At 31.7% G+C, this 72,089-nt stretch overlaps 3 protein-coding genes and 1 long non-coding RNA gene across 4 annotated transcripts in view; 2 read left to right on the forward strand and 2 right to left on the reverse strand.

Annotated features, from left to right (window-relative positions):
* LOC112785260 (uncharacterized) overlaps nt 1-5,209 on the forward strand; it is a 14,131-nt gene extending 8,922 nt beyond the window's left edge. The window contains exon 3 of the long non-coding RNA XR_003194198.3: nt 4,962-5,209. This is a non-coding gene — a long non-coding RNA (uncharacterized lncRNA). The remainder of the gene's footprint in view (nt 1-4,961) is intronic.
* A 12,649-nt stretch (nt 5,210-17,858) lies between these two features.
* LOC140183181 (uncharacterized) lies at nt 17,859-20,512 on the forward strand. Its single transcript, XM_072231203.1, has 2 exons — nt 17,859-19,553; nt 19,937-20,512. The coding sequence occupies exons 1-2, from the start codon at nt 17,859-17,861 to the stop codon at nt 20,510-20,512; spliced, it is 2,271 nt and encodes a 756-aa protein (XP_072087304.1).
* A 3,327-nt stretch (nt 20,513-23,839) lies between these two features.
* Nucleotides 23,840-28,868, reverse strand: LOC112782302 (3-ketoacyl-CoA synthase 10). The gene is made up of 3 exons (XM_025824645.3): nt 27,720-28,868; nt 26,459-27,087; nt 23,840-24,988 (listed from the first exon to the last, which is right to left on the reverse strand). The coding sequence occupies exons 1-3, from the start codon at nt 28,131-28,133 to the stop codon at nt 24,415-24,417; spliced, it is 1,617 nt and encodes a 538-aa protein (XP_025680430.1). The 5' UTR covers nt 28,134-28,868; the 3' UTR covers nt 23,840-24,414.
* Nucleotides 28,869-30,916: 2,048 nt separating this feature from the next.
* LOC112782303 (protein WHAT'S THIS FACTOR 1, chloroplastic) lies at nt 30,917-33,844 on the reverse strand. Its single transcript, XM_025824646.3, has 3 exons — nt 33,392-33,844; nt 31,725-33,202; nt 30,917-31,512 (listed from the first exon to the last, which is right to left on the reverse strand). The coding sequence occupies exon 2, from the start codon at nt 33,125-33,127 to the stop codon at nt 31,799-31,801; it is 1,329 nt and encodes a 442-aa protein (XP_025680431.1). The 5' UTR covers nt 33,128-33,202; nt 33,392-33,844; the 3' UTR covers nt 30,917-31,512; nt 31,725-31,798.
* Between the last annotated feature and the right edge of the window lie 38,245 nt (nt 33,845-72,089).

Genomic DNA, 72,089 nt, shown 5'->3' on the forward strand with positions numbered 1-72,089 from the left:
GCGGCAAAAATAAAGATGGCAAAACAAAAGGAGAAAGCAAGGAGGAGTAGGCCCAAGCAACATAAAAAGGTGTGTAAAATTTCATTTAAAAGATTTATAGTTGTTGGAATATTAGAGGTTTAGGAGGGGATGGAAAGTTGAGTATGGTAAAAGAGTTGAAAAAGAAGTTTAAGTTGAATATGCTAGGATTAATTGAAACTAAGAGGGAGGTAGTGACCAAATTTGATGTTGCTCGAGTATGGGGATGTGACACGGTAGGCTGGGAATATGTGGAATCAGTAGGAGCCTCTGGCGGTTTATTATTAATGTGGGATGATGTGCTATTTAAACGGTTAAACTGCTATAAAGGAGATGGTTGGCTTTGTGTGCAAGGAGTGCTGAAAAAAAATAACGTTAACTGTGCATTCTGTTTAGTGTATGGCGCACATGTCCGGAGTGAGAAACAGATGATGTGGGAGGAGTTGAGCTATATTGCGGGTCTATGTCAGGTTCCATTTTGTTTCATAGGAGATTTCAACGAGATACTAAAGTTGGAGGAAAGAAAAGGCACAGCTAGTATACCGGCATCTGCAGAAGACTTTAAGGAATGGGTACAGGATTTACAGCTAGTGGATTTACCGCTTACTGATCGAAAATTCAAATGGTTTCGAGGTCGTTCCTGTAGCCGCATAGATAGGGTTCTTGTCAGTGTGGAGTGGCTTGAGGAGTTCCCAGATACTCGTTTGAGAAGAGGACCTAGAATGCTATCAGATCATTGCCCGTTGATTCTAGAAGATGCGAGGTTTAGTGCGGATCCAAGACCGTTCCGAAGCTTAGACTCCTGGTTTACACATGAAGGATTTCTAAGGATGGTGAAGGATGAGTGGAGAAAATTAGGTGATGAACAGTTTACTGGTAAGCTGAAGGCCTTAGCGGTTCCACTGAGGAGATGGCACAAGGACAATTTTGGGGACATTGACAACATGATAAATAAGTTCGAGGAAGAAATTATGAAGATTGATGACATGGTTAGTGTTGGTAGTCATGATGGAACATTGGAGGCTAGACGGAAGGCTCTTGTGACTTGTTGTGCGAAGTGGTATGCCAGAAACGAGATTCATTGGAAGCAGATGTCTCGATCTCAACATGCTAGAGATATGGACAAGAACACTAGATACTTCCATAACCTAGCATTGGATAGAAGAAGGAACAACAGAATCGACTCCCTGGTAATTAATGGCAGAGTGGTGAGGAACCAGGCCAGAATAAAAATTGCAATTATAGGATTTTATAAAAAACTATATCGACAGGAGTATTATCCGAGGGTTGGAATCCGTGATGGGTTGGTAAGGCAGATTAATGAGGAGGAGGCAGGGGAGTTAGAGGTAATGCCATCGCCTGAGGAAGTACGTGAGGCAGTATGGGATTGTGGTTCCAGTAAAGCGCCAGGTATTGATGGCTACAATATGAATTTCATAAAGAAATGTTGGGGTGAGATTAGCCAAGAGTTTACTGCAGCTGTTTTGGGTTTTTTCCAAAGTGCGAAGCTACAAACAGATGCTAACGTAACATGGGTGGCGCTAGCTCCAAAATTTGTGGAAGCTAAGGAAATTAAAGACTTAAGGCCAATTAGTATGGTTGGCTGTGTCTATAAGGTGATATCCAAAGTCTTGGTGAGAAGAATGCGGTAAATAATACCAGGTTTAGTGGGAGAGACTCATTCTGCGTTTATAAAGGGTCACAAAATACACGATGGTGTACTCATTGCTTGTGAGACGGTCCAATGGTTGAAGTTGCGTAAAAAGCAGGCAGCAATTATCAAACTAGATTTTCAGAAAGCCTACGACAGAGTGAGATGGAGCTTTGTGGATATGGTACTCCAAAAGATGGGTTTTGGTCTTAGATGGAGGGCATGGGTGAAGGAATGTGTGACCACAGCGTCTATGTCAGTGTTGATTAATGGATCACCATCCAAGCCGTTCAGGATGGAGAGAGGTCTGAGACAAGGAGATCCGCTGTCTCCTTTTCTGTTCGTTCTAGTTGTCGACGTCTTGCATAGGATGGTGGGCGAGGCAGTCAGGAATGGCCGCATCTCTCCACTGTTGGTGGGTAGGGACAACATAGAATTGTCGCATCTCCAATTTGCAGACGACACAATTTTATTTTGCCCACAAGATACGGAAATAATATTGAACTATAAGAGGCTTTTACGTTGTTTCGAGTGGATGTCTGGCCTGAGTATTAACTTTGACAAGTCAAATCTGATTTTGGTTAACTGCAAGCAAGAATGGGTGACGAATATGTATGGTTTGTTGGGATGCGCCGAAGCTACTTTACCTATCAGGTATTTAGGAATCTCTTTAGGCGCGAACCCCCGGCTCGTGAAGACCTGGAAACCGATCATAGACAAGGTGGAAGATAAGCCTAGTTTGTGGAAAGCCAAGTCCCTCAACAAAGCTGGCAAGCTGGTTCTCATAAAATCGGTCCTAAATAGTCTGCCGGTTTACTACTTAAACTTGTACAAAATACCAAAAGCGGTGGCAGAAAAGATAATCGGGCTACAGAGAAGGTTTTTGTGGAGTAAAGAAGATGGAAATAACAGTATACCACTTGTGAAATGGGAGATGGTGCAAGCCCCAAAAAAGTTAAGCGGTTTAGGGGTGGGGGATGCGTTAAGGAATACGGCGCTTCTGTTCAAGTGGTGGTGGCGTTTTTCGAATGAAGATTGTCCGCTGTGGAAGAAGGTTGTATGTTCTTGTAATCTTTTGAACCCTTCTGTAATGATGTCAAAACAGGAATTACTGTTAAGGGGTGGCCCGTGGAAAGATATTTGTCAGCTTAATATTAAAGAGTCACATGCGAGAGATATGATGATCAGTGGATTGGCTATGGAGGTGGAAAATAGCATACGTATTCATTTCTGGGAGGATGATTGGCTACAAAGTGGTCTGTTGAAAGATAGTTTTCCGAGACTCTTCTCTGTTTCAAATTAACAAGGATATATCGTAGGGGATTGTGGGTTTTGGGATGGGATAGAATGGGTGTGGAACTTTCAGTGGAGGAGAGAGTTATTCCAATGGGAACTTGAGTTGCTCAATCAACTTTATGACCGGTTGTGACTAGTAAGAATGTCGCCTAGTAGAGATGATACAATTGTATGAAAATTTGATAAAACATGTATCTATTCTACAAAATCTTTTGTGCAGGTGCTACAGAACGAGATTCTCCCAGAAGACATCACAAGCTACAGCTTTACTAGTGCCATTTAGAGAGGATTGGTTCCTCCAAGAGTAGAGCTCTCTGCGTGGTTTGTCCTAATAGGCAGGATCAACACTAAAGAGAAGCTGAGTAAGCTAGGAATCATACATCATAGCAATAACATTTGTGTTTTGTGTAAAAAAGAAATAGAATTTGTGCACCATTTGTTTTTTGGTTGTGAATTTACTTGGCAGGTGTGGTGTGCTTGGTTGACGGGTACAGACAGAGCTTGAGCTATTCCGGAGACTGTCAAAGAACTGTTTGAGAGTTGGATTGAAGTGCCTGGTCGTAATTCTAAGAGAAAGAGGTGGCTGATAGGATTCTGTGCGGTTATCTGGAACATTTGGTTAGAAAGAAACAGCAGAATCTTCCAGAGATTAGAGACAAGTGTTGATGGAATCAAGAATAAGTCATTTCTGAGTTATAAGGAATGGTGTGGTGTAGATCCGTTTGGTTGTTGATGGCAATGTCGGAGATGACAATGGATTCTACCGCATAGTCGGTCCTAAATATCTTTTACATATTACATTTGAAAATATGTTTGGTTGCAAAGTATTAACTCAAATAGATCTGCTATACATCCAAGTCTTATTGTCATCCAAGTCCAACTTAGTAGGCCTAACATTAACAAAAATCACTCTCATTAAAAGAGCATGTAACACACACCCGAAACTCGAAACAAACGTTACCTCTCGTTTCGCGCTCTAATATGAAAAACCGTTCATATCTCCTATTCAAAATTGCAACAAAGACATTTGAAATCTCCCTCAAAATCTCTCAAAAATCTTTCAAATTCTTTGCGAAAAACTACAGGAAAATCTGGTGCTGCATTTGAGATCATCAATAAAAAATACAGAAATAGAACAACAAAAATTCCTCAAGGTCCTGATAAAACTACTTGGTCATTATGTTCAATTTTCTCCTTCGCATTTCTTGCATTTCTACTAGTTCGGTTTAGGGTTTAGTGGATCGAGTTTGTTCATTTAGTAGATCGAGTTTATTTGATTCAATTTTTTCTTATTTTTCTCTATAACTAGGGCATCGAATGAGACTTTAGTAGTTGTGATGCATTTTAATTGAGGTTCATTTAGTTTCTCTTCATTAAATAATTTTGGTTCATTAAGTAATTTCAATTCATTTCTTAGTTTAATTGAGGTTCATTTGATTTTGTTTCGCTTGAATTTACTGAACTTGTTCATGTATGCTTGTTTATTTAGTTATAGCTCTGATATTTGTTAGTTGTATACACTTGAATAATTTATAATAAGATACAATTTCCCTTCCGATACATGTGTTGGTTGTGCTTTTTTTATCACTCATTAATCATTACTCTAATCGTATTTTGTCAAGGGATATGTTTAGTACTTTGTAACTATTTTTGTTCTCTTTTTTAATGAATGATAGGATATAAAGTTTTTCTTTTTCACTGCAATATTTTGCTAACATCTTTATTGGTTCTGATTTTTTCTGGTACTATCATTAAATAATTTCGATTCATTTCTTAATTTATTTGAAGTTCATTTGGATCCAGAAATAAATTCAATGTATTTTTATTGATGATTGAGTATTTTTGACTATTTTTTCAAATCTGAGCTAATTTCGGTTTATTTGTGAATTAACTGAAGTTCACTTGATACTGTTGTTAAGTATTGACCAAATTTTTAAACATAGTTGATCCTGTACTTTTAAATTAATACATATTAATAAATTTCTTTTAATTGTAGGAATAAATTGATGCTTTCAAGCATGAATATGGTCCAATTATTCTCTTGGACAAGATAAATAAATTGAAAGACAGTAATTGAGAGATCTGAAGGCATAAGAATCTCAAAGTCATCCGCTAACCTCTCAAGTCTTTTCTGTAGATTATCATCGGGGACATAAAAGTAAATAGGTTCAATCTTATAAATTGTAATGAATTTCTATTGATATTCTTGAACACTATTTTGTAAAGAATTGTAAGAGGCAAACACTTCTTTGACTCCTTGTAAATGTTAATATATATATATATATATATATATATATATATATATATATATATATATATATATATATATATTTGAAAAAAAAATTTTAAATTTTTTTTGATTTATTTGTTAAAAATGTCTAGGATATATGGAGATCATATTAATTTGAATGAATCTATGTTCACACTGAATAGATTGAATGTATTTATCAAACATCATCAGCAACGGCAAAAATACAAATGAATTAGACACAAATGAACCGAAATCTATTCTAATAAACATCTAAATTATTTACCACAATACAATTGCAGAAACTAATTAAAAAAACTAAAAAGTAACTATTCAATAAAACATAATACAAATAAAAACTTAACCCTCATTTTTATCAAAAGAAAAAATATTATATAAGTAAAACATAAATGAAGCGAAATTTATTTTACTAAACAGCGAAACTTCTATCATAGTGCATCATATTCTCTTTAGGATAATTCATATCCTATTCATGATAATGGCTAGAGTTTGACTAAATCATCGATCCACCATTTAAAAGGTTAAAAAAAAGTAAATCATATATTAGCGAATGTACTAACATGCACAAACACATTTTTGCCTAATCAAAAGAAAATCAATGTTACCTCACTTAGAGCTACCTTTTTACTTTTTCTTTGATGCATTTGCGATCATTTTTTCCATATTCGATCCCAATCTATTTTTGGGATGTCCTCTTATTCTAACACGTAAGAGACTTTGAAGGTCGTTAACATCATTCACTACTAGAAAACTAGTTATTACAGACAGATATTTCCGACGGATTTATCCCACGGAAATACAGACAAAATTTCAGAGGGATTTTTTGTCGGAAAATAAAAAAAATGAATTAGTATAAATTACAGATGGAAACAAAAATTCGTCGATAAGTCTGTCGGAAAAATTAATTTTTTTCGTGGGAAATGGTTACAGACGGATTTTTCTGTCTGTAATTAAATGGACAAAACGGTGTGTTTTGTTAAATTATTACAGACGGAATTTAAAAAAATTCGTCGGTAATATTGCCTTAAACCTAAACTCTACTTCTATACCCTCGAGCTCCACAATTACACTCCAAACGAGTTTCACAATCAGCTTCATACTCCATTCACACTCCAAATCTTGCTCCTCAGCGCCGCATTCTTCCATCACCGCTGTTCCATAACCACAATCATCCACCGCATTCTTCCATCATCAACACCTTTGGGACTTCCATCACTCTTGTCGTTATCAATCATCACTCTCGGTAAACCTAACTCTACTTTTATGAGTATAAATTTTAATCCTCCTTCAGTGACATTTTCTTTTCTTCAAACCCAACATCGATGGTGAGTTTTTGAATTTTCTACTATATTTTCTTCTAGTTAGTTTAATTGCTGCTTGATTTCATTTCCGATTTAGGATTAAGCTAGGGTTTGCTTTTGATTTTGTGATTTATTTGTTTGCTGTGATGAACTTTTTATCTAATCAAAGCATTTCGAATGATGCAAGTAAGCTATTTGATGAAAATCCTCAGAATGGTGTTTTGGTACTACGTATGTATACCCTTCCTTGCTCACATCATTTTCTAATTATTCTTTTTTATTTTTCTTCACTCTGTACTACTACTCAGCCTTACCTTTTCATTTTAAATAACAAAATAAATCAACAATTTCTTTATATATATATATATATATAGTGAAAGTGAAGGCTGGGAAGAAGAGAAAGAAGTGTTTGTTTGAAATTGGGGGTGGTTGGTGGGCTGAATAATAATAATAATAATAATAATAATAATAATAATAATAATAATAATAATGTTGAAAGGAAAAAAGGGTGTGTTAATGAGGTTGTGGAAGCAGAGGGGAGCATAATAGCAGATCTAATAGAAAAAGAAGAAATTTATTCTAGATAATGTTATCCAACTCAATGTGGTATAAAGTTCATTTTTTAATTCAGCCAAGCAGAAGAGAATACATGGTCTGATGTCGAAGTTTTGAGGTTAGCAGCTGCAGTAGAATCAAATTCAGTACATCCAGTTGGGAAAGCTATTGTGGATGCTACTCAGAAAGTTAATTGTACTAACGCTAAGGTTCTTCTTTCTCTATTCAACTTCCCCATCCTGACATCAAGTGTTCTCATTGCTTTATTCTGTGACGAACTTTACTTCTTTTCTCTCATCATATCACCCACTGTTCTTTGGTCTCTTCTTGCTCATACAAATCACATGACACTTTTGTTTACATGAGCTGATAAATTGAATATATTCTAATACATCATTTTGGTGTAGTATTAAATATCATATCATTAGCTTTAATTGTTATAGTATCTTTTATTTATTTATTTAAATTATTGATTAGTTTATCATATTAATAAAATGTATTTTACATAAATAATGGAAATAAATAAACAAAATTATTTGAAAATTAAAATAAAAAGATAATATCATTGTTATATTTGCCGACCCTACTCTTTACTATATTACCTAGTTTATCTATACATCTGAGTGTGTATGTGTCAGAAAGAGAATGATATCATAGTTTATAATACTGGTGGATTTTTGGCTTTCCCACTACTAGAAAACTGGTTATTACAGACGGATATTTTCAATGAATTTATCCCACGGAAATACAAACGAAATTTCAGAGGGATTTTTTGTCGAAAAACAAAAAAAATAAATTAGTATAAATTACAGACGGAAAAGAAAATCCGTCGATAATTCTGTCGAAAAAATTAATATTTTTCGTGAGAAATGGTTACAGACAGAAAATCCGTCTATAATTAAATACAAAAAATTGCTGCATTTTATTAAATTATTACAGACGGAAAATCCATCAGTAATTTAAAATTTTTTCGTCGAAAATGTTTGATATTCGCGTTTATGATCCTTTGTGCCCGAGCTCGTTCATTCGCAGCACCAAATCAAAGGAGCTAAACCTAGCATTCCCCCCTCCGTTGACAAGCTTCTTCTTCTCCTTCCCTCACCTACAGCACCACCGCCGGCCACCCTAACCGCCGCAGCTACCTTCTCCTTCTTCTCCTCTTTTTTAAACACTGAACCAGTAGAACACAGCCCCTCTCTCTCTCGTTCTTTCTCGTTCGCAGAACAAAGCAACCTCAAGCTCCACCACCACCGCCCCTCAAGCTCGCATATCTTCTCAGCGCTACAGCCATCATCTCCTCCAATCAATGTCGCGGCTACCTTTGCGCAAGCCCTAGCTCCGTGGCGACCAAAATCGGTTCCTCCGTCAGTCGCGGTTCCACCTCTCTCTTTCCCCCTGTTCGAACCGTAGAGACCAGGTTTTGGTTTTAAAATTCTTTTAATTTCTGTTGAGTTCAATTAATTTTGTTTAGTTAGTTTGATTTTACTAATTACTTTAGTTAGATTTGTTTTCTGATTATTAGATTTTTAGGTTGTTAAAATAGGATTAGATTAGGTTTTGATTCTGAATAGCTGAGAAATAGGATTAGATTAGGTTTTCTGTTTTCACTTTCCTTTCTTGCTAGGGTTGGTACCTAGTAGCAGGTAGGTTTCTACTTTCTACTGATTCAGGTAAAGACCTTGAAGGCTTTGAAAGAGGAATATATTGTTCACTGATTTAGGTAAAGACCTTGAAGGCTTTAAAGTATTTTTTCTACTTTCTACTGCAGAATTTTTTTAAATTAATAAAAGAAGAATATATTGTTCACTGATTCAGGTAAAGTCTTCACAGCTATATATACTTTTCCACCTACACCTTTTCCACCTGTTTCTTTCAGAGGCAAGTGTTAATGTAGCCATAGCACGCAGATAGGTTCCCCAATTCTATCCATTTTATTATTTAGTTAAAAAGAAGTAAAAGATCTTATCTATTGATTATGTTGTCTTTAACTTGTTGATCTGCAGATACATTATGATCACCAAGTGCTTCTTGATTATCTAATTTCAAAGAATACTGGAATAAGTTGTGCTAAATATCTTTTAAGGTATTTTAAATTTTGTCGTCAATCACATTACTTTCTCTTTCCTTGGTTTTAAATAAAATAGTTGGAAAAGGTTTTATAATTATAGGTATGGTTCATGTAGCTCTGTGTTGTACTAAACTATCTTCTTCTAACAACAACAACTAAGGATCTTCTATTTTATTGAGTTCTTTATTCCTTCTGCATGCAGAATCTTTGTTGCCACTTGGAATGTAGCAAGGAAGTCACCTCCAAGTTATTTGAACCTTGAAGATTGGCTTCACACCTCTCCACCCGCTGATATCTATGTTCTTGGGTAAATTACTAATGCCGATTGTATAGTGTGCAAGTCATCTTTTGTTCTGCAACATTTCTTGCTGAGAAATTTTTTGCATTTTCTTTTTGGCCTCAAGTTTCAAGAAATTGTACCTCTTATTGCTGGTAACATTTTGGGAACATAAGACAATGGCCCTGCAAGGAAATGGCTTGCTCTTATTAGGAAGACCCTTAAGCTTGTTGGTTGAATGCTTGAAATAATATTTATTTGCATTTTCAAAATGGGGATCATATTTATCCTGTCTTCCTCATGAATTTTTTCCCCTAGCAAATGTAGAATAATAATTCTTTTGTTTAAACTTGAACTGGTTTCTAATTTCATTATGGTTTTCTCAGTTTCTTCTCTTACCAGGGCTCAAATTTGTTCATAGGATATATCGGGGATTCTCGAGCAGTGATGGGATCCAAGGACAGCAATGACTCCATGGTGGCAATTCAGTTGACCATTGATTTGAAGCCCGATTTGCCAAGTTTGTTATTTGCATCAAAATTCATACTATCTCTTTGTTCCATGTATGATTTTCGCATCAGAATTCATCCTTATGCCTTGATGAGGTAACCACTCAATAGTTTGTTAGCACTTAGCAGTGGAATCTTTCCATGTCTCCTCCGAATGTAACTGATTATGATTCTTTCCAGGTCTGGGATGTTTTAAGCAATGAAAAGGTGGTTGAGATAGTATCTTCGGCACCAACACGGTCATCAGCTGCAAGGATTCTGGTAGATGCTGCAGCCCGGGAGTGGAAACTTAAGTATCCGACTTCAAAGATGGACGATTGCGCTGTGGTCTGCCTATTTTTGGATGGTAAAATGGACACAGAATCCGACTATGACGAACAAGGCTTCTCTTCTGCAACCCTTCAGAGCAATCATTCTAGCCAACTACTCTGATATCATATCAATATTCTGCAGTGCACAACGTTTAAATACCCTAGGTGATGAGTCTAAATTGCTTCCTCTTTAGTGACAGGTAATTTATTTCATTCTAGCCAACTACTCTGCTAATTAGGAGAACTGAGTGATTTTCTATGTCTAGGCAAAGATTTCCTACTTAAAGTGACTCTTTCTGCTGTCTTTTTATTTTATCCTGCTGTCTAGGCAAAGATGGTGTTTCTGATATTGTTTCTGCAGCAAAGGTTGCTGCAGTGGCACATCCATTAGCTGAAAAAGCTGAAGAGATTGCTTCCAATATCAGTTACCATGCTCAGTTCAGTCCTCATTTTTCCTGTCTCAAGTTTGAGCTAGAGCAAGCTTACTATGCCACTGCTGAGAGTGTTCGAGATCGTCTCATAAGGGTAAGATTATGATGCACAAATACTTCATTTTTTTTATTCTATGTGGATATGCATCAAATACTATTGGCAAAAAATTTTGAACTTGTGTGACTGATTTTTTGTATACTTGTCATGTATTGTACTATGTTGTATTCGATACTCTGAATTTGTATTTCTACAACATTCTTGGAATTTGGATGTCTATATTGTTATGGTAGTCTATAGTGTGTCATTCATAGAGTACAGTATGATCTTCCTATGTGCTATTCATATTCATATACTTAATGACAAAAAATGTTGATTTCTCATATATGTATCTTAGTAGTAATTTTGGTCAACTTCATATTGAAAGGTAGATACTTCTGTGTGTGCCCATGCATGTGTAAGTGAATTTGTGGACCTGATTTGAAATCTCAATTCAGTAGTTTACTTTATTTTTCTCCATGTGAAAGCTCATTTCAGCGCATGAATCAAGGATATCCTTTGCTTAGGAGGTGGTTCTTTTGTTCATTCCTCAGTTTTCTAACTTTGGTTCTGTTGCCTCTTTCTTCTTTTTGCCTGTATTTTGGTTACAAATCATATTGATCATTTCAGGAGCATCACATTCGAACTGGTTGTGGTTCTGTGTCTGTTATAGTGTATGGGGATCCTGAGAAACCAGCTCTGATCACTTATCCAGACCTAGCACTAAAGTGATGTACATAAAGAATTATTGATTGTACTTTACTGTATTTATTACCATGAAGTTATGAAATATAATTAATCTGATTTTGTGATTGAAGTTTTCTGTTTTGTACTTGCATGTTAGTCTTTTCTATTTTCTGAACTGCAGAGTTATTAGCCAACTATCATTACTTATGTATATCTAAAAAGTGTAGCAATTTTTAAACAATGCAAGAAGATTGCTATCTTTGACAATAAAGATTAATGAAGTTTAAATTCTAAGCCATTCAACTAACAATGGGATGCATATCATATATAGATACTAATTAGATCTTAGTAATTTTCATTGAATAATTTTTTAATATGTGTTGCAATAATCAGAGCTGGTACCAGGAGGTATCAAAGCTAAAGGCAAAGTATGAGTCTCTACAAAGGACTCAGAGGTATTATTCACTTATTTCCCTTCTAATAATAATGATAATTACAATAAACACTTAAAGTTAATTACATACCTTTCAATAATAAATTAATAATATGGATATGTATGTTATAATATTAAATGATTGCTTCCACGAAGATATTTTTATATTCAAAAATTGTTAAATTGATTTCATATAGTAGTAATAATTGAATTTATTAGCAAAAATCATAATATATAATGGAATATATATAAATTATATTACAAAATTTACTTAGCAATGTAAAACACAGGCACTTGCTTGGGGAAGATCTTGGACCATTGAGCATAAAGGAGCTGCAGAATCTTGAGAAACAGCTAGAAGGTGCTTTAGCACAGGCTAGGCAGAGGAAGGTGAGTGCAAACACCTATCTATTATCTTTCATTTGCTTCTTTTTTTTTGTTCAAATTTGTTCTTTGATTGCTTTCCTTTATCTTTTTTTATATATAATAATTTGGTTACTTTTCTTTGATTGTATATATAACATGCCTGATAATAAAGGATCTAAAATTAAATCAGTGGGTTAATTAGGGTACAATCTAGTTTAACTTGATTTAACAAAGTTTTGACTGTTAAATTAAACATCATATAAGGTTGAAAAGTGAAATTAAGGGAAAGACATAAAAGTAAAGAGGAGGGGAAAATGCTTAATTACTTGGTAATGAAACATTATTATGCAAAAAATTTAAACTGCTTTTTTTTTTTTTAATTTCTTCTCACAGCACTAAGTTGATCAACACAAGCAATAAATTGTTAGAAAAATAACTGAGAAATGTCTAGCTAGTGGATATTACTCAACCTATTTGAGTTATAGGTTTTTTCATCTAATTTATGATATCTTGTTTCTTGTGTTAAACATTTAGGCTTCTTGCACTGGCTACTTCCTTTGCTAAGGGTATTAATAGTCCATATACTGTGTCTATAAAGATTAATATAAAAAAGGCTTCTTGCTAAGGGTATTAATAGTCCCTCAAACAGATTAATTATTGATTACCGATGTTTGCCATCAAAGAAAATATATATAGTTGGGCTAATAAGCTGAAGTGTTTAAGAAAAGAGCTAAGTGTAGTATGTCATGTTAGAACTTCACAGAACATATCGTGACTCCATCCAGTTAAAGCTTAATAATATGAGATGCAACCTATATATAATTTGTTAAAGAAAAAAGACCTGCATCAACATGGCATCCGTCTCAGAGAATGCCAATATAGTAGTTTGCATCTTATACTCTTAATTGTTTGCTTCAAGAGAAGGAGAAAGATCAGTGGGTTGCTTTTTATTTTGGAGCATATATACGACTATATATTGCTTCTACTACAACTTTCTTTTCGTCTCTACTACAACTTTCTTTTTGTCTCATATCTTTCTTTCTTACTTGATTTCTACATGTATCCATCATCCGTGTATTTGCTTCTCTGCTGATCTCTCATTTCTCTCTGACCTTTTTTAAAAGAAAAGAATACACCTTTATTTTTATTTTGTTTCCTACAGGGGCTTATGCTTTAAATTAACTTCTTCATTCAAAATCATCGAGTACAGGAGTATACTTTCTAGTTATTAAGAAGCACCACCAGTTATTAAGGAGACTCCTGTTCTAGTTCAAGATTCTGCAAAGATTAAAGAAGTACCACCAGGTTCTTTCTCTTTTTCTCCTATTAAATTTGCAGCCCCAAATCGGAAGTTACTGGAACTAGACCAGATGTTGAGGTGAGCTTCACTTGTGAATTTGTTACTTGAGATGAAGAATACACTGTATATAGATTATGTTGTCACTATTTTTTTATTTTTGTCAGAATTTGATACTTGGAAAATAGATGAAAAATGAAAAAATATAAGGAGGCAGAGAAGCCTGAGGCAGAGGATCAATTCATGACCCCACTGTTTGAATCAATGGACACAATAATGATGAATGGTTTCTATACAGATGAAGTTCCAATTTTAGAACCTAATTAAGCAACTTTATTGTATATTTTGACTTAATTAGAGGACAATAGTTGATGTATCAATACACTTTGTTGATGTATGGTTGTTACTTGTTATTATAATTGATGTATCAATACTTTGTTTATATTTTGAAATATATTGACTTGTTTGTTTATAGTACTTTTCTTTTAGTTTGATAATACGATGAATTTGTTTATTTTTTGAAATATTATAAATATTTGAATACAAATTAGATAAAAATTTGTATTAAATTTATATTTATTTTGTATGAAAACAAATTTATTTTGTAATTGAAAAAATAAAAAAATTATTTTACCTTACTGACGGATTTACAGACAGATTTTCTGTCTATAATCAGTGTGAAATGATTTTTCAAGGTTCAAATTACAGACGGAAAATCTATCGGAAAATCTATCTGTAATTACAGATGGAAAATTCGTCAGAAAATCCGTCTGTAATTACAGACGAAAAATCCGTCGGAAAGTTCGTCGCCTTTGGGAAATGGATAGAAAATTTACAGAGGGAAAATCCGTCGGTAAATAATTTCCAACGGGGCTTTTACAGAGGGACAAAATCTGTCGGTAATTTCGTAGGTAACCAAAAATCCGTCTGTAATAAAGACTAAATCCATCTGTAAATCTGTCTGTATTAATCCATTTTCTAGTTGTGTCCATGAGCTAATCTACCTCTAATAACAGTTGGCTAATTGCTATTGAGTTGCTATTCTCTTGTAGAGGAGAAACGACTGGGTACTTAACTTTGTTTCGTGCCCCCTTTTACTATCAGTATATGCCATCTATATGAGATTGACTTATTAATAGGCAATGTTTATTGGCTGTAAGACTCCCTGACTAATGTACTTTTGTAAAATAGAACCTTTTGGTGGTAATTTGTGAATGGCTGAAATCTGTAATTCATGTTAAATATATTGTCATAAAGGTTAGTTTCATGAGGACACACCTGTTAGCGTACTACAAATTTGCAGGTTGCAGATGGAACATTCCTTGAAGAACCTGGTTCTGGTGCAGTAGCAACTGTTGATAACAAAAATGTCTTTGTTGGGACATTGGATTGGATCACCAGGTACTGAAGTATTTGATTTTTATCATTCTCTGAAAATATACAGGGTAGGATGCACCTCAAATTTTATTTATTTTTAAAATTTAATTTATTTAAAGGAATATTTTTCTATTTTTTTCAAATGAATGCAGCAATATGCTGGTTATGCTTGCTTTAGATTCATCCATGTTACTAAGATACTGGATGGTAGCTTTGTTCTTTTTTTTTCTTAACAAAAATGTATATACATATTTACACTCAGATTTTGAAATGAAATAAAAATGTCATTCTAGATAATGTTATATAATTATTCACCTATGAAATTTATTATTACTTTTTTGCATGTCCTTCATACATATATATTATCCTGAATGGGTTGAATAAGTAATGATAATATGCAATTCTTGATTTGAGAATATTGAATGCTATGGCCATCTCCATGTTGGTACATGCATAGTGCCATGGATTTTATGCACTCATGTGCATCTGTTTCAGAAGCTTCATTTTCGTTCATCAAACATTGAATTGACTTAATAAAGTCACCAGTCTCATTCTCACGCTGTCAAGAAAAACAAAACATAGAATTTATTGGCATAATTTAAAAGAAAATTTTCTAAAACAAATTAAAAAATTATTTTTTAAAATAAATAAAAATAATCATTCAATTCTATTTCTTTTCATTTTAGGTTAGAGACAAATTGAGTGTGCCAAGTCCAATTTGAAAATAACTCGGTCCAGCCTCCCGCGATGGGCAACAGTTCAGGAACTACCAACCCGTGAACCCGATGTGCAAACTAAAGTACAATAGTGTTCGAAAAGTGCATTTGGTTTACTAATAAAACGTGGTGCGTGGGTAATTGCTTTAATTTTGTTTTAATTTCAATAATAATCTGAGATATTTTTAATTATAATTTTCTGTAATGATATTATATTTTACTTCTGCTTTACTGCTTCTATAGTACTTAATTAATTTATTGCTAGATTGTTTAATTAAATGATGAACTGTTATGTCAGAATTCTACTAAAAATGCTTGTATTACATGATCTCCTGAGTTTGGTATTATGTCTATTTATAATTTAACTTAGACTACTCACTTGTGCTGTGTTTTTAGATCCTTAAAGATAGACGGTTGAATGAGACTGCCGTTCTTTGTGTCCCTGTGAAAGCCACAATCAAAGAGGTATTCTTGTAAAAAGTAAATCCTGATAGATTATTCACAAGCTTAATATTTAGTTTGCTACATTAAAATAAATTTGGTGGAAGCTGAAGTTATTAGTGAGAGATTAAATTCATTTATTTGTTCCCCTCGGAATATTTTAAATTCTGCACTACTGTAACATGTTTTTAGCCTCAGCTAACTGCTTATTTATACTTAATAAAAGTAGCACTATCTACCAAAAAATGTGCATAACCGAAGTGCTTTCGTTCATTGGAAAATTCCAAACTAAATGATATCATTAGCTTTTTTCATAGATAAATAAAGAATTAAATTAAAATATTTGAAATCATATCACCGTGATGAAAAATGTTCAATACTCAATAAAGAGGCACTCACTTCAGGACTTTCTTTAAACATTGTTAAAATTTATTTTTTTTATTATTTTATGTCAAATTCTTTTAAAGTATTTTGGAGGCTTGGACAACATTGTCTCTTAGTTAATTAGCGTTGATATATATTTTAAGGTAGATGGAATAAATTTAAAATATGGGGAAGATGAGGAAGATGAGCTTGATGATGCTACAAATGCTACAATTTAACTGATGAACTGTTCATGTTCCCATAGCAATACCCTAACTCTATCTTATTGCACAGTAGTTAATTGTTAGAAGATTAATTTGTGTGTTCACTCAGAGATTTTTTGTCCAATCTCTTCAACTTTTTGCTTGGATTTCAGGTTAGTGCAATTTTTGTATTGTAAACTTCATTAATTTCTAGGATATTGTATGATAAAAGAAATATTGCTTATGTTGTGTTGTTGCTTGTATTGCATTGAAAACATTGATATGGTTAAATATTGATAGGGTGTTGTATGAGAGATAAAATGTTACTTGTGTTGGATGATTTATAGGTACTAAAAACATCGAATTCGTAAGATATGTCTTGGCACCATCGAGTGTGGATGTATGATAGGTTGAATCCAACAAAAGGGGGTATTAAACCTGAGTTTTATGACAAGGTTGAGGAGTTTATAGAAACGATTAGTAAGTTAGATGTTGTGAAGTCGGAAGGAAAGTGTAGATGCCCATGCGTTAAGTGTAGATGCACAAACTATAAAGAGCTGAACATTATTAAGATGCATTTGTGGGAAAAGGGGTTTATGCCAAATTATTGGATTTGGACAGAACATGGAGAGATTGATGACATAGGAATTAATCAGACGGGATTCAATAATTGTGGGGAAGGTGGTTCAGGAAGTGGTGCAAATGTGGAAGAATGTGATATGTATGACATTAGCTGGGAAGACAATTCCAAAAGGTATCATGAAATGGTTTTCGATTCTGCTGGTACAGAGGATCCTCATGTAGAGGCTAAAAACTTTTTTGATCTTCTTGAGGCAACTCAAAAGCCTTTGTGGGAAGGTGGAGTGCACTCTCAACTATCGATAGCTGTTAGAATACTATGCATTAAGGCCGAGGGAAACCAATTGTAGGAGTCATTTAAGCAATGGGCAACCTTAATTAGGGAAATTGCTCCTGAGGGTAGTGCCATACCTAGGGATTACTATGAGGCTAAGAAGTTAGTGCAAAAGCTTGGATTGAAGGCAATCAAAATAGATTGTTGCTCAAACAATTGCATGTTGTATTGAAAAGACAATGCTGTTCTAACTAGTTGCAAGTTTTGTGAAGCACCTAGATTCAAGCCTATTTCTGATGGTGGTTGTAAGTCCAAGAGAGTTCCTGTCAGACGGATGCACTACTTACCATTAATCCCTAGACTTCGAAGGCTTTATGCGTCAATGAGTTCAGCTCCGACATGACGTGGCACATCAAAAACCAACGTGATGATGGCGTGATGACCCATCCGTCACATGGGGAGGCATGGAAAAGCTTTGACCGTATCCACTCTAATTTTGCTTTGGAACCTAGAAATATTAGGTTAGGTCTTTGCTCTGATGGGTTTACCCCAAATATCCAATTTAGCAAGCCTTATTCTTGTTGGCCCGTAATTGTTATTCCATACAATCTACCTCCTGGGATGTGTATGAAAGATCCTTATTTGTTCTTGACTTGCTTAATACCTGGTCCTAATAACCCTAAAGCCAACATTGATGTATTCTTGGGACCCCTGATTGACGAATTAAATGAGTTGTGGAATCCTGGTATTTTGACATATGATATTGTAGAAAAGAAGAATTTTGTCTTAAAGGCAGCATTGATGTGGACTATCAATGATTTTCCGGCTTATGGGATGTTGTCTGGGTGGATGACACAAGGAAGATTGTCATGTCCTATTTTCATGGAGGATACCAAGTCTTTTACACTATCACATGGAGGCAAGGCATCATGGTTTGATTGTCATCGGAGGTTTTTGCCGATAGACCACCCTTATAGGCGCAATAAGAATGATTTTCGGAAGAATAAAATAGAAAGTGAAGAGGCTCCTACCAGATTAAGTGGTTTGGAGATTTGGCAAAGGGTTAAAGGACTTGGGAAGATATCAGATAATGAAAAGTGGATCAAATCACGAGAGTATGATATTACTCACAATTGGACTAAGCAAAGTGTGTTTTGGGAGTTACCTTATTGGAAGGATAACCTGGTTTGTCACTGTCTTGATGTAATGCACATAGAGAAGAATGTGCTTGATAACATAATGAATACTATTATGGACACTGATAGAACTAAAGACAATGAAAAGGCTAGGTTAGATCTGGCTGAACTGTGCAAGCGTCCAGATTCACATTTGCGGCATGTCGGTGATAATTGTTGGTCCAAACCTAAGGCAGCTTATACTTTAACTTCTGAACAGCAACAAGACATGTATAAGTGGGTGCAACAACTTAGATTTCCGGATGGTTACGCATTTAACCTTGCTAGATGTGTAAGTCTTTTCCAGGGGAGGTTTATTGGTTTGAAGAGCCATGATTGTCACATTTTTATGCAGTACTTGCTTCCAACTGCATTCAGAAAACTACCTACAAATATATGGAAGCCTCTTACCGAGTTAAGCCAGTTTTTCAAAGACTTGTGCTCAACCACCCTCAAAGTTCATGATTTAGAGGTTATGGAGCAGAATATTCCCATTATCCTTTGCAAGTTAGAAAGGATATTTCCCCTGGGATTCTTTAATGTGATGGAGCATTTGCCAATTCATCTAGCATATGAGGCACGTGTGTGTGGACCTGTCCAATATAGGTGGATGTATCCGTTTGAAAGGGTGATAGGAGCATTCAAGCGAACAGTGAAAAATAGAGCAAGGGTTGAAGGTTCGATTTGTGAGGCTTTCTTGGCAAAGGAGACTTCAAGTTTTGTTTCTTTCTACTTTGAACCACATATCTTATCGAGGCGAACCCGTGTGGGAAGAAATGATGACGGGGGAGACACAATTAAAGCTTCTTTATCAATATTTAATAGACCTGGTCGCAAGGTTGGAAAAGCTAAAGATCATTGGTTAGACGAACGGGACAAGGCTGCAGCTCATTTGCATATTCTACTCAATGAAAGCAAAGTTAGCCCTTTCTATATGTAAGTGTATAAATCTTTTATTAAATAGTTAATTACACTTGTTCTACTAACGAATTCCATAGCTTATCAACTCTAGTCCTACTTTCATCAAGATTTTGGAAAGAAACTTGTCCTGGAGAAAGCGATGACCAATTTTCCCCTTGGTTTGCATCATATGTAAGTGCATAGATTCGTATCATAGATGCATTACATAGTAATCACATATCTTTTATTAAATAGTTTGGTGCATGTTTTTAACTAGGTTCAAATTCAATGCAACAAAATTGTTGATCCTGGTTTGCAATCACTTTCTTGGGGTCCTTCAAACAAAGCAACAAGTTATCCAATTTATAAAGTAAATGGATATACATTTCATACTCTTGCAAGAACAAAAGGAAAAAAATCGATAACACCGGTGTGTATGTCAAAGGTGATGCAGGCAACGGGGAAAGTGATTGGTTTGGATTATTAGAAGATATACTCGAGCTTGAATACACTGGTGATGACTCTAATCGAGTTGTTTTGTTCAAATGTCAATGGTATGATCCAAGTCGTCCAAATGGAACACGTATTCATAATGACTACAAAATAACTGAAGTCAACCATAGCAAAAGATATCGCCATTATGATCCTTTCATTGTCGCCCAAAAAGCTAAACAAGTTTACTTCTTACCTTATCCTGGAAATTGCAAGTCTATGTGGCATGTTGTTGTAAACACTAAACCAAGAGGTCGAATTGAAACCAATCATGTACATGTAGATGAGGATGAGGATGAGAATAATGTAGCTTATCAAGTGGATGAGAGCAATCCTTCTAGGATTTCAGACACTGAGCCTCCTATTAGTCTTAAGTCTCCATTTGGAGAGGACCGCATTGTCGAATTGTCCATCGGCTCTAGTTCTGGAGCTAATAAAAATGAATATGATGATGTTGCAGACTTTGATGATGATATCGATTTTTAATAGGGTAACATTATTTTCTATCTTTCTCTCTAAATCTAAATATATAGTAGAGAATGCAGGTAACTGAAACATAAAAGCTGCAGGTTGAGTAAGGAAATAGCTTTTCAAACTTCCATGTTTAATTTAATTTAATTTAATTTTGTTTTGCTGCAGTATATATAGAACTTTCCATTTTCAAAATTTTAATGTTTCATCTCTCATTTACTTTCTGCAATATGGTTAAAAGAATTAAAATATTTTTCGTAATTTTTACATATTCTATAATCTGTTATACTACTGAATAAGTTAATAGTAAAAAGGGTAATTAAAATAAATTATTAGGTTTTATTATTGTAGAATTTGCAGTGATGCAAAGTTAGTAGATAGTCTTTTTGTTCTTTTATTTTTTATTTTTTGAATAATGGGTGGTTTAAATTGTTTACATTACAGAACGCTATATGGTAGTTGCTACTTTACTTAATTGTTGCTGATTTGCACTGAACAATGTTATATATAACATAATTTAGCTTGTGTTGATGGAATTGTTAGTGCAGCAGTTGATGGAATGCATGCTGGTTTCATCTTTAATATTATTTTAGCTTGTGTTGTTTTAATTTTGTCTTTAATATATATGTAGATCATGGCTCCTCGGGTCAAGGGTAAAGGTGTCAAGGATCATAGAGGTTCTCGAATCACCGCCGCAGCCGCTATTATCACCACCTCCACCTCTTCTGGGACTTCAGTTGTGCCAGATTTTCAGTCAGGACTACTTACCCAGCAACCGTATTTGATGGTGCCTAATCCAGGCTACACTGGTCTTCCTCCACCAACTTGGCCTACTCCAGGATGTATGGGCCCTCCACCAACTCTTAAATCGGATGAAGACTATGATGATGATGGGGATGAAGATGACACTGAGGACTATAGTTGATAATTTTAGTATGGTTAAACAATATACTGAGGATTATAGTTGATAATATACTTTGTTTATGTCTTGAATTATATTGACTTGTTTGTTTATAATACTTTTCTTTTAGCTTTATAATATGATGAATTTGTTTATTTTTTGTAATATTATAAATATTTGAATACTAATTAGATAAAAAATTGCAATTATTAAATTTATATTACTTTGTATAAAACAGGTTTATTTTACAATGAAAAAATCTAAAAAAAATTCCATTTTATCTTACCGACAGATTTACAGACGTATTTTCTGTCTGTATTCAGAGTTTGGAATGATATTCCAAGGCTCAAATTACCGACGGAAAATCCGTCGAAAAATCTGTCTATAATTATCGACGGAAAATCTGTCGGAAAATTCGTCTGTAATTACCGACGGAAAATCCGTCTGAAAATTCGTCGAAAAGTTCGTCGTCTTCAGGAAATTGTTGGAGAATTTACAGAGAAAAAATCCGTCGGTAACTGGTAAAAATCCGTCAGTAATTTTCCGACGGAAAAAAATTCGTCGGTAAATAATTTCTGACGAGACTTTTACAGAGGGACAAAATCCGTCGATAATTCCATCGGTAACCAAAAATCTGTCTGTAATATAGACCAAATCTGTCTGTAAATCTGTCTTTATTAAGTCATTTTCTAGTAGTGATTCAACGTAGCATCTTCACGAGATAACGAACATTTACCGTTACTTTCGCTTGATATTCTTGCATCTTAGCCATGACATATTATCATAACAACACCATTGTATAATAATAAATGAACCGAAAATTGTGCATTCTATAAATTTAGAAACTCCTGCATTCTATCTAAATTCAAATTCGTAAACAACACTGATTTTAACAAAGAATAATAAAATTTTCATTATCACTTTATTCAATTGCATTAGATTTCATTCCATTCCATTCAATTTGTCTTGAAAGTCAACCCAACCTTTAGGACAAATTGACAAATTGTTCATCGACAACACTCCTGGATTGCAAATGAACCGAAATATTATTATAACAATACCATTGTGTAAAATAAATGAACTAAAAATTGTGCATTCTATAAATTCAAAAAATTCTACATTCTATCTAAATTCAAATTCATAAACGATACTAATTTTGACAAAAAAGAATGAAATTATTCATTATTACTTTATTAAATTGCATTAGAATTCATTCTATTCTATTTAATTCAAAATTGTTGAAGAATGAAACTAGATAAAATTGAGAACGACCCAAACCTCGTCCAGTTGATTCGATTCAGAAGAATAATCCAAATCGCTTTCATTCAACAGATTTGAACTTGAATCATTCATTGTTTTGGAATACGCAAAATCTAAACGATTTTAATTACAATGTTCGATTTAAAAAAAAACAAATGTAGGTCGAAAATTTAAAGAGAAAGAGAATAAATCTGAGGAGAACACAAGGAAATCGAAGAAGAAAACGAAAATCTAAAAAAAAGAGACAATAATCAAATGAAAATACAGAAAAATCAGAAAAGAATGCAAGGTTTACGTTAAAGAGAAACGAACAAGGAGAGATTTACGTTAAAAGTCTGTTATAAATAATACGTAACTCTAAATCACTTAGTTGGACTTAATTAATAAAATCACTTGGATGCAAAATATTTCTGTAACCCAAAATAATTTTCTTCATCATATAATATTGTCTATTTTTTATTTTTTAAAGAAACATTGCCCATTTCTTTTGTTGACATTGAGTGCTAAACTTTCTCTCATTATATATGTTCAAGAGCACAAACAACGACGACTATGAAAAAAAATGTCACGAGAGTATTATAATATCTATTTTGATATCAACTATCGTCTAGCTACCATCAATTTGCTGTCATAACTACTTGAAAAGATTTATACCATTCCTCATTTATTTTCGTAGCTATCAAATCAATTGTTAATCAGATATATAGACAATATAAGAGGGTCACGTTAAAGATTAGAAAGTACATTAATTAATAGAATCAATGAAATACTGGCATGCATGGTAATCTCATCAATGAATATGTATATATGTTAATACTATCTAGCTAGAGCAAGCAACTTGCAACATAATTATATATAGTAATCAAGTTATCAACATCGTCGCTACAAATGGGCTTTGATTTGTTCGGGTGAAAGTGATGGAGGAAGGAACTTGTCCAATTCCAGAGATAGATATATAGATGCATAGATGAAATTGTGAAGCTCCAATATCGTCCCAAGATTCAATTCAATATTAATAATTCATTTCTATTTGACATATAAACCAGCTATGCTGATATAATATCTATATATACCAATCCGTTTCCAGAGTCACATGTATAGTTAGTTGAGGTAGGTCAAGAAAACCATAGAAATTAATGAAAATCAATTAAAGCAACTACGCATTGTTGACTAGGTAGTCGTCATCCAATATTAAATCAACTTTGAATTTTCATATCATCCTATGAATAAGATGATTCAAGAGATTAATTAAAACATGCAAGCAGCCACACTATAAGTATGTATAATTAAATTAAATTCCAAGCCACCAAACTAATAAGAAATTAAAAGTGCAGCTGTCAAACATAAAAGACCAGCTTCATCGATGAGGACTACAGAAGAATTATTGATCCTAAACAAAATAAAGCTCTCTTATCGCCGACACTGACAGAGATTATATAAAATCAGAAATGCTCCTTAGTTTCCATGTAATAATTATTACCATATTCCGCGCTAACATAATACCTAATCACCGTAAGATAGAATGCCAGTTCTACGGAGTATAATAATAACTATGTTTAAATATCGGTGAAAATTCAAATACTGTTGTTTTCATGTGAAGTATATATATAGTTGAGAATCATTAGATAATAATTTAGTTAAACATATTAAATTATCTAACGATTTTTAACTATTAACTTCAAAGAAAGACAACTGCACGTGAGTTTTTACCTGGATAACAGAATTCTTGTTCAGAAGTGTCTTAACGCCAGGGCGATTAAGTGAGAGAGCGAGGGTAGTTGTTGATGCAATCAAGCCAAGGGTTGTTCCTAGAAGGCTTGTTGATTCGGCGCATGGAGCGCCAAACAACGCTATTGCACTTAAATCCAGAACCAAAAGCAAGTTGCCAAACGCGGTCTCCTCTTCTAACCCTTTCCTTGGCCTCCAAGTAAGCAAGTTCATACCAAATGCTACTGCTGGAAGTGTTGCCGAAGCGGTGCAGCGTCATCCTTGATGCCTCCATGTTCTTGTCGCTGAGCTCCAGATTCCTCTGGAGCTCATCGAGGATGGGCTTGCTCGCCGCATGCACACAGAAGTGCTCGAAGGCGAGCTTGTAGTCCGGAATGTACGGCTTCTTCATTGACGGTGATGAGTTTCCACCGTCAGATTTGCCGCCAAACAAGTGCCTCCAGACCAAGGTTCCAAAGAATAGGAGCTGCTCGGAGAAGGGTAGCACCAAAGGCCCAAGTGTGGTGATGTTTGTTTTGAGAGCATCGCCACCGATTTCAATCAAGTCTTTGCTAATCTTGATCCCCTTGAATCTTTGTTCATCTTCCTCTTGGTACACACACCTGTATATTGAAAGGGAGAAGAAAAGTGAAAAATAAAAATTATGTTGATGGATTACTACCAAGCACAAGTTGATAATATAATAACAACTTGGCTACTTTCTTTATCATTATGTTGTCAATTTTGTTTTTTTTTTTTTTGGGGGGGGGGGGGGTCCTCTGAGGGTATATGCTTGGTTATTAATTAGACGGTTGAACAGTTGAACCCAAATGTCAACCCAAAATAACGAACCATTGATGATTTTGAAGCTAATTAAATATATACATAGAGAATATGCATAATATCCCGGGGTGTCTCTATTCGGAGGACCACAAGAAAGTTCCTTCTATCTCCTTTTTTTGTGGAATGTGGATTAGATTAAACAACAGATAGAAAAGTTCACCCAATAAATAAATGAATAGAGAAAAAGATAAGAATAAATTCAATATTATTAATAAAAATTTAATTAATATTAACTTGTATGTAAGATAAATATAAAAATAATTAATTATTTCAACTTGGTATTGATAATATAATATGCAAAGAATAAGATAATAATAATTTTTTTATATAAAATAGACATTTATGTTCAGTCACAAAGTTTGAAATTTGTGGAATCTGCCTACAGTTCTAACAATAGAATATCACTATTGTACATTCCTTCAACGGATCAACCTTCTTTCGCCTCTCTCTTAATAATTTATAATAACTAATAAGTTAGGTAATTAGGATTTCGATTTCAAAAAGCAGTTGCAATTATAAAAGTGGCTTAACCTACACGGAAAGCTAAGGAAATAGACTAGAAAACCCAGACAAGAAGAAGGTTTTGTTTTTTTGTTTTGGGGTTAAAAATGCTAACTGTCAAAGAGATCATAAATAGGCCAAACTGTCAAATCAATTTCTCTCGTTCATTTCCTTTCCCTGGTGTTTTTATACTTATATAAGGGCCTGAGAAAAACAAAGTTGATGCAATAAACTAATGACTAATCTTCATTTTCAAAACGATGATATTAACAAAGAATACATCATTATGTGTCATCTATGTCAGTTAAACAATAAAGTTTAAATAGTACGAAAAGAAAAAAAAATGGTTTGTTGATATTATAAAAAAAAATTATAATCATTTAATGCATTTAAATAGATAATTTAATTTTAATATAAAATTTGAAAATAAAATAATTAATTAATCAAAAAAGTTATTATTCATATAAAAAATATTTTTATGCAAATTATATTATATCAACTATCAAATAATTTAGTCAACAATTATATCTGTATAAGTTATATCTTAAAATATAAATTATATATTAAAATATATATTAAAAATAAATTAAATAATATATATATAAAAATTAATTTTTTATGTATTTATAATTAAATTATATCAAATTATTTAATAATTTATGTCCGTAATTTTTTTAAATAAACTTTTCTCATTAATAAATTCTATTCTTCTTTCTCATGTTTCTTCTTTTAGAATTGAAAAAACAAACCTGAAGCTGCGGTCATCGGCACCCTTGTGCGTGCGAACAATATGCTCAAGACGATACTTGGCACGGCTATAGTCGCGGCGGCGATTGGAGAGCAAGGTGGCGGAGCAACCCATACGAAAGAAGCAGTTGGGAAGAAGCATGGACCTCTCTTTTCCCTGGTACCAATTAAAGCCTACCATCTCAGTGCTGACAACAACCGCGTAGTTATTAGGGTTTGACTGAAGAATATCCCTGGCCAAATCGACCGCTATGATCCCAGCACTGCACCCCATTCCTCCAAGATTGTAGCTCAGAATGTTGCCCCTCATCTTGTAATGGTTTATGATCATTGCTGATAGCGATGGCGTAGGGTTGAAGATGCTGCAGTTCACCACAAGGATTCCTACGTCCTTTGGCCGCACCCTCGTCTTCTCGAAGAGCTCGTCGAGTGCTCCGAACATGACCGTCGACGCCTCGGCTCTGCCTTCTTTCATGGTGGCCGTGTTCTCGTTGGAGGCTATCACTGCTTTGGGGATGTATGTCTCGTCGCCTATGCCTGAAGACATTAGGATCCTCTTTTGAAACTCCAAGCTCCCTTCATCAAACTTGCCTGATTTTCTTGCTAGCTCAATGAACTGCTCCTTTGACACCTTCACACACATTATTCATGCAATTTTTTATTACAATTTCTTAGATTTTAATGTCTGAAAATCTATGTTTAAAATCAATAGTAGAGTGATAAGTAGTCAATATAAGAATTAATCACCTAGATTTGTTTATATTTTCTTACCATTCAAACTATGGCACAAATAAAAATAGAGGTGTAGTAGGAGGCAACAGATTTTGTGATTTGTAACTATCAATTAGTTATTAATAATATTTTTAATAGTGTGAGATTTCATCTAATAATGGAGAACTATTAATTTTTTTTGCTGGTTAAGTGTTAACTAGATTTTGATAAAAGTAATCGCCCTAGTCTTTTTCATAAAAATATACATTTTATCTTTATTTCTTTTTTCAGCATCTGATCTTTATGTCTTAGTATATCTTGAGATAATTATACTAATCAAACAAATTTCAAAAGAAATAGGTAAGACCTTAATATTTATTCCAAATGCAGACTTTTATTTTATGTTCAAATATTAACTGATTTCCATAGTACTTTATTAGAATTTTGCAAACAAATATTAAATGTAAAAGTGTTATAATGATACAAATAACTATAAAAATATTATTTAACAACCATGGTGGGTGTACGTGAAGATTGGAGAAATAAAGGTACCTTGAGGTGATCTTGAGGTTGGTAGCATGCAAAATCAACGAGGTAAATGGGGCGAGGCCTGGACATGAAGTAAACAGAGAGCGTGAAAACAAAGACGGCAAAAGAAGCCAAGACGGTAGCAAGGTCATAACGCGCATCTTCCCAAAGCTTCTTCCACAGATCCTCTTTGCTCAGACTACCAACCTCAGCACTGAACACCACAAGCAGCACCGGTATCGTCACCAAGTAAATGCCATGGTTTATCAGGTAATGGTACCCCAATTTCACGTACTTGAGGTTCACCGATTGAAGAAAATCCGGTAACCGCCGACGAACCCTAACCGAGAACGTTAACGAACCCGCGTTCGGTCCAGATGACTCAATCCCACGGTTCACTATCTCCGTTGAGAACAGATCTCGTTCGTTATTAGCCATGCCACAAGATCAAGATCAAGATCAAGATCACAATGTATTATAATATGAGTGTGTGATGGATGCCTCAAACTTAATCTATATATGTATTTATACTACTTTAGATTAGTGTTATTTCTAAGTAGTGGTATAGTACAAGATAGTGGGTGAAAACGAGTAAATGCTAGCACCTAATTGATGTGTGTGTAGTTGAGACTTTTCAACGGCCTTTAATTTCTTCATTTAATATCAGTGGGTGCATGAGTTCAATTCGTTGTGTAATATGTACTAGTAACTCTCTTTACCTTTTTTCTTGTCTCTCCGTTCTTGTGTTTTTAAAGATCAAAAAATATATAAAAAGTTTGTGAACATTGGATGATCCAGTTGGTTTTTCTCTTGTGAACAATCAATGTCACATCCAACGGCCCACCAGCTGCTCTAATGCATACAGTTGGTACAGTTTAGGTTCAATCTCTTATGAGTTTCCATCTTTATCCTTTGAAACCCTTATCATCCCAGGCCATTTCTTCTTCAAGTGCTGTGTCACAATTAAATTCTGCCATGTTATATTAGACACCTTTATTATTGTTACAGCTTTTACATCTGCCGTGGAGATTATTTCCTCTTAACTTTTACCACAAGTTTTGACTCTTCCACAATAAATAATTATCATATATTATTTAAGCCAGCAAATATTTTTTTTTCAATAACTAAAACCATGAGAAATAAGGAGTAGGCGTGTATATATGTATGGTTATAATGGTGGTAATCCAGTGCGATACAATAATGAAACCAGAAAAATAGCGATGTGATGGTTAAGGGTTTAGATTGAAATTAGCCACTAATAAAAATAAGGATAATGACATTCCCTGGATATTTCATTGCAAGAAGATGCTTAATTTGAAGCAGATTTAAAAAGAGATATTTATTTAGAAAAGCTAGGTCACAAAGCTTTATTTCAGCTCAAATAATTAAGCCTATAGCAGACCTACCACGACATATATAGATCAAGCCATTCAAATCTGGAAATGGACTATAAAATCAAGAATACTCCATGCTAGTATGCAGACGAGAATCACATGTGAAAACTGAAAAGGTTGTTTCTGTGCATTAGCAATCTACCCACTTTGAACAAGATTATATGATTGCAAACCGCATAACCCGAATTCTTGTCTAATTCATGAGCATAAAAAATTACTTGTACCAAGGGATAAGATGACCTTTTCATATTAAAATTTCACAACTTTACCAACAGTTAATTTTCAATATTGAGGCTAAAAGAACTAACAGACAGAGCACATAAAGGAATCACAATAAGTGTGAACAGCGACTTCCCGTAACAAATTGAATCAATAAGTGCTCAAAGCAACCAAGCCATTAGCCATCAAATCATGAATTTAATAATACATTTGCGAATTACTTTTTTTCCTTTTAGACAGTCCATTCTTGCGGATTACTTGTTAGTTGAAGTGACAAATCATAATACCTCTTGATATGTTGTACCCGAGTTTAGACTAGGTTTAGCCTAATTAGTGTGGTATGAGTTTCATTGTATGTCAAAAAGAAAAAGGAAATTATATATATATTTTTTTGTAAAGAAAAGGAAATATAAATTTTTCATGGAGGGTATTTTTTTGGATATTGGATAAGGAGGTGTAATTCTTTAATATTGGAAGCTAGTAAACTACGGTATTTTGCAAAATTTTGAAAATTGTAAAATTCGCAAAGAGCAAATTGTCAGAGCAGATTTTTTTTGTTATAACAGCAATTGGCGAAAGTAGATTGCTTTTTAAATATTTATAAAGACAATATACAAAGAGTTTATTGTATTATTTTAATATTAAAATCATAATACATGAATCAGACTGCATATTATCAATGCAATAAGTATTTTACATATTGTGTTTGCCCAAAATGACACCTCTAGAACGCTGTAAAACACCAATTTCTGTAATATACAAAGAGTTTATTGTATTATTTTAATATTAAAATCATAATACATGAATCAGACTGCATATTATCAATGCAATAAGTATTTTACATATTGTGTTTGCCCAAAATGACACCTCTAGAACGCTGTAAAACACCAATTTCTGTAATATCAGCGTAAAACTCTATTCACTTTTCAATATTAAAATAAAAAATCCTCTCATGGACAAAGATGAGACTAAGAGGGTTACAATTTAGGCCCAGAATGTGTCTTCAGTCCAAACTACTAACAAAAAAAAAGCCAAGAATACGTCACATATTCTAAGAAGTTGCAGCAAACACTATTTTTAATTTTGAGAGTAGACTTTCACCAAAACAAAAAAAATAAATAAAACCTTTTTAAGAGTAGACATGGAAGGTGCGATCCTAAATTAGGAAATACAGTGCATTATACGCTCATTTGCTTTTGGGTAAACATTGAAGCTTCTTGCATAGACTCTCTCCCTGATAGTGACATACATTAAGAAAGGGACCAACATTAATTATAAAGTTGATAGGAGATAATGATCAAGGTTATTAAAGCCAACCTGCCAAAGTAGAACAGAAGTCTCTAGCTATGCCAATATGATTTTTGTGAAAAAGAATGCAGATAAGAAAACAGCTCTCCTAAGGAGTTGAAGAATAACTAGAGAAACCAACTAGTACCATTCTGCATAGTTTCATGAATGATCAACATCTGACAACTCAAAATTGACCCACCAAAAACCAGCAAAAATTTGACTCAAACTTATTATCACTGCTTAGCTGGGTATTTTTAGACTAGTTAAGATGTTTGTGACAACTAGAATATGAGTGGATATGGTGAATCCTCAAGGCAATGAACAATAATAAATGTTCCCTTTTATAGTATTATGTTTTCTGTCACCACACTATTCCAGTCAATGCACAGTTTCCTTTGAAAAATCAAATACATGTGTGGGAAAAAAAATGAAACTACCATCGAGCAATCAAGAAACTTGTCTCCTCAAATGTGATTGACTCAATGATATCCTCTAACCCTCAAATCGCTTATCTGCATTGCTTCAATATATGATTGGATGTTGCATACCTAGATAAATTTTACACAAGGTCAAAATGTTTTGAGAGCTTTAACCAGATAAGGCTGAGGATTAGGGATCGTTGATAAAGACAGGATCAATGCGTTGTGATAATCAATATCCCAGCTTAAACAGATTCAATCTCCTTTTGCAGAAAAGTAGCATCTGTTCATTGATTGAAGCACACCAATCAACCATGAACCACTTTACTTTTGGCCTTTCACGTAGGACCACAAGGTGTTTGTCTAAGCCATGCTACAGCATTGACTAGCCATGATCATAAATTGTTTCCAGCGGGTTCTGAAACAAGGTTTAATTTGTCCAGCTATATTCTCATTATCACTTGCACCTTCTTCAGATGGGCTTCATTTAAGCATCTATCAAAGAAACGAAAACAAGGACAATATTAGAGCTTAGCAACCTAACATGTTTATACTTAAATAAGTATAGAGGGTATCACAGGCCAAACTAACTTAAAAAATTTGTACCTACTATCACTAATTATTTTTCTAAAATAAAGCAGAAAATTTGACTTAAGACACAAGATATAAATGTGCTTGAAAAAATTGGATCATGTGGAATTACTTACCAGCCAATCAAAATGGAAAAACAGTACTTCAAAAAATCGGTGTGTGATGTTTACATCTGCACATTCTCTCAACCTCAAGAATTCTTAAAATTTCGATATTCACAGGCAATCTCTTCAACATCCATCTCAGAATTGTCCACAAGTAAAGGATCCTCATAATCCACGGAACCATGTTGCTCAAGCTGCACGTCCAAGTCCTCTACTTCCGAATCACTCTGCATCAAGCCAATATCGCATTCTACTTCTACATCCGACATGTCGCTGAGTATCTCAAACTTCTTCTTCCTCCCTCTATTACCAACAAGCCTCATGACTTTTTCCCTCCATAGGACCAAGGGGCATTTTTCAATCAGCTCCGCACCTTCATATGCTTCATTCAAGAACACACTAAACCTCTTCCCCCGCTCAGAGACATAGAAGATGCCAATGTGCTTCAGAAGAATCCTCATGAGCTTCTGAGGCATCACTATCTCCCAACGGAAATGAGTGAGGTGGTCAGTGACCAGTCTCTTTTCAATGGTGAAACTAAGAATCTCATGCATAACAGCAACAGCCCTCTTATCAAATTCAAGAGAACCAGCCTTGAGACCTCTTGCATCAGCATAAGGAGACAAATAAGCCCTCTTTTGAAAATCTTGAATCTTTTCACTATAACGATACACCCTTTTATAATTTGAAGGGAATTTCAAAGGGAATGGAAGTGACAGCATACCAGGGATATGCAAATTGGTAGTAGTGGATTCAGTTACACCTGTAACCTTCTTCTGTAATTCCGTTATTGCCCAATTAGGATTCCAATTCACAAGCTCCAAGCACTCAACTTGATTAATGCCATCAAAGGACTTCACAACCCTAAAATGCTGCGGATATTGGTGCACCCAATTAGCCCTAAAATCCATAGGCAACCCAAAATCCCTTCTGAAATGAGCAATCTTCTCTAATGGGAGACGCTTATCCACCGACATCATCAGCAACCTCGTAACGTGTTCCGCAGCCTTATCGGAATGCTGCTCAAGAACTCTCCGTTCTTCCTGCAACAATTCCTCGGCTCTCTCCGTCAAGCCGCACCACAGCACCCCCTTGCGATCCTTGTAGAGTTCAAAGAGCTTTGGCGTCTTTCGAATGAAATCAGAGATTCTGTGTGGCTTTGGGAGATTGATCTGCTTACGATAGTTTTCAAGGGATCTAACAGGGATAATCATCTCGGACTGTTGCTTCAGAAGCTCGATTAAGAAGAGGATTTTGGAGAGTATCTTCCACTTCTCGGTTGCGACCTCAAGATCGTTAACCCTCTTCTGCTTACTCCTGTCTTGAACCCTCTTGCTGGTCGTCATCCATCGACGGAAAAGAATTGAAGCTCCGATGAGCTTCCTCGCTGAGGGGTTTATCGGATCTTTCAGCATTTGAGGGAACTTGTACAATTATATATCACACTCAAGTCATAAAAAATTCAGCACTTTGAACGTAGTTCAAGCCAACTGAAATTTTCAGTCATAATGTCACCAAATCAGTATAAATACATTCTAGTACCACCAAATATTCCAGTATCAAGTATCAAATAAATAATGTTCAATCTTTTTTATATCAATAGATTGATCCAATCTAACAAACGCAAAAGAATAATTACATTGCAAAAGAAAATCAGTGTAGCTCAGTAATAAACTCACATAGCACGGAGGCAGCGACATAGAGAACTGAGAAGAATAGAGAACAACAGCAGCAGGATAGCAAATCAGCGGTAGCATAGAGCAGCGGCAACAGTACAGCGGCGCTCCGAGGCAGCAGTGCGGCGGCGAGAGAAAGCCGTGACGGTGAGAGTAGACTCGTCACTCTTGCATGCAAAGTGTTTGTAGAAATGTTTCTTACAACTTTTCTTTCTTTTTTTTAAAAAATAAAATAAAATAAAATTGGTCAAGGTTGCTTAGAAGTTAGAACCCTTTTGTTTTTGACAGAGTTGCTTAGAACTTTAGAAGGCAGGAGGTTGTGCGGTTATGCAAAAAACAGTAGCATTTGGATTTTGGACCCAAATTAAATTGTTTTTATTCGCTTATCCTACGCCGCTGTCTGCTACTTGGGCTTAGATTAATTCAATCAAACAGCATGGGCAAAAATATAGAAACGAGGCTGTATTCTTGTATAGCATGCAAGTTTAGCAATTAGCATACTATACTTTTTCTTAGAGAAAAGAAAAAGGGTAACAGTTTTTTTTTATTTTAATCGTGCGACCGGATTATCGGATCACCGATCCAACCAATTGATCTAGCCGTAATTAAATAAAAATAAAATTAAAATAAAAAATTAAAGTTTAAATTTTCTTTTTTTTTTTTTACCAAAATATGAAGACTCGAACCCGCAACCTCTTAGATGAGTATGGGAAGATTATGCCATTTGATCTATTTGATCTATTATTCATTGGCTTTTTTTTTTTTTTACCAAAGATAGGAGATTCGAACCCGCAATCGGGGAGACTATGCCATTTGAGCTATTACTCATTGGCATTAAAAAAAAAAAATTTTACAAACATATTAATAACAATAAAATATCAATTATTAGACATAATTAATGATATAAAAAACAAAATATTCATTAATATTAAATATTTTTTAAATTTAAATAAAAAAATAAAAGATAACAATTAATAAATTAAATCTAAAGAGTGATCTCAAAATTAGCATCTATATTTTTATAAATCAATACAAAGAACAATTTATAATAGCAATTGAGTAATAATGAAAACATTTTTAAATTCTAGCAAAGAAAACAAACAAAAAATATGGAAAAAATAATTTAACTGAACAATTTTATTTTGAGTTGTAGAAAGTATGAACCTCATTTTCAACAAAAAATTTAATTATGATAATTTTTAACAATAAAATATTTAGCTCAAAAATGGTTCGAACAAGGAATCTCTTGAACAAATAATCTCTTGATTATATTGTCTCCAACAAACTACTCTACTACCATGCTTCTTAATGTAATATACGACAAAAACTAATTATATAATAAATCTTTGAATTAAATAATTATATAAATATTTAATTTAATTTTAATTTTAATTTTATATTTTCTATTTTTTGAATCAATTATATTTTTATTATGTACTATTACTAATAGAAATATAAACTTTACTAAAAATTTATTAATCTACTTTGTCTATTTCAATGTTAGTGTTGTGATTAAAGTTATCTGTTTTAAAAACTAAAATGTGGTTTATAAGTTTTAAAAACTAGTTTTTGATAGACCCGGATGGTATGGCTAGTGGCATGGTATTGGCATAGAAGAAAGATGTCAAGATCCAAATTTTGCAATCTGATTGATTTTACATTGCGGCTAGAATAGAGGATTCGATTCTAGCAAAGAGTTTGGGGCTAATAGGAGTTTATTTGAACATAAATGAGCAAATTCGCTACTCTCAATTCACGCATTTACAAACTATAATTCAGCAACTCAATTTTGAAATTGTAGTTGCAGGTGACTTCAATGCCATCCTTTTCCAAACTAAAGAATAGGATGGTAATGATAAATCTCAATCTTCTATCACTAATTTTCAGAATTTCATTAATGATACATCTCTTTTGGATTTAGGCATGTCGGGGAGGCCATTTACATGGTCTAATAAACGCAGAGGACCGATCTTATCCAAGAAAGATTAGATAAGATTTTTGCTAATGCTGATTGGATAAATCTCTATCCCTCTTTATAGTGATGCTTAGATTATCAAAAACAGGTTCGGATCATGCGCCTTTTCTTATGAAGTCCAAACCAAGTGTTGAAAGATCTAAAAGAAGATTTAAATTTCAAAAAGATGGTGCTCTATGCTAGAGGTTAGGAGGATTGTTTGTGATGTTTGGAGGGAGAGAATAGAAGGATCGGCTATGTTTATTCAGGCGCAGAAGATTAAAGGGTGCAAACATAAATTAGTACAATAGCAGACATCAGGCAACCAGAACTCAAGAAAGGCAATTGAGAAATTCACTAATCGCATAGAGGAACTGAGATTAGCTGGAATTTTTGGTGACACCGAACTGATCGAATTAGAGAGAAAACTTGAGATCGCTTATCATGACGAAAAAATGTACTAGAAAGCCAAATCTAGAGTTAAGTAGCTCAAAGAGGGGATTAAAATACAAAATTCTTTCATCAAAAGTTTAAAACCAGAATGAGGGATAATAAAATTTGGAGGCTTGTGAGTCCTTAAGGCGAGGTAGTTACTTCAAATGATATTGTAGTGGCTAAAAATTACTTCCGAGGAATTTTCACCTCAACTTGCCAAGCTAATCCATATTTGTTTTTTACATACTTCAAATCTAAGGTTACAGCTTCCATGAACCGTCGGTTACAAAAGTTGGTCTCTTTTGACGAAGTGAAGATAGTGTACATCCCCAGAGTACTCCAAAGAATGACGGCATGATTGCAAAATTTTTTCAGCATTTTTGAGATTTGGTTGGCAGAGATGTATTTCGGGCAGTTCGTAGTTTTATACAGGTAGAAGAATACTAAAAAGTGTCAACCACACACATATATATATTTAATTTCGAAGACCCCGGATGCTTCTAATATGACTCAAATGAGACCCATTAGTGACATAATAGAAGAAAAAATCTACGTCCACTGACTTTATTTTCAAAAACATCTCTTTAAAATTCTTAAAGGATGACTTATAAAGTTTGAAAACCGAAAAATCCGGGGCACTATTCAGTTTTACCCAAACCTCTTTCTAAACTCCTTTAACTTGAAACAAAGAGAAAAACAATTCAAGACAAGGTTTTATTTCTAAAAAATCCATCAAAAACTCAAAACATCTCACAAAATCCCAACCATTCGGATGGAGCTAAGATGGAGTACAGTTAAGTTGTTTCAAAACGTCACATTCAAAAGTTGTAAAGAAAAGTTTCACACGCATTTCTTCAAGAACACAACTATACATATAAAAATATTTAAAATCTATTTTTATGTGAAAAACGTGATCAGCCCTAGTGCATGGAAGCAATTCAACCCTCACCCCAGAACCTTTCTAACTATTTTTACAGCATCAATTTCAGCCACACTATCAGTATCTACGAAAAGTGACCCTCAAATTTTTACATCTTCATTAACCTAATTGTAACAACCATCATCAATATCTTCAAATTTTTCTTTTTCCCTTTTTTCACCCATATTTTTTCAAAAAAAAAGATGAAAAAATCAGAAATAAAAAACGAAAAAAACTAACCTCTTTTACTCATCCCTTACTATTTTAAAACGTGTTTAAACGTAACTTCACTTGATTTAATGAACACCTTCAAGGATTCCAAATGGTTACGATAAACATTAAGTAAAATGTTTCAGTTCCAAACCCATCAACACTGTTATTTCTCTCAGAAACCAACAGCAATAAAACTCCACTGTTATTTCTCTCAGAAACCAACAGCAATAAAACTCCTTAGAAACTAAAGCTACAACCACTTTTCATTTAATGACAAGGCCTTTTATTTTTATTTTTCTTTTTTTTTCAAGAAAATTACAACTATTGCTTTATTTGTTTTAAATTCGTTTTAATGAAACACGCTGAACTAGGGGTTCTATATCCTTATCAAAATGTTGAGTTATAACTCAACAAAAAGCTCAATCTATTTCATCAAAAGACCACTAGGCCAAGTTTGGGGGTTGTAATACGACCGTTATACATCGGTTACAAGTTATAACTCAGCCATAAACGTTATAGATCAACTGTCAATAACTGACATTCAAACAAGTATAAAAAACGTCTGGTATGCCATTACTCTCCACTTAAAACATTATTACTTGGAGACATAACTGTTACTTCTCATTTTCAGATATAAAGGAAATGGTAAGAAGATTGTGTCGACACATTACATTCTGTAAAGCTTATTATTCATATACTGACTTGAGCGTCGGAGTACTTTTTGCAGGTACCCTTCTCTTTGTTCTCTCTTCGCCGACGTATACTTCATCTTAACGAAAAGCTTACAACTTACAAGTATTTACCGGCAGACGAGTTATACACCGACCAATTTCCACAAGAACAATTATCAAAATGAAAGTAGCATTATTTTCCTAATTAACAAGAGATAATTTTAGTTGAGTGTGCTAAAATCGTGTCCAGATAAGTGAATGTGTTATTCCTTGAAAAATACTAAATTATCAATGGTAATAAAAATAACACTAATAGAATATTTATAGGGTATCATGTTTGATACTTTTAAGAAATTAACAAATTTAAAATTAAGATTTATATTTGAATTAATAGATAAAATAAAATTAAAGTTAGGAATTTCTCAATAGGTAATGTTGCTCCAACACCCAATCAAAGGGTTACTGCATTACCAATCAAAAAGATGGTTGTTGATACTAGACGACGAAATGGGTTTTGAAATTTATTAACATTCTCCAAAAAGGGTACTGTTAATAATTCCGCAGCTACCGAAACTATTAAAAGAACGCCCAATAAATTATTGGGCACTGTACGAAGTATTTGAAATACAGGAAAGAAATACCATTCCGGCAATATTTTGAAAGGAGTTGCAAATGGATCCGCGGGTTTCCTAATCATTAATGATTCTAAAATTGCTAAACCTATGTTACAGGCAATAGTACCTAGAATAACTACGGGAAAAATATAAGATTTTATTCTTGAACAAAAATTTATTTTTTGGTTTATTTCATCTATTCCATGAACGGAATAGGGGGAGATACATGTTACACCACGATTTTGAATCAAAAGAGAGATCTCAAAAAATAGTAAATCTATTCACTCTATCAATAACTGAGCCGGATCTAGTGTATCATAAGGGATTTGCCTTTTCTATAAATAGTGTTATTTTGATAAAAAAAAAATTAATAAAATTTTGTTATTGATATAATTATTTTAATAAAATAATTAAAAATATGATTTAACTATCTTGTGTCTTAAGAACACACTTTAAGAAGATAATAATATAACTTTTTTAAATTTTTTATGTATTCAATATATTAAAAATATAAATAAATTTATTTTTTTAATAACTTTTAATAAAATATTTTCTTATAATATTTTTAAAATATATCTTTAAAAAAAGATTAGCAAAATCTTTAAAAAAATATATAAAATTTAATTGAATTGAAATTAAATATTAAAATAACAGATTTTATTTTCAGTTTTAAATAAAATTATTATTTATGACATATAATTTTATAAATATTAAAATTTTATATGATTTAAAATGAAATTGAAGTAGTATTGAAGATGTTCTAATTACTCAGTTTTACCATGTTTTAATTGTGAGGATACATAACAAATGTTAATTTATAAAAAAACTTTTAAGTATATTAGTATATTGGTGTTTTAATTAATTTTAACTATTAATCTTAATTATATATATTATATTTTTTTATAATTAAAATTAACGATTAAAAATAATTAAAATACCAATATATCCATAGTTTTAGAAGTTTTTATAATTTATAAACATAATAACTTAATAAGGGTAAAGCTATACAAAGATGCACAGCATGCTGGCGTCGAAGTGAGGAAGGCACGCTTAAAAAAGAGAATAATAACTTGAAAAATGTTAAGAAATTATCATAATTTATTATTTTTTATTATTATTTAGTTATTAATTTTTTTAGTTTAATTTTTTAATTTAATAATTTAATAATATATTTTAATTTATTCTATATTGTTAAATATTAATAAATAATTAAAAATAATAAATAATAAATTTTAATTTCTCCAATAAACTTTTGATTATATATCTCTCAGTTTTCAAAATTGGAACATTAAGCATTTTGAATTGGGTACGCAACAACTAACGAGTCCAACCAATGAGGAGCGCGTGGAGAAAGCATAGCTATTTGTTCAAGTATTCATCTAACTGTTGGAGATTCAAGATCAGCTGCTTATTTCGGTGTGTAATCATATACTTTTTTTATTACATCTACTTTTATTATTATGGCCGGTGAAGCCAAGTAATTCAATAAAGTTTCACCGTTACGGAGTTTTAAAATTCCAATTATGTTTGGAGCATCAAATGACGTGTGAGAATGCTCATAATATATGCAAGTTAATTTATTTATAGTATGTAGTTTCTTACGATATACTGAATTCATATGTTGACTTAGCTTCAATCATATATAACATATATCGACAATGCCTCGTGTGGAATGTGAGAACAGAAACCTTTTCCTTCAATAAATATACCCTATAAGAAACACCACTAAAATTAACGGTATAATTATCAATAATATTAAAAATTGACTATAAAATTGACGCTAAAAACGGTCGTTTTTAAATGTGTTGATGTTTTAAAAATCTAATAAAATAGTCAGCTTGTCGAATTGTCAATAATTTTTTAATAAAATTGATAATCATTGTGTCTATAATATAAATTTAAATTTTTTACATATTTAATAAAATCTATTACAAAAAAGTCGTCAGATATCATTAGATTTATCGATAGATTTATTAAAAAATTTTGACGGAATAAATTAAACGATATAAATTTCGTCGGTAATTATTTACTAATAGATTTCTTCGTCTGTCACTAATTACCGATAGATTTAGCAACAAATATAAACTTTTAATTGGTGAAATTTTAGATTAATAACTACCGGTAGATTTAACCAATAGTAAATCCAACAATAAATTTAAATTTAAATTTTTTAAAAAATATTTATTTAAAATTAAATATATAATTTAAATATTTAAATTCAATAATATCTAAATTAACAAAATTTAAAATTTTATAATTTTTCATAATAATTTATTTATAATTCTTAGTTAATATGATAATATCTGATATCTTTTAATAAGCACAACCATGATATAATGGCCAATCCACAAATAATATACTTGAAACTATGCCCTATATATATATAAAATGGCCTTTTACAACAACCATTAATTTATCATTGAATGCTTGCATTATCATATCTACAAAATAACTTACATTTTTTTTCAGAGACTCACTCAAATAAAGATACTGAAAACGTCTTTTTATAAAGATATTTTTTAATAATTAAAATTTAATATATATAGTCGATTAAATTGTGTTATTTTTGTTAAAATTAGACTAGACAAATTGATTTGACCAAAAAATAGTGAATCAAATCTTGAATTGGTTTAAATTAATATTATTTTTTTTATAGAAAATAACTATAATATTCTATTATAGAAAATGACTAAAATACTTCTATTATATATATTAATTTTAAGAATTCTAAATTTTAGTCCTTTATTTTTTATCGTAGGATTAGGATTTAGAATTTTTAAATTTAATATATATATATATATATATATATATAAGTATTTTAATTATTTTTTATAATAAAAATATTGTAGTCATTTTTTATAAAAAAATATTAATTTAGATCAGTTCTAAATTTAATTCATCATTTTTCAGTTAAATTAATTTGTTTAGCCTAATTTTGACAAAAATAATATGATTTAATCGATTATTATATATGTTAAATTTTAATTACTAAAAACATCTTTAAAAAAAACGTTTTAAACATATTTACTTGAGTGACTCCCTTTCTTGCAACTACATACAAAATGGAGACAACTATAATTAGATAAAGCAAGGAACATGTATGAGTGACTCCCTTTCTTGCAACTACATACAAAATGGAGACAACTATAATTAGATAAAGCAAGGAACATGTATGAGGAATGATAAAAAAATCTAAATAATTCGTATATTGTCACAAAAAGCTGCAAACGGTATGTAAGTATGTAATCTTGATTATTTGCTTTCTTTGCAGCAGAAGCAAATTCTTAATTGACTTAGTCAATGGTTCTAGAGATTCAATAGTAACAAGTTACTCCATCATTAATAACCTGAACAAAGCAAGACAAAATTATATAATCAACAAAACATACAAAACAGTGCAAGAGGTAGCAACAATTGTCAGACATGGACAATGCAAATTTACTTCAGTACACTCTAATTTTCACCTTAGCCGTAAATTCATATTTACTCTTCAATTTTTTCTATTATTAATAAAAAAATAACATTTCATTTCATTTAACACTCAAACTATAGAACACTATATGACTAAATATTAGATAATGTAGATATTGACATACAGAAATATATTAGGATACTCACATTTAGTTTTTGCATGACCACACATCCCACTAAATATGAAAAGTCAGAAGAATTGGATACTTTATCATAATTTTCAGTCTGTGAAATTATAGAGCTAAAATTAGCAGAGTTAAATAATTACTTAGTAACGAAAGAAACTTCAGAGAATTAAGCAATGACAACTGAAAATAGAAAAGTTATACAAATATACGAGGTATTAAACAAATTTGATGAGTTATTACAAGCTAAACGTAAATTGAAAGTTTGGTCTTGAAAAGAGAAATTAGGATTTAGGATACGGTATAACTACTCTAAACTAATTAGTGAATAAGTTACGTACTTGGAGATAGTAGTGGTACGAAGGAATTTTCTAGCGTTGCGATAGCACAGACGGTGCAGTGGCGGTAGTGGTGACCAACCAGTAGATATCTGGCCTAACCACCGTCTTAAAATTGACGTAAAGACACTTTAAGCACTCTTATTGTCAGAGATGTAGTGAGGATACTTGAAGTGCCTTCAGTCTAACCCACTTACACACAATAAAAAACATGTATTTTATAAGAACAAAAAAATAAAAAAATGTATACTTTAATTATTGATTTCTTATTAAAAATATGTTTTTTTGAATAAAAAAATGTGTCTAATCTATTATATAATTATTTTTTTATAATAATATATATATTACAAAATTTATCAATATTAAATTATTATAAAAAAATTATATAATTAAAACTAAAATTTTAAAATATTTTATAAAAATATTTTTATTTAAACAACATGTGAAAATAGAATTAAAATTAATATATTAAAGATATTTAGAATTTTGAATTTATAAAAAAAATTAGTAAATAGACTAGTTTAGTGCAATATTCAATTTTAATGACTAAAATTAGTCATTTAATATAAAATAAGGGACTAATTTGATGCATTTACATTAATGACATAACAGATGACACGTGAACGAATACTGTTATGACACGTGATACAAACTGATACGTGACCAAATAGTACTGTGACACGTGATAACCATCCACTTTTCGTTAACATGTCATATGTCAGTGGTCAACACATCATCATATCATTATATATAGTCAAATCATAGAGTAACACGTGTCACTAACAATCCACATTATTGAGCCATGTCTGCCCGCTGTTAACGAAAAATAGGTTAAAGACTAACATAGTGTATTTTTTTTGTCAATTTCAAAAATATAATTAATACAAATAAAATTTTAAAAATAATTTTAATACACGATGTCAATCTCAAAAATTATTTTGGAACTTAATTCTACGTATTTATTCTCTAAATTTTAAAATTACATATACAATTTTACATTATGTCTTTGGCTTATTTCTTTTAAAATTACTCTAATTGAGGTATTTTATTAACATAATTCTACTTTCACAATAGGATCATTTTTGTATGAAATTTAATATGAAGGTATCTTCTGTACCATTTGACAACTTTAGACAGTTAAGCTACACATTTTAAAAGTATGAAAAGATAATTTAGGCATGAAAGAAAGTTGAGGGGGAAAGATTTTATCGGTCTTTTTAAATTAATTCTTAAAATCGTTGTAGTGAAAAGTAATTAACTTATTCAGCCTTATATATTTAATACTTAGGCTCAGTTTAGGTAACTAACTTAATTAAGTTCCTTTTGATAAAATAACTTAAACAATAAATAACTATGTTAAAAGTAACTTATAAATAAGTTATTTTGTGTTTGGATTTTTAACTCTAAAAGTGCTTATTTTATAGAAATGTGATGAAAAGTAGAAGTATTATGAGTGAAGTCATTTTTTTTTAACTTCTCTATAAGCTCCTAAATAGCTTCTTAGAAAATTGCAATTTGGTTTTGAAAATTGCACCAGACATTAATACTACTACTTTTCATAAGTCAAAAGTTAAAAAAAATTACTTTTAAAGTTTTCCAAACGGGACCTTAATAGTAGGTGCTACGATGACTAATTTATACATATCAATATGATAAAAATATGAATTAGTAAAACGATGACATGTAAATCATATATTGTATGTTAATATTTATTTTTATTTGTTTTATTTTTTAATATATATTACACAATATACTAAAATAATGCATTTCTGTTATTAATAATGAAATGAATAAAATGCCTTTTCACTGATTTTAAAAAAGATAAATATATTTTTTAATTTTTTAACAAAAAACCTTTTTAACTCATTTTATAAAAATACAAAAAATACCCTTTTAGTTCATTTTTTCCTAAGATTAATTTTGATTAATGATATTATAAATTAGAAATTTAATTTTAAAATAACTAATTTATCCCTTTAGTTAATTATAAGACTATAAAATACTAAAATAACTTTTTAGGGTTAATTTTGTCCACCTTTATTATAAATAAAATTGAAAAGACTAAATATCCCATTTAGGATTAAAATTTTTTAATCGAATTGAAAATTTGAATTTGAATATAACAAGACTAACATAACTTTTTTGTTGATTTTAAAAAGACAAAAATGAGTTTTAGTATTAATTCGAAAAAAACTAAAATAAATGTTTAATTAAATTTGTTTAATTTGTATTGGAAATTAGAATTTTTAATTTAACTTTGAGAAGACTTAAATACTCTTTTAGTTGATTTAGAAAGACAAATATGTCCTTTTAGGATTATGATTGTTTAATTGTACTAAACATTATAAATTTATAATTAATTTTAAAAAGTTAAAAATACAAGTTTGGTAAAGTTTAAAAAGACTAAAATATTAATTCCTTTAAAGATTAATTATAAAAATACTGAAATACCATTTCGAACCAGCAACATTTATGTGAATTAGAAAGTAAAAATTCGAATTTGATTTTAAAATAACTAAATACCCCATTTAAATCCTTAAAAGAAATATTTTAGTCTTTTAATTAAAATTAATATTTAATAGGATATTTTTAGTCTTAGAATTAATTAAAAAGATATATTAGTCATTTTAATATGATTAAGTGAAATTAATCTTAAAAGAAAATTAACTAAAATGATATTTTGTATTTTTATAAAATTAATTAAAAAGATTTTTATAAAAATTTTAAAAAAAGTATTTGTCGTTTTGTAAAATTAGTCAAAAATATATTTTATTCATTTTATAATTAATAATAAGGGTATTTTATTTAGTATATTATAATATTTAAAAAATAAATATAAATAAATACTGACGCATAATGTGATTAACATGTCATCTTTCTATTCATTCATATATATTTTGATCATAATAACAATACGTATTAATTACTCACGGTACCAAAATAAGCATCTCGTTAAAAACACTATAATAAATAAAAATAATAAAATGTTAAAGCAACTCCAATATTATCATTTATTTCAATCTTATTTTAGACGATTTTACAAAATATCATATTAGTATTTATAGGATTATATGATATAAATAGTCAATTAAAATTAAATATAAAAGTTATTACTCTAATAATTGATTTTATTTTAATTTAAATTTTATATTATTTTTAATTATTATATTAAAATAGTTATATAGATAATGAAATTTTATTAATTTTTTCTTAAAATAATATTATTTCTCCAAAATAAGAATTATTTTATTTCATATATAAATTTAAATTTTAAATTAGTTTACTCTTTATAAATATAAAAAATGATTATTCAAAATTATTTTATGAGAGATTGAGAGTTCTCCAAAAACTAAATTAAAATTTATTGATGAATTTAAATAAAAAAATTAGAAACAAATAAAATTTTAACTTAAATCATAAAGACTAAAATTATAGTTAACTCATTAATATTCGGTAAGAGTGCATTACGTCATTAACTAATAACTAGTTCGAGTTGTCCCCACTCCACATGCAAGTAAACTGTCAAATTTGAGCACAAAGACCAAAAGGCATGCATGCAACATATGCGGTTCCCAGAAACTTCCAACTTCCAATCGTTGTTTATAAAAAATGAGAAACTGATTAAAAAAAAGGTTAAAGAAATGTTAAATGAATAATTGTACTAAATTCTCCGCCCACACTTAATGTATAAATATACCCCCCAAAAGGAATAAATAAATTACTCAATGCAAGAATCTAAGCAACAATTATATAAAGGTATGAATATTATTAAGGCAACTACTCATTTAAAAACGACAAAAACAATTTTTTTTTTTCAACCATGCTAGAAAATCAAGAGGATCCAAAAACCAGTTAAATACTTCTGAATAAATCCAAAATTTTTATGTAGATGGTATTTATGTTAGGCATTAAGATGTTTTATTTACTAAGTATCAGAATATTTTTTTTTTCATATTAAATGGATGTTTTTTTTATATATTTTATAAATTTTTTTATATACTAAGAATCGGAATTGTTGGAAATTTCGTGATCCCCATCCCTATTCCTCCAACGTATTATTCAGAATTTTAATTTGGGGTGAGAAGTAATTAATATCAAATATTATAAATTAAAAACAAATAAAATTAATTAAATATAATTATAAATTAATTAAGTTGTTTACTTTTTGTCTGATCACCTCTTAGTTCTATATATATATTTTTTTAAGTTATTTATTTCGCTTCAGTTAAAAAATATGTTTAATTAAGAAACGTGAGTTAATAACAAAAACCTAAACTATGAATAAACATTTTCGAAAAGCAGCTCTAATGATCGCGGATACATATATTTTATTGTTATTGACACATAAAAATATTAGAATTAGTTATCACCATCTATTAGGATTATAATCAGAGAATAAAAAAAATTAATTTTCAGTTAGTCAGTATCATCTTATTTTTTAGGGTTTATAATTTAATATTTAAAATTAAGATTTATAATTTAGAATATAAAATTTAAAATAAATAAAATAATTAAAAAATAATAAATATTAACTAAAATAATTAATTTCCTGATAATTTGAACATAAATAATAGCAAAGAAGACTAAATCTAAACTATACTTAGTTTAGTGATAAATATCTAACATTTTAAAACTATTTTGATGATTTGACTATTTTATATTTTAAGAGTATAATTTAATAATTTAATAATTAATTTTTTTATATATTTATTATATTATTTGTATTTTTAAAATATTTTTATAATTATTTTAAAATATTAGAATACATATTAATTAACAAGACTCTTATTTTAATTAGAATAATACTATATATATAACTAATAAAATTAATTATTTTTTACTAATATTTGTCAACAGTAAATTTTAAGAATTAAATTTTAAATTTTAATTTTTAAAATTTAAGTTTTAATAATACAAAAATAAAATAATAACTCAAAATATTAACTACTATTAATAAAAAAAAAAGTGTTGGTCGGTAATATGGATTTTTTTCATTCCATGACGACAGTGCTGAAAGAAACCTCGAACTCGTAACGTCGATTTACTTCATGTTTTCTTAATATAATGTAGCCAATTTATTTTTGGTCATTATTGTCCATTCTTCACCAAAGTCCAAATCCTCCGGCCGGTCAAGTTTCTTCGATTCATTCTTATTTCTCTGATCATGTGAACTTATACGTTGGTTTATTATTTTATTATGTCTATGTTTATTATAGTATGAGAAAAAGATAAATAGGTCCCTAATTTTTTGTCTCACGAATATTTTCGTTCCTTACCATTAAAAAATATTTTTAAATTCTGACCTTCACAAAACTTGGACGGATCAGTCCCTCCGTCCAAATGCCTTCGTCAGGGACTGATTCGTCCAAATGTCTCCGTCAAAGACTGATCTATCCAAATTTTGTGAAGGTTAGGAACTTAAAAATATTTTTCAATGGTCAGGATAAAAATGTCCGCAAGACAAAAGATCAAGAACTTATTTGTCATTTTCTCTTATAATATTATACTATGTACATACATATATAGAAATTTAAAAATGTATAATTAGATATCAAATTACCAAAATCTATTATTAATTTGGTGTAGAATTTGAGATAAAAAAAAATAAAATTTTTCTAATTTAAAAATCATTCTAAGATTTATATAAATAGAGACTATTGTTTGTATTTAGTGAAATTTTAAATAAATTAATATAAAACATACTAGATGTGACAATGACATTAATTTAATACGCATATTATATATATTTGTTAATAATGTCGATGTCACATCTAGTATATTTCATATTAATTTATTTGAAATTTTACTCGGTATAAATAGTAGTCTCTATTTAACATGGATCTCAGGATGATTTCTAAATTAGAGAGGTTCTACTAGTATATTTTTTTTTTACTTTTCAAAAGACACAAATCTAAAAAATTTTATAAAACGTCAATGATATTTTCTTTTAAATTAATTTATAAAATTTTTTAGATTTGTGTCTTCTGTAAAGTAAAAAAAATATAGTAGAGTAAAACTTACCTGAAACCAAATAACATAGTGTAACACACATCTTTGATCAATATTAAAAAAATTAGCCTAATTATGTACATAAAATTCTAAAAAATACAGTTTATCTTTTTTAATTAAGTTAGCTTTAAAATACCAATAATACTTTTTCATGTGCTGCTTTTAATCTAAAATCCTAGAAAAAACTTGATTTAAAATGTTATAATGTTATTATATTAGGACAACACTTTATTTTTGTATGATAAACATACACCACACTTTATTAAATAATCTTTTTATAAAGTATTTAAAGTATATAAAAATGTACTCCTATTATAAAAAGAATATTTAAAAAGTCATTAAATTTTTATATGCTATTAAAATTTAATAAATACAAGTACATTTTTATATGTTATTTTTAATTCAATATACTAATAGGAGTTAAAATTAATTTATATTTAATAATTTTATACTAAAATTAATTTGTTATAATCTTGTTTTATACTTTTTCTAGTATATTTTTTTATATTATATAGTATTTTTTCTAGTATCTTATTGTACAATATGTAATTCGAATCAACATCATTCGAATTACATAGGACTTGGCACTTGGGAGTAATTCGAACCAGTTCAATTCGAATTATGTTGAATTCACGTGTGATAGTAATTCAAATTGCATCAATTGAAATTATGTATATTTCACGATTGCATGTAATTCGAAGTTGCATGATTCGAATTACATTCAAGTCAAGTTCGAAACGAGGTGATTCGAACTACATAAATTTGTGCATTGGTTGATTGGTGAATCAGATTTCGTTTTGGCTGATTCATGTAATATGTATCTCCTCATGGTTTATTTTAGTTTTTTACCCAAAATAATAATAACAATTATTATTATGTATATATTTATTATATTTTTAAATTATGTCTATATTTATTATAGTATTATAACAAATAGACATATATATAGAAATTCATAAATGTATAACTAGACACCAGATTAGCATGATTTGTTATTAATTTAGTGTAGAATTTGAGATAAAGAAAAGTAGAACCTCCTTAAGTTAGAAATCATCCTGAGATCTAACGTAAATTCACATGGTCGGAGAGATCAGAACGTAATAAAAAAGCTTGACCGTGTTATGAAACCACTCATCTTAATTAATTTGATATAAGAATTCTTACTTAAATGGTGTAATTTGATATAAGGATTCTTACTTAAATGCTGTAAGTTTTTTTACATGAGAACTTTTAGAATAATAATAATAATAATAATAATAATAATAATAATAATAATAATAATAAGCATGAATATCGTTAATATTATAATAATAATAACAATAATAATAATAATAATAATAATAATATTATTATTATTATGTATATATTTATTATATTTTTAAATTATGTCTATATTTATTATAGTATTATAACATGTAGACATATATATAAAAATTTAGAAATGTATAACTAGACACCAGATTACCACGATTTGTTATTAATTTGGTGTAGAATTTGAGATAAAGAAAAGTAGAACCTCCTTAAGTTAGAAATTATTCTGAGACCCAATGTAAATTCACATGGTCGAAGAGATCAGAACGACTTAAAAAAGCTTGACTGTGTTATGAAACCACTCATCTTAATTAATTTGATATAAGAATTCTTACTTAAATGTTGTCATTTGATAAAAGTATTCTTACTTAAATGCTGTAATTTTTTTACATGAAAACTTTTGGAATAAATATTTAAATCAAATAATAATAATAATCAGCAACAGCAGCATGAATATCGCCAATGTTATAATAATAATAATAATAATAATAATAATTAATAATAATAATAATTATTATTATTATTTATATATTTATTATATTTTTAAATTATGTCAATATTTATTATAGTATTATAACATGTAGACATATATATATAAAAATTCAAAAATGTATATCTAGACACCAGACTACGGTTTTTTATTAATTTAGTGTAGAATTTGAAATAAAGAAAAGTAGAACCTCTTTAAGTTAGAAATCATCTTGAAATCCAATGTAAATTCACATAATTCACATGGTCAAAGAGATCAGAACCAATTAAAGAAGTTTGATCGTGTTATGAAACCACTCATCTTAATTAATTTGATATAAGATTATTCTTACTTAAACGTTGTAATTTGATATAAACATTCTTACTTAAATGCTATAATTTTTTTACATAAAAATTTTTTGAATAAATATTTAAATCGTCAATATAATAATAATAAGCATGAATATCGCCAATATAATAATAATAATAATTATGTATATATTTATTATATTTTTAAATTATGTCTACATATATTATAGTATTATAACATGTAGACATATATATAGAAATTCAGAAATGTATAACTAGACATTAGATTACCACGATTTTCTATTAATTTAGTATAGAATTTGAGATAAAGAAAAGTATAATCTCTTTAAGTTAGAAATCATTCTGAGATCCAACGTAAATTCACATGGTCGGAGATATCAGAACGAATTAAAGAAGTTTGACCGTATTTTGAAACCACTCATTTTAATTAATTTGATATAAGAATTCTTACTTAAATGTTGTAATTTGATATAAGGATTCTTACTTAAATGCTGTAATTTTTTTACATGAAAACTTTTAGAATAAATATTTAAATCTTCAATACAATAATAATAATAATAATAATAATAATAATAATAATAATAATAATAATAATAATAATAATCTATATATTTATTATATTTTTAAATTATGTCTATATTTATTATAGTATTATAACATGTAGACATATATATAGAAATTCAGAAATGTATAACTAGACACCAGATTACCACGATTTGTTATTAATTTGGTGTAAAATATGAGATAAAGAAAAGTAGAACCTCTTTAAGTTAGAAATCATCTTGAGATCCAATGTAAATTCACATGGTCGGAGAGATCAGAATAAATTAAATAAGTTTGACCGTGTTATGAAACCACTCATCTTAATTAATTTGATATAAGAATTTTTACTTGTTACGGATCCGACCCACGGATCCTACGCCCGGAATGGTCCCCGAATCCGGTTACCCGGGTGCGACCTGCTTCGCCCTTCTAGAAGGCCCGGAACCGGCCCTCTAGAGCTCCTAACCAACTTTCGAATTCAAACGTCTCCCTTATCTTAGCCAAACAAGATAAGATAAGATAACTACCATCACCTATAAGTAGAGGACCCAGGTCCCGCCAGGTATTCATTCATTCCTCACACCTTATACCTCTTAGATCCATTCTGACTTGAGCGTCGGAGTGTCTTTACAGGTACCTCCCCCCATTGCTCCAGTCAAGTGATCCGGCATCTGCCTCAACCCGCAAGTTCTCGATCCATCTCTCAATCCGTACCAGAGACATCTTGTACATTGGCGTCGTCTGTGGGAACTTTGCAACATTGTGGCGGCATGGCGGATAACCCAGAAGAGCAATCATCAAACTCAGATTTCTTGCGTGTAACTGAGAGCAAAAAGGAATAATGTTTCCTTAACTTGCATCACCTTTGCATGTTTATGCACCCTTTCGCCCTACTCCAACGGCGAAATCCCAAAGGAATAATGTTTCCTTAACTTGCATCACCTTTGCAGGGATAACACACCTTCGCCCTACTCCAACGGCGAAATCCCAAAAGAATAATATTTCCTTAACTTACATCACATTTGCAGGTTTATGCACCCTTTCGCCCTACTCCAACGGTGAAATTCCAAATCCTCTGGACCCTCTCATTCACCACTCCCTCATCCGTCTCTCCAAGCGCCATGGCCCCATCTTCTCCCTCTACTTCGGCTCCATGCCCACCGAGGTTGCTTCTTCTTTTGAACTCTTCAAACTCTTCCTCCAAACCTACGAGGTCACCTCTTTCAACACTAGGTTCCAAATTTCTGTCATCCGCCGCCTTACTTGTGACAACTCTGTCGCCATGATCCCCCTTCGGACCTTACTGAAAATTCACAAGGAAGCTCATCATGAACGACCTCCTTAAATGCTACCACCGTGGCCAAGCTCAGACCTCTCAGGAGCCAATAGATCAAGAAAGTTCTCAAGGTTATTGCACAGATATGGGGGGCAGCCAAATCGTGGCAGCATGACGGAGAACCTCGAGGAGCAATCCTCCACCCGACACCCCAACTCAAACCTACAAAGCCCAACTCCCGAACTCCAAGATAACACTCCTCCCACCCACGGGAGGATAATAAACGCGGCACATCGCCAACCAACCCCAACCTAGCAACAACCAAGAGAGGACAACCGTCCTCCCACTGAAGCCCGGCCACCCGATGGCCTGGGAGAGAAGGCGGTCCAGATAATCCAAGAGTTGTGCCTCAGGGTGCAAAACCTCAAAGGCCGAGTCACACCCAAAGAACGGTACCACCCGGAGCATACAAGCCAAGCGACCTCCAGGACCTAATCTCATCGCGATACCAGGAACACCAGGCCCCCTGAGCAACAACACTGCAAACAGCACGATCACAGCGTTTTCCTAGACCCAAAACACCGACACGGAGAAGACGACCGACGGCACCATCGGGAGGCCAAACGAGCAGGAAACATGCACGTGATAATGGAAGCCATCTCGTTCACAGAAAAATACTTGAGATCCAAACTCCTGAAGGACTTCAACAAGCCCACTGACATGAAATAAGACGGGACCAACGATCCCCGGGAACACTTAACGGCCTTCGAGGCCAGGATGAACCTGGAAGGAGCCGCCGACATGATCCGATGTAAGGCCTTCTCGATAACCTTAGCTGGCCTTGCGATCAAATGGTTCAACGCCCTCCCAAACGGGTCCATAGCCAGCTTCCACGATATCACCAGAAAGTTCATGGCCCAGTTTACTATCAAAATCACCAAAGCTAAACACCCCATTAGCTTGCTCGGAATTACCCAAAGACAAGACGAATCTACGAGAAAATACCTGACGGTCGATGGACTCACGGACTCAGTCGCGAGCCTCTGCCTGACCAATGGACTTATGAATGAGGACTTCTGAAAGTATCTCACCGCGAAGCAAGTCTGGACTATGCACGAGATTCAGAGCGTCGCTAAGGATTACATAAACGATGAGGAGGTGAGCCAAGTCGTGGCGGCCAATAAACGGCAGAACGGCAGTACGGCACCTCGCCAAAACACCCCACCAAGAGAAAACCAAAAGGAACATTCCAAACCGACAAATGCTCAAATTACACCCTCTTGTTAGCTCCCATCACCGAGATCTACCACCAAATAGCTGACCGAGGCGTCCTTCCGAAGGCCCGGCCACTTAAAGAAAGAACGGGCGGCAACAAGAATTTATATTGTGACTACCACCGAGGATACGGGCACAGAACACAGCACTGCATCGACTTAAAAGACGCTCTAGAGCAAGCCATACGAGACGGCAAGTTCTCCGAGTTCGCCAAGATCATCAGGGAGTCGAAGCGCACAGAAAGAGACAGATCACCAGAGAGGGAAGGACGCAACCCAAGGACACAAAGACAAGCCCCTCGGAAAAGTTCGGAAACAGACCCGACCATAGTTGTCAACGTCATAACAAGCAAAGGATAAGTCGGAAAAGTCGAAATCGGCACTAAAAAAGAACCTCAAGGTCCTGGCAGTCAGAAACCAAACCCCGACAATCATCACCAATAATGCGATAACATTCTCCCCCGAGGACTGCCAATACAACACCTCGGCGAAAGATGCCCCCTTCGTTATCTCCGCAAAGATAGGAACCGGGCTGGTCAGAAGAATACTACTCGACACATGAGCAGATTCCAACATCCTCTTCAGGGGAGCCTTCGACAAACTCGGGCTCCGAAACGAAAACATACAAACCCACCATAATGGGGTAACCGGGCTCGGTGATAACTTCCTTCAACCGGACGGCACCATCACACTTCCCCTCACCATCGGAGCCGGGAACCAAAGAAAGACCATCCTCTCCGAATTTGTCATCCTCAAGAACTCCACCACCTACAAACATCATCCTCGGGAGAAAGACCATTAACAACCTCACGGCGGTCATCTTCACCAAATTCTTACTCATGAAGTTCCAAGCCGATGACGGCACTAACGGCACAATACACAGAGACCAGAAAGTCGCGGTAGAGTGTGAGAACACCAGCTCGACCCTCCGCAAGAGATCCCAAGATGCGGCAGGCATCTTCCTCGCCGACCTCGATGCGGCAGGCATCTTCCTCGCCGACCTCGATGCACGCCAAGACCAAAGTCCGCGCAGAACTGTGCGAGGAAACGACAAAGAGGCAGAGTGGGACCTTGCAGACAAGGTCAGGAGCATAGCACACCTACGGGAGCTAGCTCTAAAACAAAGAATAAGTCTAAGGTACAATGGCAACACGGTACGATGAGACTTTGGACCAGGAGACCTCTCTTACGACAAAACGATATCGGTCCACCCACTCCCGGAGAAGGGATGCTCACTCCCAACTGGGAGGGTCCCTACCAAATTAGGACGGTAATCGAAAAAAAGAGCCTACATGCTCGAAAGACTAGACGGGACTAAGCTTCCAATATCCTAAAATTCCACCAACTTACGGTGCTACTATATGTAGAAACATCCTTCCAAAGCAACAAGATTGAGGTCGTTTAAGACTATCTCTTTACCCTTTATATTTTGCCTTTTTTACTTGCATTTATTGCTTAAGTTGTTTAATCGTATATTTTCTTACTGGGCACTCTTTCCTACCCACATTGGGAGGTTTTAACGAGGCCCAAACCATAAATGGAATCCATTTTCTCAAAAGCATTGCCCCGTCCGACGGCACAAACCAAACGCGGCTACACGAGAATCGAATGCCCCGATGCCAACAAAACGGATATCCAAATAAGTAAACGGCTACACGGGAATCAATCACCCCGAGGCCAACAAAACGGATATCCAAATAAGCAAACGGCTACACGAGAATCGATTACCCTGAGGCCAACAAAACGGATATCCAAATAATAAAATGGATATCCAAATAAGTGAAAAGGCTACCCAGGAATCGATCACCCAGAAGTCAACAAACGAATATTCGAATAACAAAACGGATATCCAAACGGCTACACGGGAATCAATTACCCACGGATATCCAAATAAGTGAACGGCTACCTGGGAATCGATCACCCCAAAGTCAATAAAACAGATATCCAAATAACAGAACGGATATCCGAATAACAAAACGGATATCCAAATAAGTAAACGGCTATACGGGAATCGATTACCCCAAGGCCAACAAAACGGATATCCAAACAATAAAACGGATATCCAAATAAGTGAACGGTTACCCGGGAATCGATCACCCCGAAGCCAATAAAACAAATATCCAAATAACAGAACGGATATCCGAATAACAAAACGGATATCCAAATAAGCAAACGGCTACACGGGAATCGATTACCCCAAGGCCAACAAAACGGATATCCAAATAATAAAACGGATATCCAAATAAGTGAAAAGGCTACCCGGGAATCGATCACCCATAAGCCAACAAACGGATATCCGAATAACAAAACGGATATCCAAATAAGTGAACGGCTACCCGGGAATCGATCACCCCGAAGCCAATAAAACAGATATCCAAATAACAGAACAGATATCTGAATAACAAAACGGATATCCAAATAAGTAAAGACTACACGGGAATCGATTACCCACGGATATCCAAATAAGTGAACGGCTACCCGGGAATCGATCACCCCAAAACCAATAAAACAGATATCCAAATAACAAAACGGATATCCAAATAACAAAAATAGTGACTCGTGAATCGATCACCCGCAAAGCCAACAAAACGGAAATCCAAATAAGCTAAATAAACAAAGTCTTGAAATCGGCCCACTAAGAGGCCTAAAATAAGTTCACAATAACGACCCAAAAAAGGCCATACAAAACAAGCATGAGCTGACGGTCTTCCAACTTGCGGAAAGCCAGACTGACAACATCCTACCAATAAATGCAGGATGATGTCACGCCCTTTTCAGGCCCCTCACAGTCTCCCAAACTATAGAGAATCGGACTCCCCAACGACTTAGCATTGAGACCAAGAAAGCATACTCTCATGCTCCGGGGACAACTGTTCCAGACTTGATCTCCGGGCCCTTCTTCAGAACAGTCATCAAACCCGGCATGTGATGAGACGCCCAAACAACGTGCTCCTCGCCTGACCATGAAACGGCCAGGAACTCCCCAAATCCTCGACCTCGACTGGAAAAACCAAATAAATGATCTCCTTGCCAAACCAAAAACGGCGAGAAAAAGGTTCCTCCAGCGATGAGACCGAGCACCCTCACTCTCTCGCTCCGGGGGCAACTGTTACGGATCCGACCCACGGATCCTACGCCCGGAATGTTCCCGAATCCGGTTACCCGGGTGCGACCCGCTTCGCCCTTCTAGAAGGCCCGGAATCGGCCCTCTAGAGCTCCTAACCAACTTTCGAATTCAAACGTCTCCCTTATCTTAGCTAAACAAGATAAGATAAGATAACTACCATCACCTATAAATAGAGGACCCAGGTCCCTCCAGGTATTCATTCATTCCTCACACCTTATACCTCTTAGATCCATTCTGACTTGAGCGTCGGAGTGTCTTTGCAGGTACCTCTCCCCATTGCTCCAGTCAAGTGATCCGGCATCTGCCTCAACCCGCAAGTTCTCGATCCATCTCTCAACCCATACCAGAGACATCTTGTATATTACTTAAATGTTGTAATTTGATATAAGAATTCTTACTTAAATGCTGTAATTTTTTTTACATGAAAACTTTTAGAATAAATATTTAAATCGTCAATATAATAATAATAATAATAATAATAATAATAATAATAATAATAATAATAATAATAATAATAATAATAAGCATGAATATCCCCAATATAATAATAATAATAATAATAATAATAATATTAATATTTATTATTATTATTATTATTATTATTATTATTATTATTATTATTATTATATTTTTAAATTATGTCTATATTTATTATAGTATTATAACATGTAGACATATATATAGAAATCTATAAATATATAATTAGACACTAGATTACTACGATTTTTTATTAATTTGGTGTAGAATTTGAGATAAAGAAAAGTAGAACCTCCTTAAGTTAGAAATTATCCTGAGATCTAATGTAAATTCACATGGTCGGAGAGATAAGAACTAATTAAAGAAGCTTGACCGTGTTATGAAACCACTCATCTTAATTAATTTGATATAAGAATGTTTACTTAAATGTTATAATTTGATATAAAGATTCTTAAATGCTGTAATAATAATAATAATAATAATAATAATAATAATAATAATAATAATAATAATAATAATAATAATAATTAGGTATATATTTATTATAGTATTATAATATGTAGACATATATATAGAAATCCAGAAATATATAACTAGACACCAGATTACCACAATTTGTTATTAATTTGTTGTAGAATTTGAGATAAAGAAAAGTAGAACCTCTTAAAGTTAGAAATCATTTTGGGATCCAACGTAAATTCACATGGTCGGAGAGATCAGAACAAATTAAAAAAGTTTGACCGTGTTATAAAATCACTTATCTTAATTAATTTGATATAAGAATGTTTACTTAAATGTTATAATTTGATATAAAGATTCTTACTTAAATGCTGTAATTTTTTTACATGAAAACTTTTAGAATAAATTTTTAAATCGTCAATAATAATAATAATAATAATAATAATAATAATAATAAATATCGCCAATAATAGATAGATAGATAAATGCCAAAAGACTGATGAAACTGTAGGAAAAGCGGCGATGACTTTTTCTTCTATGGAATGCACTTATGCACATAATTGAAATGACTTGAAGGTGAAGAAAGATATAATGATGGGACGATGAAGAGGGATAAAACAATAATATCTCATTGACGTATTCATTTTATATTTACTTATATATAGTGTTTATTTTATATTTATTTATTTGACTTAAACTTTTTAGTCATTCTATCTTTAGATTTGACTATAAGTATTAAAAGATTTTTTAGATTTAAGAGTATAAATGACATTTTTAAAATTAATTGGTAAAAATAGATTATATTAGTTGTTGAACCTTTTTTCATTAAGTGATGCTATTAGAAATTAACATATTGCATTTTTATTAATATCAACTATAAAATTAATGCAATTAGAATTTTAATAACTTTTTAAATATACATGGTCAATATATAGAGATTACTTATTTAGAGTTTAACTTTTTTTATTTTTATTAGCGAATATATATATAAATTCGTTTAAAAAGGGATAGAGAAGATAGAAGACAGGCTATATTGTGAGTGTACACATGTGAAACTTTTTCATGTGTATTTGTTGGATGAAGAAGTAGTACCTCCATGGCTCCATTTAAAAAAAAATTAAGGTTTTTTTTTTTAAATTTTATAAAAAATTAAAATAATTTTATATTTAGATAATTTATATAACTTTTTTTTGTGAATGCTACCCAACCTCCTCTAAAATAACATGTAAGTTACCCTTCATGATGTGTCAAATTTTAATTGGTCATTATCTTAACCATAGTTGGGTTATTTTGTATCGCCGTTGTGACAAGAAACGCCAACATCGTCCTCGTCTACTGCACTCTCACACAATCTCTCTTTTTTCAGTGTATCATTCCTTAACGTAAATTTCCGTCCTTCCTAGTATAGCCAACGCCGATGTCATTGTTATCTCCTATTTCACTGTATTCCTCTTTCTGCTGTGGATCACTTCTTACTAACATAATTAATGGTTAATTTGGTTATTAAATTTTTTATTAAAAAATATATCTTTATTTAATTATATAATAGAATATATATTCATATGTAAAATATAATATAATAAAGTAAATCTATTTAAGGTACTGAAAATATAATTAAAATCATGAACATATAAATATAATAGTAAAATTTGCACTTTAAACAAGTAAACATATACTTTATCATACATAAATTATTTAAAAAAATTGAATAAATTGTTAAAATTAATAACAAAAATTTAAAATGATAAAATCTAACTTTCTTATCATATTTTTTATAATATTTTATTCTTTTAACTTTTAATTTATTAGTACTTTATTATTTCATTAATGATTAAACAAATTATTTTTTATATTATCTTAAAAAAGAGACCAATATAACAGTTTAAAAAATAACGTAAAAATAATATTTTTAAAAAATATTTAATATTAAAATTTTTAAATACAAAAATAAATTGTATAAATATTTAACAGATAAATATGAAATACATGTCTAAAATAAATAAAACATATAAATAGAAATACTCTTGAGAAATAGAGAATTATTTTTATCTGTTTAACAAATTGCGTGAGAGTGCAGTAGATAAGGACGACGTTGGCGCTTCTTGTCACAACGGCTATACAAAATAATCTAACTATAATTAAGATGTAACGAATTAAAATTTGACACATAATAAATGGTAACTTACATGTTATTCTAGAGGGATTGGGTAGAATTCACCAATTTTTTTTTGTTTATTAATTTTATTTAGATATAACTATTTAAAAATATTATTTTATTTATTTATTATGAAAAAATATATTTTAAAAAAATATAAATATCTTTTTAAAAAAATTTATTTTTATTATTTTTATTTTAATTATTAAAAATTTATTAAATATACTAAAAAAATCTTTTTTATTAAATTTTTTTTTATCAATTTAACCACGTCCAAACAAATATTATTTATACCTCCACCATTTTGAACCGACCAACTACATAAACATCATAATCTAATCACATCTATCACTATTTTGTAATAGATCAAAATATATATCATATATATACATCAATTAATTTGCTCTCATGTGATCAGTCTCTACTCAGTGATATAACAATACCCCCTTTGTTGCTGCTGTTTTCGTTCTTTTTTTTTTTGTCGGAACATGTTAAAAAATACTTGGTGTTTTTTTAAGGGGAAAGCTCAGTATACAAGCGATTAGGGCTTGTAACTATTATAAGTTCATTAACGCCTAATTCACTAAAACGCGTTGCAACTCCTACGTCACTTACACGCGCTATACAAAGATCCCGCGTTTGTATAACTACCAAATTTAAAAGATTTGTTTCCTTCTTTGTTTTCCTTCTTTCCAAATTCCATCGTTCTTCTTCTCGCGCGTCTTCCCCTGGTTTTTCGATCGTTCTTTTCTTCTCCTTTCTCATTGGTTTGTTCTTCGTCATTGACGTTAGTTCTTCTCTCTGTAACTCCAGTTTCGTTTTCTTTTCGATTTTCTGGTTTCTGAAATCAAAGTTTGAACTCGTTTTGAAGATAATAGATGATTCAACCTCAGATTGTCAGCTGAATCAGGGCGAAGTGGAGCACAAATAGGAAGGAAAACGAGATTAAGAATCAATTGATTACATGTAGCAAAGAGGAAAAATGAAACCCTCATAGCAAAGACTTATTTGATAGGAATTGGAATGATTTTCTGCTAAATTTTTGTCTTGTGGACAACAAGTGGCTTTCAGGTAGTGTTGGGTTAAAATCTGCAGCAGAGGTGTAAATTTAATTTTTTATCGGGTGTATTTATAGTCTGTGTTTGGGTGTATTATGCAGATCTCTATGCAGACCGTCATATATGGGTTCCAATCTATTTGAAATTCTGGATCACCACTTCATATTATAGTACCTGTAAATCAGACATTTTGAATACACCAGAGAGAGTTTAATTAATTTTGGTCTTGTGGACAACAAGTGGCTTTCAGGTAGTGTTGGGTTAAAATCTGCAGCAGAGGTGTAAATTTAATTTTTTATCGGGTGTATTTATAGTCTGTGTTTGGGTGTATTATGCAGATCTCTATGCAGACCGTCATATATGGGTTCCAATCTATCTGGATCACCACTTCATATTATAGTACCTATAAATCAGACATTTTGAATACACCAGAGAGAGTTTAATTAATTTTGGTCTTGTGGACAACAAGTGGCTTTCTGGTAGTGTTGGGTTAAAATCTGCAGTAGATGTGTAAATTTAATTTTTTATCGGGTGTATTTATAGTCTGTGTTTGGGTGTATTATGTAGATCTCTATGCAGACCGTCATATATGGGTTCCAATCTATCTGGATCACCACTTCATATTATAGTACCTATAAATCAGACATTTTGAATACACCAGAGAGAGTTTAATTAATTTTGGTCTTGTGGACAACAAGTGGCTTTCAGGTAGTGTTGGGTTAAAATCTGCAATAGAGGTGTAAATTTAATTTTTTATCGGGTGTATTTATAGTCTGTGTTTGGGTGTATTATGCAGATCTCTATGCAGACCATCATATATGGGTTCCAATCTATCTGGATCACCACTTCATATTATAGTACCTGTAAATCAGACATTTTGAATACACCAGAGAGAGTTTAATTATGGAAAAAAAATTTACTTATAATTGGATCAAATATATTTACACCATGTGTTCAATTTCTTACAAGAGTATATAACAGTTACATTAATCAGTGACAATATCATTAGAATCTATCTGACAAAATGGACTCAATAACAATGAGGATGGCCTGGACATTCTTATTGCATCACTTCTCCTTGCTCATATTTCTGAATTTCTCACTCAACAGATGGGTTGCACACTTTAGGTCCTTGATTTGCTGTAAATAAAGCAAAATTAGAGTTAGATATATTTCTATTATGAAAAACTGATTTGATCGAAGACATATATTTGTTCTTACATTTTTTTCAGCTTGGTTTCTACCTGCCATTTTTTCTGAAATGAAAAATACACCCATAGATATCAGTAAGATACACCCATAGATATGAGTCAGATACACCCATAGATATCAGTCAGATATCACTCAAATACACCCAAATGATTACAGAAATACATCCAAAGGATTACAGAAAATACACCCAAACGGTTACAAGAATTCACCCAAACCAAAATTCGTTGAAGTACATCTTATGCATAATTCAGAACTCTTTCTCTTTCTCCTCCTCATCTTCTGCTGCTTCTTCTTCTTCAAAAACGATTTTACCATGAAAAATCGAAAAAAAAAGAGAAAACAGAGAGAAAAGACGTAAATGAAGAAGAAGAAAAAGAGGAAAACGAGGAAGAAGAACGTGCAGAAACGAAAGAAAAGGAGAAGAAGAAGAGTAAGAGGAAGAAGAACGTGCAGCAAGAAGAAGAAAAAGAATTTTAGAAACCATGAAAATCGAAAAAAAACGAAGAAAAAGAAGAAGAAGAAGAGGAAGAGGAAGAGGAAGAGGAAGAGGAAGAGGAAGAGGAAGAAGAAGAAGAGAAGAAGAAGAAGAAGAAGAAGACGAAGAGAAACCGTTTGAGTGGGGCGCGTGTAGTTACGCTCCATTCAAAACGAGTTAATGCGCGTGTTAATGAAGTTTGGGCTGATAATTTGTAAAACTTGTACAGCCTTTTTACTTGTATGTGTAGCAGGCCCCTTTTTTTAAATGCATATTTGGGTGAAGTATTGGTATTTAAATTATAATGAAAATAAAAAATTTAAGGTTTTTTGAGCCAAATAATCTTAAGTTGTTTGAGCATTATGTGAAAAAGATTTTTTTATACGAATTGAAATTAAATGAACTTAATTCAATCCTAAAAATTAATTCACAAAACGAAAAATTTTTCATATTTATTATAAATTATTTAAAAATTTTATTATAGATGTGAGACTTATAATATAATCAACATTAAAATTGTCAAAATAGTATTTTTTTTTATCTAGATATACTTATACAAATATAATCATCATCAAATCAAAATATATTTACCACATGTATCAATATCACATCAAAATATATTTGATCCTAGCTATATTAGATCCTATCTACTGAAGCCCCAGAAAAATGATGGTGATGAATTTACAAATTCAAAGTACAATCAGTTAACGCAAATCAACACTCATGTGTCGCCGCTAATACATTGAGATGGTGATTATATATATATAGAGAGAAAATGGATATTCAAGAAAGGTACAATTTGTGATATATGCTAAGGGAACCGAAGTGACAGCTTCTAAAAAAAATCCTTAGCTTCTCAATCACAATCAGTTCCAGTGGGAGTGGTCCACCCACAACGAAAAGACACAATCCTTTAATTTACAAAAACTAAAAACCCATTCATCAAAGACAAAGAGAACCATGTTAATTTGTTGTCAACCTCATTCGCACAGTTCCTCCACGTGCCTATATATATAACTTTAAAAAATGTTAAAAAATTATTAAAATTTATTATTTTTAATTATTAATTAACTATTAATATTTAAAAATATTAGTTAAAATATATTGTTGGATTATTAAACTAAAAAAATTAGATTAATAACTAAAAATAATGGTAAAAAATAATAAATTTTGATAATTTTCTAATATTTTTTTTACTTTAATTTTAACAAAAATATATAAAATCGATTAGATAATTACTAACTTTAAAAATATTTACACTAATTAAACTTTGAATTTGCAAAATACTTAATTAATTACCTAATTAAGTAGTTTAATTAATAAAAGAAAACAACGAACGTATATTATCATCACATGATGAGAATATTATTCATTTTTTTTATTTCTCTTACCAACAATAAAAGACATCAACTTCAATTTAAAATTAACTAGTATATGTACAAAAATATATAAAATATTATTTTTGAAGATTTTTTAGATAAAAATACAGTAATTATTGTTATAGAACAAATTTTAAGAAGTTAATTAAATTTAAAATTTAATTATGAAATATTAAAATCACAGCTTCCTTGCATGAGAATTTAAGTTATAATCTTAAATAAATATTATTTGGTATGAATATAAATTAATTTATTTTAAAATTATTGAAAAAATATATTTTTGATATGTAAATAATAATATTTTGATGTGTAATTTATTAAGAGTTGATTTATTATCTAATTTTTTTCATAAAATTAGTATAAAAAAATAGTGATTTTATTTTTTATTAGTTAAAATTACCTATTTTTTATTATATAATTAACTTAGTTAATAACTTTTATTCTTGTTTTCTTATAAATAAAATATCAACTTATATTATTTATATAATTTTTTAATATTAATAAGTAAAAAAGTATTGGTACTATTTATTATCTTAAATAATAACTTAAGTTGCTTATTTCATATGCAAAATAATATAAATAACATCTTATTTCTTAAATTTCTTAACGTACCCATACGAGAAGGAAAAAAATATGTAATAGATCATATGTTATAAAAATTAGATAATCTACACAGAAATTAACTATATGATCATTATAAAAATATCAAAAAAATTATTTATCATACATAATAGTTCTAAATATATGTAATGATCATGTATGTATTAATATGATCTATTTTAATTATGTGATCGTGAGTGATTATTGTTATTTTTATTTTTTTTATTATTAATAATAAATAATATTTAAAACTTAAAAAAATAAAAAGATAATTAAAAGTTTTTTAATTTGAATTAATGTTTTTTATAAGTATATCTAATTTTTATATATACTAAATGCTTATAATGTTTAATAGTAATGTATTTGTTATATCAATGACTTAAAACATTAATCTAAAATATATTTGAGTATAATAAGACCCTAAGAAAATATAATTAACCTAGGCTAAATATTAGTGTAAGACCCGGTTAATTAACGGCTAATTAACCCATAAATGAGAATTTATTCTAGAAAGCTAAAAATGTTATTTTTATGGCTAAATGTGATAGAGGAGTTTGAGACGAGAATTTCGGTACCAATTTTATAGAAAACGGACCAAGATTGGGTCGAACGGACCAAACCGGGCCAACCGGACCCAAAGTGGGCCTTTGGCCCAACTAAACTAAACTAAAACCCTAGTTTTCAGCACTCTCTCTCCTCACACAACACTCATACACGCTGAAAATTGAAGAGAGGGGAGGAAGAACACTCTCTCAAGTTCTTTCTCTCACTTGATCTTCAAACCACCATAACTTTTGATCTAGAGCTCCGATTGCCGCTCCGTTTGCGGCCACGCGTTCACCGCGGAGAGCTCTACAAAACCCATACAATCAATCTTGAGGTAAGCCACGTTTTACTGTTCGAAATTTCAGCCCTTGATTTCGAGTTCCATGAGCAAAAATGTTGAGATTTTGGGTTCTTTGATGTTATAGGACCCAACTCTCTTGAAGGAGAAGGTTAATCTTGTCTCCTTAGACCTTGGGTATGGTAAGATTCTCAACTCTAGTGTAATTTGTTGTTCTATGAGGTTTGGGCATTGAGATGTTGTGTATGGGTATGATGATTGTGGCTTAGGTTGTGTGTATGTGAATATTGGAGCTTGATTGGTGATTTTGGAAAGCTTGGAAGAGGGTTTTTTGTGACAAAATCTGTTCTTGGAGGTGTTGAGACCTTGAGAGCTTGAGGAAAAGTGGTTTGGAAGTGCTCCGGTTGAGCTTGGGAAATCGGCTAAGGTATGGTTTCGGTTTCCCGTATCTAATATGTAATGTGGTAGGAAATACTTAGGCTAGAGGCCCTAAGATAGGCATTGAATTGTTGGTGTTGTTGAATGGTTGAGATATATGATGTGTTCATATATGTGATTATGAATATTGATGCCTTGATTGTGTGATATATAAGAAATGCATGTTGTGATATATGCTTGATGGATGATTAAGGTTGAATTGGTGGGTGGTACCACGTTGATGGTGAGTATGATGTTGATTATGTATAGTGATTGTTGATTGGAAATGGCATTGTTGGAAAATTGGGATGAGGAAGGATGTATGACGTGATATTGTGTTTGTCCTTTAGCCATTTGATAGAGAAGTGTTAAAATGGTTGGATGTGGTTTTGGGAATTTTGGTAAAATGTCAATGTGTGAGTTGAGGATGGCTTGTTGTTGATTTTGGTACATTTTGAATGATTTCAAAGAGAAGGGTTGAAATTGGCATGTTTTGATTGATTTTGAAAAGAGTTGAAAGTGGCTTGTTTTGAAAATGGCACTTTGTGGTTTTGAATGAAAACATGGTTTTTGGGCATACTTTGACGGGAAATAACTTGGACTACGGATCTCTGATTTGTGCCAAATCTGTTTAGAAATGAAATTGGATCCGGGATGTCCATGCCGTTCGAAGAACGGGTGAAAAATGATTTAAAATGAGAGAGTTATGACCGTCGGGAGATTGGGGGTTGAATCTGTGAATTCTGCAGTTTTTAACTTAGAAAATTTTTAGCAGAATGACCCCCGCGCGTAGGCGCACTTGGCGCGTACGCGCCGTTCTTCCAGGAAGCGCCATCCACGCATGCGCGTGATGTGCGCGGGCGCGCCGAATGTGCTGCACCCAATGCCCAGCCATTTTCCCGAGAGTTGTGCCAAAGTTGTGCCAGTTTTGTGCTTGGGGCGCAAGAGTACCCACGCGTACGCGTGGCTGACGCGTGCGCGCCGTTTGGCTAATTTTCAACCCACGCGTTCGCGCGTATGACGCTTGCGCGTCGATGAGTTTTAAGGCCATCCACGCGTGCGCGTGGAGTACGCGTACGCGTGGCCCTGTTTTCATCCCAAAGTTGATTTTTGAGTTTTAAAAGCCAAATTTCATACTTCTAAGCCTCCGATCTCACCACTTATGTCTTAAATCATTATGATATGCCTAGCATGAGAAAAAGGGCTAGTGAATGTGGTAACTTGCGAGTGAAGCAAGGGAAAAATGAATGATCATTGAGGATCAAAGATGATTATGTGAGATGCGGAGAATGGCGGTGGAAGTGCTTGTTATGCCATGGGCCGAAAGGCCGTAATTGTTAATGAATTGGCTGGTTATGGATTTAACCGTGAGCCGGATGACTGGATTATTGCCGTGTTACGGCGGAGCCATGTTTATGGCCAAGTATAAATGCATATATGCTGTTGATTGAATTGTGAATGTTTGCACTTCCACCATTGGAGATGAGGGTTTCCCTGGGTAGTAGCAATGGCTAGCCACCATGTGCTCCAGGTTGAGACTCGAAGCTCTGTTAACCCAATGTCGTAAGTGTGGCCGGGCACTGTGAAAGGCCCGGATGAGCTCGCCCCCGTAAATATTCACCAATGATGGTGATGGATAAATATTCACCAGTGAGGGTGATGGATATGGATCATGATTATGATCAAGTTTATGATGAGTATAACTCGAGTTGGGGATGCACGACAGAGGGACAGTCCAATGGTTAGCTACCAGGACTTGTCGGGTTGGCTCTATAACCGACAGATGATATCATCAGCCACTAGGGACAGGCATGCATCATAAGCATACTACATGAATTGTTTGAGATTGCCTATTTGACTGCATATTACTTGCTAATTGCCTAAATGCCTTATCTGTTCCTATTTGTAAATCTCTTGTCTGATATAACTGTGTTTGCTATATTATACTCCTGCTGGTGGTTGGGAGGTCTGAAGGAATTGGAGAGGGAAGTATTAGTTAGACTGAAGAATCTTTAGTCAGTTGCCACTTACGGTTTAGCTTGTTTATAAGCTTTGATATTATCTGGAGGAAGTTCTAGGATTGCCTTCGGCTTTCCTCTATTATTATGTATTATATATGTGGAAGCTGTTACCGTGCTGGGGACCTCTGGTTCTCACCCATGCGGATTTTGTGGTTTTTAGATGCAGGACGTGAGGTTTCTCGCTGAAGCATGCTGAAGACTTCTGGATTAGCGAAGATCCTTTGTTCTCGGGACTCTGTTTTGGTTTATATATCTTGTTTAGATACTTTTATCTCCATTAAATAATACAAACTGTGATGACTCCTTCTAGAGGGGATTTTTGGAGAATAGATTTTCTGTATTTGTGTCCCTTTGGGTTTCCTTTGGGGTTTCCTTATTTTATCATATGTATATACTGCTATGCTCGGACCGGTTATCTTCGCAACCGGGTTTTGAGTCTTGATATTCCCGTTTTTGACACTCTTTATATATATGATCTTGCGCTAGCTTATCCTTTTCTCGTTACGTTATCATTCGGAGTGTTGCGTTTTCGAATTACGGTTTTTGTTTACCCCTTTTTCTTCAAAGGCTCCTAGTTATAATCAATCATTCATAATACTATACGTACTAAATTTTTGTTTTAGAGGTCGTAATACCTTGCCATCTCTGAATTATGACTTAAGCATAAGACTCTGTATGGTAGGGTGTTACAATTAGGATCTCAAATTTAACGACCTAAGTTCATTACCTTAAAGTCTAATTCAAACGAAGTCTACACATTTCTCAAATCGGTTCGAGTTGAATCTTCATTGCCAATTGGACAAAATAATGGATATTTATGGGGCGTGATGATGGACACCCCTTTTCTATTTCTCATTCTCGTTTAAAAAATACCACATTTATTTTTTCTGCATCTTCTTCGTGAGTTTTTATTTAATTATCTGCATATATCTATGAATATTCTTTAAATTTCTTTTAAACAAAAACCTAACAAAAAATATGATATAATTATCCTAAAATAATAAATTCAACATACTAAAACACAATTCAAAATATATTTATTATGAAAAAATATTTAAAATAAAATAATATAAAAACATCTTTTAACATAATAATATACATAATTTTTTGGAGGGAGATTGAATGATGTAATGATGGACTTGAGACGCAAAGAGAGAAAAAGAGAGAGATAAATCGAGACTAAATATAAGTGAAAGTCTGAAAAAAAAAAAGAGAAATTTAAATTAGAGGCATTGGCATAATATAGGTTACTAAATTCAACAAATAGATTTATGTACATATAAATTAGGGTAAATTGGTAATTTTATATACGAGAGGATTTAACAGATTCTATAGGATGGTATCTATGTCTCCATCCCAAGGAGATTTCACTGTTCCTATTTAGCCCCAAATCACAAGCAATTTTACGAAGATCCGTTTCGGCTAATATTTTACTATCGCTATTACTCATATTTGTTAGTTTTGTGATGTTGAGTTAGTCCAACCACTCATAAAATTTAAAAATAACCATAGTTCATGTTATATCATTCTCATAAAGTGACATGTATGTATTCTTATTATAGCAATATTAATTGAAAATAGATGGTTATACACTAAATTAATGAAATTCATATTTTTTATATATTGAACAATAAATAATATTACATATTTTATAATATATGATGAATTTATAATATTTTGAGAATATGTATAAACAACTTAAATATTGATAAATCTGGATAACTTTAGAAACAAATAAAAAATATTAAAAAAATATGATTATATGCATGTTGATTCATAATATTTTTTTTTTAGAAATTTGTCCGTAGTTTATGTTAACAACTTTGGAATTACAAATATAGATTATTATCTTACATTTGTTATACTTTATTTTATAGATACTTAAAACTTTTTTCGTATTGACATTGTTAATGGTTATAAAGAGACTTTATCATTAAATAAAACTATAAAGAAACTAAAAATAAAATTGGTTGATAAATTTTCGATGATTCATTCAATGTAAATTCAAATTAAATTATATATTTAATTTATATTTATTTATTCTTAAATATTATATATAATAGATAATATATTTAAGAATGTTCAAAAAATAATTATTTAATTTTATACAATTAAAAGATAATCATGAGATTGAGATTAAGATAAAATAAAATATAATAAACATATGAGTAGTAAAAACAAAATAAACAAATTAAAATAAAGTGAAAGAACAATCAAAAGAAGTAAAAGGTTAAAAAGACAATGCATCCAATCGATAAAAAATGCATTGTAAAAAAAGTTTAATATAATCAATGAATATAAAAAGTAAAAGAGAAAAATAAAGATATATTTTTATTAAAAAATTTCAAAAAAAAATTACAAAAAGGATCTATTAATTAACTTTTACAAAAATATTATAAAAATTTTGAAATGTTAGTAAGTAAAATAATAACATCTTTAAAACTTCTTAATCAAAATACATAAAATAAAAATTAATATAAATAAAATTATGAAATTTTTTTGGCAAAATAAAAATTAATAAAAACAAAAAATAAAGATTTTATAATCATATTTACTTTAAGATTATACCTCAAAAATTTCAAAGTACTAATATCTTGTATTTTTATTTTTTTGATTTTAGACAATCACAAACATTAATTGCTTTCGATAACAATCTATTAAAAATAATAAACATATAAATATAATTAGGCGATCCTAAAAATATGTAATAATTTTTATAGTATGTATTTTAAGCTTCTTCTTCTTCTCTTTCTTCTTTTTTTTTTCTTTCTCCTTTTTCTCTTTTTTTTTTCTATTAATATCTTAGTTGCTTTTTTTCCTCTTTTTTTTTTTTAATTATCGTCATCGCCACTACCATCACTATTTTTTCTTCTTCCTCTTCCCTTTTTTCATTTGATTTCTTCTTTTCATTTGTTTTTCTCCTCCTCCATCTCCATCATCATCATCATCGTTATCATTATATCGTCATCATCATTGTAATCATTATATCGTCGTTATCATCATCGTTATCGTCATCTTCTTTATCGTTATCGTCGTTATTATTTTCATTATCGTTAAATTTTTGTCATATTAATGATGTTGCCTAATCCAAAATTAATTTGAATGTATTTTTATTCATGATTCAGTCTTGTTTGTGTGTTTGTTTTCAAACTGAGTTTAATTTGCTGCAATCATTAAGTAATTTTAGTACAAAAACTAAAAAATTTATGTGTATTTGTTAAGAAATTTTGGAGTATTTTTATTCTGATAAATTCTGCATAATTCAAAACTCAGCACAACGATGAGTTGTCCAACCCTTCCTTTTTCAAGGTGAGGGAGAATATTATCTACAACTCAACCAAAAAGCAAGCACATAATTTATCCGATTATTCCTGCACATTAATTTACTAATGAGAAGTCACAGTACTAAAGTGTTAATCATTTCATAACTACTGCGTTAGGCCATGATGAATTACTCTAGGTCTTGCAACTGTTTTTTCTTCTTTTTTATCATCATCTTCTTTTTTTTCTTATTTATCTTTTTTCTTGTTTTACCTTCTCAAGTCTCTTTTTATTTAACACTCTTAACAAGAATAAAAATCATGAACCTACATTCATTCAATTAAAAGAAAAAAAGAAATAAAAAAAAGGAAAAAACAAAATGCAGCATTAAAGAAGACATTTTTGTACTTTTGTAGCAAAGTTTCAGTGTAAAAATTAATAAATTTCTATGCATTTGCAAAGAAATTTCGGTGTATTTTTATTTTGATAAGTTTTGCATAATTCAAAACTCTTCTTCTTCTTTTCATCATCATCTTTTTTTTCTTATTCATCTTTTCTTTCTTATTTTACCTTCTCAAATTTTCTCTTGTTTTACTCTCTTGACAAAAAAAAAAAAAAAAAAACAAAAAAAATCAAACAAAGTCTTCTTGAGAAGAAACACATAATGCTACAAAATTACTAGGAAGAAGATAAACTTACATTCATTCAACTAAAAGAAAGAAAAAAATTAAGAAAAAAAAAGGAGAAGAAAAAAATAGCATTAAAGAAGACATTATTTTACTTTTATAGCAAAGTTTCGGTATAAAAACTAAGAAATTTGTGTGTATTGGTTAATAAATTTCGTTGTATTTTTATTGTGATATGTTCTGCATAATTCCAAATTCTTTATCTTTCTCGTCCTCATCTTCTATGCTGCTGCTTCTTCTTTTTCGTCATCATCTTCTTTTTTTCTTATTCATGTTTTCGTTCTTCTTTTACCTTCTCAAGTTTCTTCTTGTTTTACTCTATTAACCAGAATAAAAAAAAATCAAATAAAGAAAAAGAAAAAACACATAATGCTGCAAAATTAATAGGAAGAGGATGAACCTACATTCATACAACTAAAAAAAAAGAAGAAATAAGGAAAAAAGAAGAAGAAAAATGTAGCATTAAAGAAAATATTTTTATAGCAAAATTTCGGTATAAAAACTAAGAAATTTATATGTATTTGTTAAGAAATTTCGGTATATTTTTATTATGATAAATTTTGTATAATTTAAAACTTT

The sequence above is a fragment of the Arachis hypogaea genome, chromosome 20, assembly GCF_003086295.3.
Source record: "Arachis hypogaea cultivar Tifrunner chromosome 20, arahy.Tifrunner.gnm2.J5K5, whole genome shotgun sequence".
Taxonomy (NCBI): Eukaryota; Viridiplantae; Streptophyta; class Magnoliopsida; order Fabales; family Fabaceae; genus Arachis; species Arachis hypogaea.

What these genes read in the sequence shown, in the direction of transcription:
- LOC140183181 (XM_072231203.1), top strand. Translation starts at nt 17,859, where the DNA reads ATGACGTGGCACATCAAAAACCAACGTGATGATGGCGTGATGACCCAT. An exon ending in TTCTACTCAATGAAAGCAAA is followed by an intron (nt 19,554 to 19,936) that starts GTTAGCCCTTTC and finishes TACTCTTGCAAG; the next exon opens with AACAAAAGGAAAAAAATCGA.
- LOC112782302 (XM_025824645.3), bottom strand. Translation starts at nt 28,133, where the DNA reads ATGGCTAATAACGAACGAGATCTGTTCTCAACGGAGATAGTGAACCGT. An exon ending in AACCTCAAGATCACCTCAAG is followed by an intron (nt 27,088 to 27,719) that starts GTACCTTTATTT and finishes ATGTGTGTGAAG; the next exon opens with GTGTCAAAGGAGCAGTTCAT. An exon ending in GCCGATGACCGCAGCTTCAG is followed by an intron (nt 24,989 to 26,458) that starts GTTTGTTTTTTC and finishes TTCAATATACAG; the next exon opens with GTGTGTGTACCAAGAGGAAG.
- LOC112782303 (XM_025824646.3), bottom strand. Translation starts at nt 33,127, where the DNA reads ATGCTGAAAGATCCGATAAACCCCTCAGCGAGGAAGCTCATCGGAGCT.